The sequence below is a fragment of the Aethalodelphis obliquidens genome, unplaced genomic scaffold, assembly GCF_003676395.1.
Source record: "Aethalodelphis obliquidens isolate GAN/ISIS:26980383/991018 unplaced genomic scaffold, ASM367639v1 scaffold7, whole genome shotgun sequence".
NCBI lineage: Eukaryota > Metazoa > Chordata > Mammalia > Artiodactyla > Delphinidae > Aethalodelphis > Aethalodelphis obliquidens.
In genome coordinates, this window is record NW_020837951.1 from 25,607,641 (window position 1) to 25,679,729 (window position 72,089).

Below are 72,089 nucleotides of genomic sequence, written 5' to 3' on the forward strand. Positions count from 1 at the left end.
GAGTGTCTGTCCTGACTGACGGTGTTCCGTGTGGCACACCCCTATCCAGCAGATACTCTCTGAGCATCTACTCTGTGCCAGGCATTGTGTTGGATATACAGTAATGGATAAAGACTGATTAGGGATCCTATTCAAAAAAATAGCAGTGTTTGACTTAAGCCCTTCCAAAGGCAAGGCGCATGGCTCCCATCTCCATTGGTTATAAAACCTATTGGTGATTTATGATGTAAGCTTTATGTTAATAGAACCTCTTTCCAAGTTCTAGATGTTTATAGAGTGGTGCAAATATTTCCTTATTGTAATTAAAGTTTTCAACTCTGTATTAAAAGTATTTCCTTTTGCAATTAAATATACTTTTAAAAACAACTTCAGCCCATAACAATTGAGCTTTGAAAATTTCTTCTGTCTTCTAGCTCTGCCTTCCTTCCTCATTTTCCACCCTGCCTCCCCCACCCCAAGTTTCTCAGCCCTGTGAGTCTCATTCATTGTTCAGTCACTAGGTCAGTTCAGACACTGAAATGGAGTTAGGAGTACAAGAAGTTTTTTTGGTGGATATCAACTGTGAAGAATACAAGGGAGGAAGCAGAATGCTTCAGAGCACAACGCTGATATGTTTGCTGTGAAAGGAAAGAGAGAAGGAAACGTTGGGTAGAGAAAGACTCAGATTGTGATGTAGATCTGACAAAGTATTAGCCAACCCAACGGGAGTAAATGGTGTGCAGATTACCTGTTAGAGCAGTCACTCTTTGGATGAAATTGCCAGACTCTGGTATCCCTGCCATGTTCAGTGGCTAGAGGCTGCCCAGGAAGAGCTGTCAGCTAACTGTACTCCTCATAGCTAAGTTCTCACAGGTAATTTTTTTCTTGAAGGGCTATCCAGGCAGTGCACTTTTTTGGCTGAAATAGGCCTCTGCTTGCACCATGTAAACCCGCTTCTCCATACACACTCAGGAAACAGCTGTTCCAGGGGCCCATTGAGCCTCTCTTACTAAAGGGAAACCTAAATGAAGTGGGACAGTGGGACAAACCCCACACTGCATACTGGCAGCTGGTCTCGGGGCCACTACTGGTACTCATCATTTCCCTCCTCCACTATCCATCCTAAATTCCCCTTTTTCTCGTCAGTTACCTCTGCTGGTCTTGGTGCATTGCCTAGTGGTGTGACCCAAACCTTTACTCCTGAAGAGGATGAGCCTTTGGTGTTTCCACTGTTCTCAGGTCTGGTTGCTGTACTTGTCCATTCATAGTCACAACTGGGCAAGGGAGTAGCAAGAGGCATCCAAGTCAATTACACATATATTCCTTCTTGTTCTGAGTATAAGGTGGTCCTACCTTCTCTCGCTGATAAGGATCAATTGCCCCTCCCAAGTTGATGACTCTTCTTGCTTTTTGGTCTCTTAATATAAGCAACAAAGCTTGTAGTTCAGTGGCACCATTGCTGTGTCCCCTGGCAAAGTACTCCCCCTTTGAGGACCAAGACTTCTAACACCACAGGTCCCAGAATTGTGGGGACAGAAAAATCCTCAGTAGGTCACTGGGAGTGGTAAATGAGACCATTCTGCTTCCCTGCCTTGATTCCTGGACCCAATTAGTCTTCCTGCTGGGGACACCGTGCCCTAGACTCTAGAGCCTAGAGGGTACTTTTATTCAGTTTGTAGATTGCACCCTGGAGAATGAGACCCTGTTCTTACACAATGTTGCCCCTGAGATGGTGCTTCGTCTGCACCATCAGCAGATTGTTCTGTCACTCTCTCAGGCTGGCGCTTCTGGGGAAGGGTGGTATGTGATAAGACCAACATGTCCCATGACCATGGGACCACTCCCAAACCTCCTTCACTGTAAAGTGGGTCTCCTGGTTGGATGCTGTGATAGGTAGGGTTCTGGTCTATGGATCAGGCACTCTGTAAACTCCTGTAGAGTGGTATAGGCTGAAGCTCTGCTGGCAGGAAATGTAAACCTGTACTCAGAATAAATGTCTATTCCTGTGAGAATGAATTGCTTGGCCTTCCAGCATGCATAGGGCCCAACGAAGTCAACTTGTCACCAAGGGACCAGTTGGTCCCTCAGAGAATAGTACCACATTGGGAATTCGGCAGGTTGGACATTCAGAGGTGATGATGGCTAGATTAGCCTTACCGAGAGTTCATGCCAAGAGGCCATACATAGTCCCCATCTCTGCCACCATGGTCACTCCACTCATCATGTTTCTACTCTTGCTTCCTATAGTCTATTCTAGATACAATAGCCACATTCTTTTAAAACATGGATCTGTTCACTCATGCTTAAAACCCTACCCTGGCTACCCACTTCAATCAGTAAAATCCCAAATCTTCACATTGCCCCCTCCCCCATCCTCTTCTTTACTTTTCTGACGTCATCAGCTACACAGGTTCAATCTGCTCCAGCCGCACTGGTCTCCTTGCTGTCCCCTGAGTTGAACAGGTCCACTCCTACCTGATCTTTTGTTCTCTCTTCCTGAAATACTCTTCTACAGATATCGGCCCTCTCCTTCACCTCCTCCAACCTTTGCTCAAATTTCACCTTCTCAATGAAACCTGCTCTAACCCCTTAATCACCCTATGTAATATGACAAAATGCCCGTTTCCCAGTCCAGCACTCCCTATACCCCTTACCCTGTTTCCTCCTCTTTTAACACAGTGCATTATTTATTTATTATGTTTCTTCTTTAGTGTTTGTCTCCCCTGCTAGAACACAGTGGGACAAACCCCACACTGCATACTGGCAGCTTTGTCTATTTTACTTACATTCTTTAAGCACCAGGAAGAGTGCCTGAAACAGAAAGAACTAAGCAATGAAAGGAAAATTTAGCCACCCATCAAAAAAAAGCAAAGTAAAACAAGGTGATATTGTTACATGTTAAAATGAACATTTAAGGCTTAATAACCTCCAATAATATCAAAAAGTATATGGGAAAAATGCTTTTCATAGTTTGCTGGTGATTTTACTATTTGTTACAACATTTGGAAAGCCACTTAGCATATAGGTGGTTCTTAACTTCTGGAATTTCAACTCTTGTACACACTACATGAAACCTCTGAAACTACTTTTCTCAGCTTAGTTATCTAACTATGATTTGAAAAGTTGATACAATGGTGCAGTCAGCTAGCCACTAGGGCGAAGGCTTAGCATTCACATGTTTTATGTTTAAACAGTATCATTTATGCAACCAAACATTCTTTTTTTTAAAATTTTATTTTATTAATTTTTTTTATACAGCAGGTTCTTATTAGTTATCTATTTTATACGTATTAGTGTGTATACATCAATCCCCATCTCCCAGTTCATCCCACCACTATGCCCCACACCCCCGCTTTCCTCCCTTGGTGTCCATACATTTGTTCTCTACATCTGTGTCTCTATTTCTGCCTTGCAAACCGGTTCATCTGTACCATTTTTCTAGATTCCACATATACGTGTTAATAAACAATATTTGTTTTTCCCTTTCTGACTTACTTCACTCTGTATAACAGTCTCTAGGTCTATCCACGTCTCTACAAATGACCCAATTTCTTTCCCTTTCATGGCTGAGTAATATTCCATTGTATATATGTACCACATCTTCTTTATCCATTCATCTGTCAGTGGACATTTAGGTTGCTTCCATGACCTGGCTATTGTAAATAGTGCTGCAGTGAACATTGGGGTGCATGTGTCTTTTTGAATTATGGTTTTCTCTGGTTATATGCCCAGTAGTGGGATTGCTGGGTCATATGGTAATTCTATTTTTAGTTTTTTAAGGAACCTCCAAATGGTTCTCCATAGCGGTTGTATCAATTTACATTCCCACCAACAGTGCAAGAGGGTTCCCTTTTCTCCACACCCTCTCTAGCATTTGTTGCTTGTAGATTTTCTGATGATGCCCATTCTAACTGGTGTGAGGTGATACCTCATTGTAGTTTTGATTTGCATTTCTCTAATAATTAGTGATGTTGAGCATCTTTTCATGTGCCTCTTGGCCATCTGTATGTCTTCTTTGGAGAAATGTCTATTTAGGTCTTCTGCCCATTTTTGGATTGGGTTGTTTGTTTTTTGACATTGAGCTGCATGAGCTGTTTGTGTATTTTGGAGATTAATCCCTTGTCAGTTGCTTCAATTGCAAATATTTTCTCCCATTCTGAGGGTTGTCTTTTCGTCTTGTTTATGGTTTCCTTTGCTGTGCAAAAACTTTTAAGTTTCATTGGGTCCCATTTGTTTATTTTTATTTCCATTACTCTAGGAGGTGGGTCAAGAAAGATCTTGCTGCGATTTATGTCAACGAGTGTGCTGCCCATGTTTTCCTCTACGAGTTTTATAGTGTCTGGCCTTACATTTAGGTCTTTAATCCATTTTGAGTTTATTTTTGTGTATGGTGTTAGAGAGTGCTCTAATTTCATTCTTTTACATGTAGCTGTCCAGTTTTCCCAGCACCACTTATTGAAGAGGCTGTCTTTTCTCCATTGTATATCCTTGCCTCCTTTGTCGTAGATTAGTTGACCACAGGTGTGTGGGTTTAACTCTGGGCTTTCTGTCCTGTCCTATGGATCTATATTTCTGTTTTTGTGCCAGTACCATATTGTCTTGATTACTGTAGATTTGTAGTATAGTCTAAAGTCAGGGAGTCTGATTCCTCCAGGTCCATTTTTTATCCCTCAAGATTGCTTTGGCTCTTCGGGGTCTTTTGTGTCTCCATACAAATTTTCAGATTTTTTGTTCTAGTTCTGTAAAAAATGCAATTGGTAATTTGGTAGGGATTGCATTGAATCTGTAGATTGCTTTGGGTAATATAGTCATTTTCACAATACTGATTCTTCCAAAGTAAGAACATGGTATATCTCTCCATCTGTTTGTATCATCTTTGATTTCTTTCATCAGTGTCTTACAGTTTTCTGAGTACAGGTTTTTTACCTCCTTGGTAGGTTTATTCCTAGGTATTTTATTCTTTTTGTTGCAATGGTGAATGGGATTGTTTCCTTAATTTCTCTTTCACATCTTTCGTTGGTAGTGTATAGGAATGCAAGAGATTTCTGTGCATTAATTTTGTATCCTGCAACTTTACCAAATTCATCGATTAACTCTAGTAGTTTTCTGGTGACATCTTTAGGACTATCTATATATAGTATCATGTCATCTGCAAACAGTGACAGTTTTACTTCTTTTCCAATTTCTTTTTTTTTCATTTGAACTGATTTTCTCATTAATTTTGCAAGAGAGAGTCGAAAAATTGTTAGCAACAAGCTGTGAAATAGATCTTTTGCTGAAATTCAATATGTTTAAATAGTTTGGGTTCTTTTGTTTTTTCCCAGTTCATCATTCTTTTTCTTTCAGCAGGTTTTTTCATTACTAGCTAAAGCTGATTTACTTACGATTTATTTCAAGTATACCTGGCTTGTCTTTTGAGCTAAAAAGCATAGCTGGCTTTTTGTTGAAATCACGTTTATGTGTTTATTAGTTTATTGTCATTTTTTTCTCCAATATTTATTGGGAAGCAATTATATGCCAGGCCCTACCTATGTCTGATGAGTCTCTGAATCTCTGCCCTCAGGAGGTTACTAAGAGAAATAAACAAGTCCAAGATCTCTGTTATGTGCTGGGATTGAGGTAGATTCCAGGAAGGCAGTAAGGCTTGATTGGCTCTTGGTGGGGTAGGAGGTGGACACAGGGATCCAGCATCTTTTCAGCTCTCTGTCTGTCTCTGTTTCACAGCTGGTTATCTAATCTATATATTGGTCAAATGTTTTGAAAATTATATTAGAGTTATAATATTATATTGTCACAAATGAAACTATGAATAAATTAATATAATCCTATGGGCTTCTCTAAAGAAACTTTAGAGCATTTAAAATTTTTTTTCTACTTTAAATAGAAAGTATGGGTTCCTTTTCCCAGACCCATGTTTATAATTTGTGGTTTTGCAATACATGCAATACATGTGTTTTGCAGAGCTGTTGCACTATATATTAATTAAGAAGAGTCCCAGGACCCAAAGTGTTTGAAGCTTAGATAGTTGTCGCACTGATACATCTTTTCTTGCATATTCATTGTTGAGTGAAATTGGTTTTATGGTTTTAGTTCCTACTGGTATTCCCAATCTGTCTCATTTCTTATTGAGTCTCCTTACTGCCAGTTCCAAATTATTATAAAGTAGTTGTAACCCATGTTGTAGTTTATGGGCTACATAAAATATGGGCTAAAAATAAAATAAAACCAAAAAATACGGGGGCTGTGAATAGGGTGTGCTCCTAAACGTAGCAGAGCTGTACCTCTTGCTCTTCCATGTAGCTTTCATGATGAAACCACTGGCTCTGAGAAAGTTAGGAATGAAGAAGACTCTGCTGGTCAAAGTATAGGTTTTTGGCAGAGGGAAATAATTTGGTTGTGTTGTTGCATTATATGACATTTAAAAAAGGTATCCTATTCAGCTACTTATAAAAAGTGATTATAAGCCACTTAAAGAAATATCACCTCTCATATTGGTATAAGAAACAGTAAAAACTGACAGCCTGAGACTTTAGTATATACCCATTCAATTTAGGATCTGATGGCACAATAAAAGACTATTTAATAATCTTTAATAGGGGAAAGTGTTAGCAGTAGAATAATTGGTTAGCTATGTAGAAACCATGGTGGGTTGAATTGTGTCTCCCCAAAAGATATGTTTAAGTTCTAACCCCCAGTACTTGTGAATGTTACCATATTGGAAAGAGTCTTTATAGATATAATCCAGTTAAGATGAGGTCATGCTGGATTAGAGTGGACCCTAATCCAGCGACTGGTGATCTGATAAGAAGGAGGAAATTTGGACACAGACACAGACAAAGAGAAGAATGCCATGTGACAATGGAAGCAGAGATTGGAGCGATGCTGCCATAATCCAAGGAATACCAGGAATTTTTAGCAACCACCAGAAGTTAGGAAGAGACAAGGAAGGATCTTCCCCTAGAGCCTTCAGAGAGAGCATAGCCCTGCCAACGCCTTGATTTCAGATTTCTAGCCTCCAGAATTGTGAGGCAATACATTTCTATTGTTTTAGGCACCCAGTTTGCTGTAATTTGTTACAGTAGCCCTAGGAAACTAATACCAAAACTTCTAGGAACACTAACAACAATTCCAGATGGATTGATTAGTAAATATAAAAAGTCAGACTATGGAAACAGAATAAATAAGGTGCATATATTTATCAAATTTCTGGTTGGCAGCAAATATCCAAGTTAAAAAAAATAGCCATAATGGATTGACTAGATAAAGATTTCATTATCTCATCATGTGGTAACAATATAAACAGAATAAAAAGCATGCAACAAACTGAAAAATATTCCCAACATGTGACAAATTTAATAGCCTTAATATATAAATTACTCATACAAATTAAAAAGAAAAACATTACAATCCAATTAGGCAAAAGCACAAATGGTTTATACAGAAAATTTGCAGGAAAAGTACATTTAGCCAGTAAATAATAATGTGGGCCATTGTTGTTTTCTTTTTAAGATTTTTTTTTTTTGATGTGGACCATTTTTAAAGTCTTTATTGAATTTGTTACAATACTGCTTCTGTTTTATGTTTTGGTTTTTTGGTCGCGAGGCATGTGAGATCTTAGCTCCCCGACCAGGGATCAAACCTGCACCCTCTACATTGGAAGGCAAAGTCTTAACCACTGGATCGCCATGGAAGTCCCGTGGGCCGTTGTTTATACAGTGCTTATTATGTGTTCAGGTCCTTTTCTAAATGCCTAATATATTAACTTTTAATCTTCACATCATTATGAGATGACTCTGGTCGAGTTATTTAATCTTTCTGTGCCTTTCAGTTTCCCTCCTCCATGAACATGTCTGAGAATTACTCCACGAAAGATGCAAAGACGTGAGATTGCTAGGTCAACAGATAATGTGGATTTTCAATTTAATAGAGCCTACCAAAGTTCTATCGAAATTGCCATGTATATTCCTATCAACACGGTTTGAGAGTACCAGTTTCCCCTGCCCCCCAGCCAACACTTCATAGGTTCTATAATTTTCTTTTTTGCCAATCTGATGGGCACATCACTCTTGCCTCTCAAGAATTCAAATCCTATTCATCCTTAAAGGCACGTTCTCCTTGAAGATTTCCTTCAACTGCTCAGTAAATCATTTTTCCTTCCTCTCAATTCCCTTATCATTTTATCTACTCATTCAACAAATATTTATTGAGCATTTACTGTATGTTCTAGTCACTGCAGTTAAAGCAATGGATAAATCAGGCAAAAATTTCTACCTTTATGGAGCTTACATTCTAAGGGGGAAGGCAGACAATAAAAATAAAGTTAAATTTATAGAATATTAAATAGCGGTAAGAACAAAGAAAGCACACGTGGGGGGTGGGGTAAGAAGTATCAGAGTGGAAATAGGATTGAAAATTTAAATTTATTTATTTATTTTTGGCTGCGTTGGGTCTTCATTGCTGTGCGCGGGTTTTCTCTAGTTGCGGTGAGCAGGGCCTACTCTTTGTTGTGGTGCGTGAGCTTCTCGTTGCAGTGGCTTCTCTTTGCAGAGCACAGGCTCTAGGCGTGCGGGCTTCTTTAGTTGTGGTATATGGACTCAGTAGTTGTGGCTCACGGGCTCTAGAGCGCAGGCTCAGTAGTTGTGGCGCATGGGCTTAGTTGCTCCGCGGCATGTGAGATCTTCCTGGACCAGGGCTCGAACCCACGTCCCCTGCATTGGCAGGCGGATTCTTAACCACTGCGCCACCAGGGAAGTCCAGGATTGAAATTTTAGATTCCATGTCTGAGGGAAATCCTAGGGAAAGGTTACTTGTGTCTCTCTTATAGCATTTATCACTTTCTATTCTATATGTTTATTTTATTTATTTTATTGTGGCAAAATATACACAACATAACAATTTACCATTTTAATCATTTTAAAATATATAGTTTAGTGACAATAAGTACTTTCATATTGTTGTGCAACCATCACCACTGTTCATCTCCAGAACTTTTCATCGTCCCAAACTGAAACTCTGTACCCATTAAACTATAACTCTCCATTCTGCCCTTGCCCCCCCCGACTCCTCCCGCCATCCTCGTCCCTAGCAACCCTTTTACTTTCTGTCTATGAACTTGACTACCTTAGGTACCTCATATAAATGGAACCATACAGTATTTGTCCTTCTGTGTTTGGTCTGTGTTTGGTTTATTTCACTTAGGATAATTTCTTCAACCTTCTTCCATGTTGTATTATATATCAGAATTTCCTTCCTTTTTAAGTCTGAATAATATTCCATTATATGTATATAGCACACTTTGTTTATCCATTCATCTGCCCATGGATATTTGGGTTGTTTCCACTTTTGTCTGTTGTGAATAATGCTGTGAACATGGGTGTACAAATATCTGTTCAAATCTCTACTTTGAGTCCTTTTGGGTATATAACCAGAAGTGGAATTACTGGATCAAATGGTAATTGTGTGTTTGATTTTTTGAAGAACTGCCATACTGTTTTTCCTTGTGGCTGCACCATTTTACATTATTACTAGCAACGTACAAGGGTTCCAACTTCTCCACGTCCTTGCCAAAGCTTCTTTTAAATAATAGCCGTCATAATGGATTTGAACTGGTATCACATTGTGGTTTTGAGCTGTATTTCCTTAGTGATTAGTGATGCTGAGCATCTTTTCGTGTGCTTTTTTGGCCATTTGTGTATCGTCTTTGGAGAAACAGCTGTTCAAGTCCTTTGCCCATTTTTGAATTGGGTTGTTTGTTTTTTTGTTGTTGAGTTCTGGGTGTTCTCTATATATTCTGGATGTTATTCCATTATCAGATATATAATCCAGAAATATTTTCTCCTGTGAGTTGCCTTTTTATTTTAATAATAGTGTCTGTTTTAGTCCATTTGGGCTACTATAACAAAATTACCATAAACCAGGTAGTTTATAAACAACCGAAATTTACTTTTCACCATTCTGGAGGCTGGGAAGTCCAAGATCAAGGTGCCAGCAGCTTCAGTGTCTGGTGAAGGCCCACTACCTGGTTCATAGATAGCAGTCTTCTTGCTGTGTCCTCACGTGGCAGAAGGGATGAGGGAGCTCTCTGGAGTTCCTTTTATAAGGGCACTAATCTCATTCATGAGGGCTGTGCCCTCATGACCCAGTCACCTCCCAAAGGCCCCACCTCCTAATACCGTCACCTTGGGGGTTAGGATTTCAACATAGGAGTTTTGAGGGGACACAAACATAGCAGTGTCCTTTGGTGCACAGAATTCTTAATTTTTATGAAGTCCAATTGGCCTATTTTTTCTTTTGTAGCTGTTCTTTTGGTGTCATATCCAAGAAATCATTGTCAAATCCAATGTCATGAAGCTTTCCCCAGTTCTAAAAGTTTTATAGTTTTAGAGCTTGTGGTTAGGTCTTTGATTCATTTTGAGTTAATTTTGTATACGGTGTTAGGTAAGAGTCCAGTTTCATTCTTTTGCACGTGGATATTAGATGTTCATTTTTATTACATTTGCTAATTTTCCATATTGCAAGAAGGCCTTTCGAGGACAGCACTGTGTCTTATAATTCTTTATATCCCTTACAGTACCAGGCATTTAACAACAGCTTAATGCCCTCTAAAAAAATGCTTTGTTGTTCCTGACTATTGAATTGAATTGAAAATATTAGTCTGTTTGTACCCTAATTGTTAGGACGCAGCACATAATTGGCATTTTTAAAATGTTTATTAAAATAAGAATTAAATATATTCTTATTCCGAGAGATCTCATTGTCAAAGAAAGGTTATTTTTTCAATTAAGTGATATTGAGAGGATTGGAGAATGAGTAGAGTATTGTAAATGTTGTATTACATAATACACATATGTAAAAGGAGGATGACATAAATAGCAAAAAATAATTTGCATAGCCATCTTCAAAACAAATATTTCCACTTTGAAGAAGATGAATTAAAACTAGGAATTCACCATTTTTCTCTCCTTGAAATCTTTTTGAAATAATCTAGTTTTGTTTTGTTTTTTAAATAAGAGCTCTGGAAAACCAGGAAGGTGATGTGATAGTTATATAAAAGTGTTCCCAGTGAAACAGGCACATTGGTACTCAGGTCCTTGTGTAGTTCTCCTCTCATATTGAAGCAGGACTTTAGCCAATAGAATACCAGGAGTGGTACTGGACCATTTTGTATCTAAGCCTTTAAAAGTCCTGGCAGCTTCCTCTTTTACACTTGCAGGGAAGGAAAGAAAAACTTTTTTTCTGTATCCAACTTAGGTCATTGACTGGGGCCCTGCCAATTAAACTGCCTAAAGACAGAGAGAAGAACAAAAGAATTTTATTAACACTTGCATTATGTGTATGCTCAGTGATGAGTTGCTCAAAGGAGTGGCTAGAACTTGGGCTTGTATGGGATCTTAGCAAAGAACAATAAATTTGTAGAGAAGTGACAGGACAAAGGGAGATAGTTTTAGGCTTCCAAGGGTGACAAACTATGGGAAGGTAAAAATGTGGGGGAAGCTAATGGAGTGAGGTTGGTTTCTGCAGGTCCATATCGGTGTTGACTTTCCATCTTTTTCATGGCCATAAAACTTCCCTGGGAGAGGGAGTTATGGCAGCTCTCATTTCTCAGAAGTTTCTGCTTTTTGTCAGGTAAGGGAAGCTCCTGGAAGGTGTCTTTCTGCACTTGTCAATTCTCATTTGCCTCTAGCTCAAAATAATCCTTATGCCAATGGCATATTTCAGGGTGGCATATTCTGGCCCCTACCCACTCTTGGAAGCTCGCCACCATGTATGAAGTCCAACTACCATGCTATAGAGAGAGGCCATGTAGAAAGACCTTGGAGGATGAGATACCCCTGAGGATGGAGAGAATGGCCATTTGGAGAAGCACCAAGGGGCCAGATGTGTGAGATCATCTCGGATGTCCCCATGCAGCTTAGCCGTCTGAGTGTAACTGCGCGAGAGACCTAAAATGACACCAGGAGAACTGCTCAGCTGAACCCAGTCAACACATAACGTCATGAGAGATCTTAATAAGTTAATGTTTTAAGCCATGAAATTTTGGGTTGATTGATACTTGGCTATCATTGTAGAAGCTATAAAGCATCTGGAAATGGACTGACAGTAAACAAACAAACGCAGGTAGACCTTCCTATATGTGTTCCAGGCTCAGAGCAGAGGCAATGCTATCAGGAGCCAGCCCTGAGATGCAAAGAATTGGGTGGGGTTGTGAACTTAAGGACCTTCACTTTGCTAGGCGTGCTGGCTAAGGGAGGGGTGTGCCACAGCCAGCTCCTGGATCGGGCAGTAAGGGGTTTGGTGGCTGCAGTGACCCTTCAGGTTGCCATGGTAAATTGAGCATGTCATGACAAGTCCAGCATATCACCACCGCAGTAACCTCCTGCAATATCTCTAATATCCAAGGACAGAAGCTGGCATGTTTGGCAATTTTTTAATGGTGCAGGGAGGGCATCAAAGCAAAGAATTTAGAGAACTCCATTTATCTTACTTGAGAGAGTTTCCAAACTGTCTCTAGGGAGGTGTGTAGCTGAAAATATTCCAAGAGCAAAGGTCAAGGCTTACTGAGATTGATCTCACCAAATGAAGCAGGATGTGAAAACAAACAAAAAACACAACAGGAGAGATCATTTAGCCAGTGTAATAATAACAGCTATCACTTAAGTACCATTTACTATGTGCTAAAGGCCACTGCCCCAGTTCACTCACAACCTCATAAAAAACGGTGACAAAGAGGACGGCAGCAGTCTGATCCCAGGGTTTTCACTATTAACCACTGGTCCATATAAACAGAATGTGATAAAAGTGACCATTTCAAATCAGTGGGAGAAGAATGGATGTTTCAATAATAGTAAGCTTGTACTGCAGAAATTAGGCCAGTTACAGAAAGGGGTCAGTGCTCCAGCTAACTTCATTCACAAAAAAGAGCAGAATTAAAATGAAGACAAAAATAAACCATGTGCTATGTTAATATCTCTAAGTAATAGAGCATGCTTACAAATTGATAAGAAAACGTCTAATAGGAAATTTGCCAAATGATATGGACAGGCAATAAACAAATATAAAACACAAGTGGTCAATATACACATTAAAAAAAATTACATTTCAACTCAACACAAGAGAAAAGAACACTTGTCCTTTAGATTGGGTTGTCTGTTTTTTTGATATTGAGCTGCATGAGCTGTTTGTATATTCTGATTAATCCCTTGTCGGTCACTTCATTTGCAAATATTTTCTCCCATTCTGTGGACTGTCTTTTCGTTTTGTTTATAGTTTCCTTGCTGTGCAAAAGCTTTTAAGTTTAATTAGGTCCCATTTATTTGTATTTATTTTCATTACTCTAGGAGATGGATCCAAAAACTATTTCTGTGATTTCTGTCAAAGAGTGTTCTGCCTATGTTTTCCTCTAAGAGCTTTATAGTATTCAGTCTTACATTTAGGTCTTTAATCCATTTTGAGTTTATTTTTGTGTATGGTGTTAGGGAATGTTCTAATTTCATTCTTTTACATGTAGCTGTCCAGTTTTCCCAGCACCATTTATTGAAGAGACTGTCTTTTCTCTGTTGTATATATCCTTGCCTCCTTTGTCATAGATTAGTTGACCATAGGTGCGTGGGTTTATCTCTGGGCTTTCTGTCCTGTTCCATTGATCTATATTTCTGTTTTTGTGCCAGTACCATACTGTTTTGATTACTGTAACTTTGTAGTATCGTCTGAAGTCAGAGAGCCTGATTCCCACATCTCCATTTTTCTTTCTCAGGACAGAATTTTTTGAAATAAAATATCAGTACTCACTATTAGCAAAGATGAAAAGAGGTGGCCATTTTCTTACAGTGTTTATAGACAAATGAATTGCAATATTCCTGGAAAGTTAAATGGCAATATGTAAAAACATCTTTAAGATTTTTATAATTTTTCATATAATAACTCTACTTCTAGATATTAGTCCTAAGGAAATATCAGAAATATGAACTCCCTTTTATAAACAAGATTTATATATCCTCATTAATTACAATAGTAAAAAACTAGAAGGTGGAAATAGCCCAACTGTTGATCACTTAGAAGAATGATTCAACAAATTACAATGTATACATTTGATGGAATTACTTAATTATTGTAAATCATGATTTTGAAGCATATTTACTAACACAATAAAGTGCCACTTATTCATTTATTTGTCCATTCTGCCAATATGTATTGAATAACTAACACGTGTCAGGCACTGTTATAGGTGCTGTGTTTTCATAATGAACAGAACTCCCTTCTGGAACAACTGCTGTTCTGGAACATACATTCAGTGAGGACAGAAAATAAAAAAGCAAACGTATTATGTCAGGTGGCAATAAATGCCAAGAAGAAAAATAAAATCAGAGCAGAGGAGGGTTAATACTGTTAAAATATGATAGAATGATACAGTGTTAGGAACTGTTTATATATTTTAATCCTGGTTTTGTAAATAAATAAACAACCACCATTACCACCACCATGATAAATATATGTACATAAAAACAGAACAATGACTTGAAGAAAAAAAGAATCAGAACATTCACAATGGTTAGCCCAGGGTAGTAAAATAAGTTGTGGTTTTCATTTTTTTTAATTTTATTTTTAAAAAATATTTTTTAATTTTTAAAAATATTTTATTTATTTTTGGCTGCGTTGGGTCTTAATTGCCGCGTGCAGGCTTTCTCTAGTTGCGGCGAGCAGGGGCTACTCTTTGTTGCAGTGTGCAGGCTTCTCATTGCAATGGCTTCTCTTGTGGAGCACAGGCTCTAGGCGTGCAGGCTTCAGTAGCTGCAGCACGCGGTCTCAGTAATTGCAGCATGCGGGCCCTAGAGCACATGGGCTTCAGTAGTTGTGGTATGTGGGCTCAGTAGTTGTGGTGTGCAGGCTCTAGAGTGTGCAGGCTTCATTAGTTGTGGCATGTGGTCTCAGTAGTTGCAGTGTGCAGGCTCTAGGGCACATGGGCTTCAGTAGTTGTGGCACGTGGGCTCAGTAGTTGGTGGCTCGCGGGCTCTAGAGTGCAGGCTCCATGGTTGTGGTGCACGGGCTTAGTTGCTCTGTGGCATGTGGGATCTTCCCGGACCAGGAATTGAACCCAGGTCCCCTGCATTGGCAGGCAGACTCTCAACCACTGCACCACCAGGGAAGTTCCACTTGTGGTTTTTAAATATGTTTTCATTTTTCCAAAATGTCAATAAAGAACTTTTATTTAACATTAGAAAAGTAAACCACAACACAAATTATTTAAATATTTGCTGAGTTACGTTTAAAATGGAAATATTATATTTACATGTTTATTGTTAAGCTTACTGGCTTAGAAGAACACAACACTTGCTAAAACCCATAGAATGTACAACACAGAGCAAACCCTAATTTGTGCCGTGGACTTTGGGTGATAGCGGTATGTCAGTGCAGTTTCATTGCTCATAAAGAGCATACCCTGTGGCACAGAATGTCCGCAATGCGAGAGGTTGTGTGTGTGAGAGGACAGGGAATACATGGGAGCTCTCTGTGCTTTCCACTCAGTTTTGCTGTGAACCTACAACCTACTCTAAAAAAATTAAGTCTATTAATTTAAAAAAAACACAGCAACCGTAATGATGTCAGGCATAGGATTTCTTTAAGGAAGGAATTTTGTAAATACCCTTTATCTTGGTAAATTTGGCATAAATTTGGCACGTATCTGTCCTTCAGTCCAAGAAGTACAGTTTTTCAGTATCATGTGAAACGTTTACCACATTTATAAGGGTATTTGTATTTATTTAAATACCAGGTCCGTCAGATTGAGGTACAAAACCAATGCCTATTTATTACTGAATAAGAAAGTTCTGGTCACATGGGCTGGAATACACGTATTGCTATAAGCAACATATTTTCTTTGTGAAGGAATGGAAGAAGGCTATGTTATCAGAAGGTGGGCTGGAGAGCCTGAAATTAGAGGAATTAGGAACTAGTTTTATGATTTGATTATCTAAAGTGTTTCTCAAAGTATAAGTCCATTGACTACCTCCATCAGTCTCCCCAAGGATGTTCACTAAAATGGAAATTCTTAGACACTAACCTAGATTTACTGTATCAAAATCTCCAGGTATGGACCCAGAGTCTGCACTTTTAACAAACATCCAAGGTGATATTTATGTGCATGGAAGTTTGGGAACCAGCAGTACTTGGTTCCAGTGTAACCAGGAAAAAGGGTAGTGGTGCCCCTTTTCTACAATATGGGAGACTTTGCCAATAGGAAATTAACAGGTCAAGGGTGTTGGTAAGACTGACTTTTCACTAAATCTACTGGTAGAGTACTGCTCATTTCAAACTCTGAGACTGCTTTTCTCTGATTCCCTGATGTTCTTAACTTCATTCGATCGCTGTCAAGTCATGGGAGAAAATCATTCTTTTTTCACTTCATATCACTGCCCAGACTTATTATATACTTTTTATATATTTTTATAGAAGTGTAATTGTATACAGTGACAGTGACAATTTGATGAGTTTTGACAACTGCAGATATCCGTGTAACCAGTACTCCAGCTGAGTATGCCATCATCCTAGGAGGTTCACTACGGTCTCTTCCATTCTATCCCTGGCCCTATCTATCCTGGCAACCACTATCATGATTTCTCTCCCCACAGATCAGTTTTGCCTATTCTATAATTTCATAAAATGACGTATTAACTATGGGCTAACTCCATAATTTTTATAAGACAGTGACACTCATTTTTCCAAGTTCTTTTAAGAGAAACCACTCTAGACAACCCTTGGAAAACTCCAACACATTTCATTTTGTGTTGGTAAAGGTAGACTACCTTACAAGAAGTATAAACAGTATGCAGCTGAGGACTTTAGAAACTATTCTTCTGTAATTAGTTAGCTAGTTTTAAGCCTTGAACTAGACATATTTCAACTAAAAGCACTCTGATAATAGGAGAGTATGCAGATGATCCAAATGGAATCAATTCTTCTGATCCGAAACAGTGATACCCCCAATCTCCTGTAAGAATTTGGAGATCAACTTGCTAACATGCTATTGGTAATACTTAGGAAGAAGGAAGAATGTGTGGAGATAGGCAAATGAATGCCACTTGATCCATAGACTGTGGACCACCAAGTTTGATCCTGTATTAGCTTTCAAAAGGGATCAGTAACATCTTCCCCAACCTTGGATTTCAACATATTCTTATCCACTTTTGTCTTTGCAGCCCCACAATTGCAGTCTTTTTCAGACCCTAAAAGAGAAATTTGAGAAATAGTACATCCTTTCTACCATCCATTATCATAATTCCCTGGTACCTGTAACACGTCCTCTGGTCCTTGCCAGTTTTGCATGCTTTGATTCCTCCAGGATTTTAACATTCCTGCTACTATTTGTATGGTTCTCTGTCACTCTGATCACTTGCCTCCGTCTTTTTGAGTGTTCATTCTATATTCTAGTTTAAAGAGCTCTGTGCCATCTCTCTAATTTCTTTAAGAATATCCGCACCTCTTTTCTCTTCTTTGGAATTGCCCAAAGTCATGCTTCTGAGCACTTCCTGGTACTGTCTTCTTTTGGAAACTTGTGGAATTATGCCTATTTTAACAGATATTTTGAAGTCTGCCTTCCTTAAGTCCTCTGTACGCATTTTATCCAGCTCATCCTTGTCTTCCCTTGAAGACGACATGGCCACATTCTCCCGGGGTCTCATCCCTTCCACTCTAACAAATGGCTTCTTCCCATTGGTTGGAATCAGTCAGAGCATAGTTATTTTTATTCTTTCCTCTACCTTCTAGGATGTGAAGGCAAGTGAAAAAACTCTGCTTTTATCTGAATGAGATATCCAGAATGTTATCCCCAGCGTGTGTGCTCTGCCAATTTTGTGGCTTTCCCCCATGTGGCTCAGCTCAGTTTCCATAAAAACATCACTTCTGTTCCTCTCTCCTTTCATCTTCATCCAAGTGTTCAGGGATTCCTCTGAATCTATTGTTATTACAGCCTACAGTGCTGTTCCATCTCCTCTCAACGGGTCTTTTGTGCACAGCACACCCTCTATCACTATGTTCCCATGGACCTGTTCCATCCTGCCAACTCTCTTGGTATCTATGAGGTCTTGTTTGTCACCCTGTGCTGTAATCTCAAGGTTACTATGTTCTGTGCATGATATCAGGACATCTGCTGTCTAGTTTGTTTCTGATGTCCTTCCCAATAGTTTTCTCATGGAATCACTCGGCACCTCCCTCACTGTTGAAATTCTTCCCAGGCCTTCCTTCATGTCATCCATGGAAACCCATTTCAGTTTTATGTAGGTGTTTTTTTCTCCTTTCCCATCTGTTTTCCATTTACAGCCCTTTTGGCCAGATGAGTTGGTCTCTGACTAAACACATTCTTTTCACTCTTTGAAAAATGTTCTCCATTCTTAGTCAAATATCCTTCATTCCTACATTCGAAGCTGTGGCCCTGAAATGAAAATTTGCACCAAGTGTGTACCTGACCATTCATTTTTTTAAAAAAATTTATTTAATTATTTACTTATTTAATTTTTGGCTGCATTGGGTCTTTGTTGCCGCGTGCGGGCTTTCTCTAGTTGCGGCGAGCGGGGACTACTCTTCGTTGCGGTGCGCGGGCTTCTCATTGCAGTGGCTTCTCTTGTCGCGGAGCATGGGCTCTAGGCATGTGGACTTCAATAGTTGTGGCACGTGGGCTCAGTAGTTGTGGCTTACGGGCTCTAGAGCACAGGCTCAGTAGTTGTGACACACAGACTTAGTTGCTCTGCGGCATGTGGGATCTTCCCGGACCAGGGCTCAAACCCGTGTCCCCTGCACTGGCAGGCGGATTCTTAACCACTGCCCTACCAAGGAAGTCCCCTGGCCATTCATTTTTCATGTCACATTTTCGTTCTCCACGTTTGTGCCCTAAGTCTTCTATGTTTCAAATTTCACAGCATCTTGAGATGCCTCCATCTCTATTTTGACGGCTTTTCATTTCCCTGTAACTTGGCAGTTGATAGTCTGACCAGCCTCAGCAGGCTCTGCCGTATGCCAGATTCGTATTCCGTGAGATAACTCCTCTTCCTGCATGACTTAATTGTGACAATTCAGAGATATTACCATATCCCTCGCTCGGAGTCCCCAAATTCCAGCATATGACTTCTCCTCTGTAGCTTTACCATTCGTGTGTCTTTCTCCTCTGTGGGAAAGGAATATCAAAGGTGGTGTAGCGTAGTAGAAAGGAGGCTTGCTCTGCTACTTATTACTGGGCAGCTAAAGAGGAGAAATAACTGGGAATTCCCTGGAGGTCCAGTGGTTAGGACTCCATGCTTCCACTGCAGGGGGCACAGTTTCGATCCCTGGTCGGGGAACTAGGATCCTGCATGCTGCACAGCACAGCCAAAAAAAACCAACAAATAACTAAAATACGTGAACTTTCCAAGCCTCAGCTTCTTCATCCTTCAAGTAGTGATAGAATAATAACATGACTAGGTTATTATGATGATTTAATAAGATACTATATATGAGACCACTGTGTACGCTGAAAGGAACACAAATACAGGTCTTAAGAATAATCATTGGGTAATTCAACCTGCAGAGCACATGCAGCAGCCATGAGAGGTTGCTCAATATTTGCTCCAACCCTGTATTAACTCAAATATTGAGTGCCTCCTAGAAGCCAGATTCTCTAAAGAGAAACAGAGGCAGGCACACAAAACTCGGTGGTCGAGTTCTTAGCCAGGAAGAAACTGAATTTAGGAGTACGTCCTTTCCCCAGAGGATTAACATGGGCGTTGTGGTAGCCTATGCGCTGCTCACAAACGTCTGTGCCATGCTTTGTTCTTTGGATTTTAACACCATCCTGCACAAGTGTTCCTGAGCATCCCAGAGGTCATCCCAGTGGTGTGCAAGAATCTGCTTATTTTCTAGAACTCCAGGCAGTTTGGACCTCTAGCTCATGCAGGATCCACCCTAAGCTAACTTCATCTGGGAACTGGCCACAGTACCCCTTCTCCACCGTAACCATGATGGGATGGCATGGCTCTCTAGTTAGTTTGTTGGACAACTGTAAGAACAGCTAACCATGATAATAGCACCTACAAGTCTCATGTTTTGAATACCTACCATGTGTCACATAGTCTGCTAGGCTCTCAATATACATCACTGTTTTTCAACCATTTTTAAAAAGATTATTGTTCCCCTAAGGAGCCCTTTTAGACATGTTTTTCTTAATATCCCCTCCATGAAATTTTAATACCAAAGACTTACTCTATTTGTTTAGGCACTATATGTATGTCAGTATTATCTGTGCTTTATATGTAAAAAGAGAGATTTTTTTCACCCTCTCCCCTGAGAACAAATTTTCACCCCCTTGGGGATGATGTTACCTCCCATAGAGAATGCATTTTTTTAATATATATAATAGGTATATATGTGTATATATATGTATTTATTTTTCCCCTTCCTGTAATCATTCCCCAAATAATTTCTAAACTGTTTGCTCAATCTCTGAAACTGTTGCACAACTATTGACCCCAGGGAAAGAAAGCTTGATGTGGAGGTAACAGAAAACACTCCATTTGAGGTAAGGCTGCATTTTCCACGTAGAGCCCAGCCCCCTGGTCAAGCCTGCACAGACTCTAGCTTGATGCAATCCTGTGGTATCTCTCGACACACACTCATTTCTTTGTGACCTCCTCCCCCAGGATCTTGAATGGGATGCTAGACATTGCTCATGAGAAACCCGAGGAGGATACTAAAAAGACAGCCACAGTTTTCCTCATGCCTGCCGCCAAGTTTCTTGAGGGCCCAGCTGTTGGGGTAAGATTTTGTAGAATTTTTATTTATTTTTATTATATTTTAGAATTTATATATAATTATATATGAGTTATATATAATTATATGTATAAATTCTAAAATTATATATATGTATAAAAACCTCTGAGAGGGCTTCCCTGGTGGTGCAGTGGTTGAGAGTCCGCCTGCCGATGCAGGGGTCACGGGTTCGTTCCCCGGTCCGGGAGGATCCCACATGCCGCGGAGTGGCTGGGCCCATGAGCCATGGCCGCTGAGCCTGCGCGTCCGGAGCCTGTGCTCTGCAACGGGAGAGGCCACAACAGTGAGAGGCCTGCGCACTGCAAAAAAAAAAAAAAAAAAAATCCTCCGAGATTTCAGATACTGTCTCAGTTTTCTGTAGTGTCAAAGGGCTAGAAAATGTGGAAATGGGGGAAGGTAGTAGTGGAAGGATGGATGGGTGAAAGAGAGAAGGAGAGAGAGGAGAGGAGAGGAGAGGAGGGAAGACTAGAGGGCTGGGGGTGGGAGGAAAGAGAAAGAAAAGGGGAATGAGGGAAAATGTACTGGAAAGAGCAAGGGCCTTGGAATCAGACAACTAGCTTGTTACTTTGTGACCTTGGGAAAGTTACTTTAACACTCTAGGTCATTGATACTTGCTTTCTAAGATCTGTTTTCCTATGTACAATATCTGGCATATACAAGGTGCTCAACTGTGTAAGCATTATTATTCCACATACACGTATAGGTAATAAAAGGAATTAGAATCAAATAAATTTGCCAGTCAAGTTTTCTCATCTTAGAAAAGGCTTATGCATACCAGTACAAATGGGTACAGCCACAAGGCATTCTGTGACCTCAGGAGCAAAGGCTGATGGAAGAGGAGCCTTTGTGAGTTTCTGAGGGACCCAGTAAATAGCACTCCTTTTCCCCATTCAGTTTTTAAACCAGTGAGAAATAAGACAAAGGAGTTAGCAGATGGAGGCCAATATATGGCCCTCATTATGATCAATGCTACTTTACAGAGCATAGCTTCTATCTTTGAGCAAGTGGGCTTCTTAATACCAAACTCCAGAATTTGACCAACTTGCTCATCAGCCTCAGGCAATACCAGAATATGGCAGACTTCCCCATGTGGAGAGAGAGGCCCCCTGTGGTGGCTTCTAAGAAAAGGAACAGAAGCAGGAGCTAGGCCATGCATGATTTCTTTCTCCTTCTAAACTCACCAACCAGGGAAGTCAGTTCACCTTCCGCAGGGAAGGAATGTGTCAGGAAGCAGAAGAGGCCAGGTGTGGTATGCTAATGATGTCCCTCCACTTGGACAGGATTAATCGGGGGTGGTGAGGGTGGGGGTGGGAGTATGAGCTTCCCACCCTCCAACCAGCTCTCAAAGTCAGTAATGGGGTGTTTGCAGAACTGGGAGAATTAATGAGATTCTACAACTGGCCCTGGAGTGGGAGGAAGGGACACTGTAGTGTGCTTCAAAATGTTTAACAATTAGCTCTCTAGAAAAAAAAACTATGTCCATTTATAAATTTTACTGATGTAAAGGGTATGCAGCACACCATTTATAAGTAATAATAAAATATACAATGCTCTTTATTTTTTATTTATTTAATTTTTTTTTGCGGTACACGGGCCTCTTACTGTTGTGGCCTCTCCCGTTGCGGAGCACAGGCTCCAGACGCGCAGGCTCAGCGGCCATAGCTGGGCCCAGCAGCTCCGCGGCATATGGGATCTTCCCAGACTGGGGCACGAACCCGTGTCCTCTGCACCGGCAGGCGGACTCTCAGACACTGCACCACCAGGGAAGCCCCAATGCTTTTTATTTTAAATTCCATATAGCCAGTTGATTCACACTGAATGTCTTCATTGATTTTTTGCTGAACTCTTGTATCCATAGCCAACCTCTGGTTGCAATTCAACTATGATTTGACAAGTGGAGTAATTTCCACCACCCAGATACCAATAGATATAAACAACTCACGAGCATAGAAAATAGTAAAATTTAGTAAGATTATTAAGAAGGGATGAGTTTTGAGTGTTTATGGCCTTTGTTTTTAATGTAAGTTAATTTTAAGTTTATGCAATTTAATTTTATTTATTTATTTATTTATTTGCTGTACGCGGGCCTCTCACTGCTATGGCCTCTCCCATTGCGGAGCACAGGCTCCGGACGCGCAGGCTCAGTGGCCAATTTTAATAATGACAGTGTTTAACAGTACAACTTGTAGAAAGCCTAAAAATGTATCAGTTGGCACACCACCGAGGATCGTCCCACAGTTCTAATTATGTTTTTTACAGGTGTGGCAAATTACAGTTTAATCCCCACTTAAGGAGATATTTGGGTAGCCACCTGGCACGAGGGGTGGGCTGGCTGCAGGGATCTCCAAGCAGGAAGAATGGCATCCACCAGGGGGCAGTGTGCTTCCAGGTGGTCCCTCATAGAGGGAGCCAGACCTCAGCCTGCAGTTACTAGAGGAAGAAGGATAAGGGCCACATCTGGGGGCAGAAGGCTGAGACTCAGGGCTTCTTCCTGGGTATTGACCAGGGGAGCAGTCAGGAAAGCAAAACAGAAGTCCTGAGGTGCCATGGGAGAAGGAGTGAGGGGAGAAGCCTCCTGCTGCCTGTACCCATCTGGCAACTGGGCAGCAAGGCCCATTCCAGACCCCACTCTCTGGGCGGGGTGGAGACTCACCCAGGACAGAGGATGAACTTGGGCTCAGGAGCGTGAGTGGGACAGAACTTAAATTACCCCAAATGGGGCTCGGGGCCTGTAGTTGAGAGGGCCAGGGAGGAGAGACCAATACTAGAAGCGAAGCAGAATTTTCTAGTCAGTTAAACAATTTGGAGCCTTGGAGGACTCAAGCAGGATCACAAAAATCCAGTTTCCAGACTGTTCTCTTTCCTGCACACAGGGTCTGTGGTTGAGTTTTTAAGCAGGATCAAGTTACAAAGCGCCACACACCTATCCACAGGGGTTCTGATATGGTAAGTACTTTATATGTGATTTTTCCTTTTTCCATTTTGTATGCTTGTGGTCACTTTCTGGAAAGCCCATTTCAGGCTTAACTGCAACTTTCAGGAGCTTGGAAGTTCAATGTCTTGGTGACTTAGTTTTTCCTACATAAGATAAATCCTGCCACCTTAACAAAGCAAAAGCAAAATTGGTACCTGGAAAAATTGCATTTTCTTATCAGTTTGGGCAGAATTGTCCCTAAAATGTTATAGACTATTCAAATCATTTATATAAAATAAGTTTTTGTTTGTTTCTCTACACTCACCTGTTAGGAGATTCGTTTGCTTACTTGTTTTGTTTATGAAAGTTTTAGCTTCGTATTGAAACTTGAAAGCCAAGCATTTCAAAAGAGTTGTGCTTGTCTCTTTGCTTGTTTCAGGCATAAATTGCTCCCAGGCCACGGGATAAAAGTCACTTCATAACTGGTGTATGGGCCTTAGGTCAATAGAAGATCACCAAATTGAGTTTGAGACAATATGTGACTTCATCTTAGATTGCTATTTTTAACAGTTTATGAACACAGTGGTTTACTAGCAAAAATGAGAAAACGGCAAAATTTTGGTGATTAACGTCTATCATAAATTAGTGTTGCAGGAGAAGGGGGAGTGTGAGAATGGTCATGTCCCAAGTCTCGGGCGAGTTCCTGGGACAGGCCACCAAGTGAGGGTCCTTGGTCTCTCATAGGAAAGAATTCAAGAGCGAGCGAAAGTAAAGTGAAAGCAGGTTTATTAGAGACAGACATATTCCACAGGCATAATGCCGGCTGTATCAGAAAGTGAGAGCGGCCCCGGGGTATGGAGTTGTTAGTTTTTATGGGCTGGGTAATTTCATATGCTAAGGAGTGGGAGGAATATTCTAACTATTTTGGGGAAGGGGTGGGGACTTCAGAAATCGGGCTACCGCCCACTTTTTGGCCTTTTATGGTCAGACTCAGAGCTGCCATGGTGCCTGTGGGGGTGTCATTTAGCTGATGTGTTACAATGAGCAGATGCTCAGGCTCAAGGTCTCCTGGAGGTTGAATCTTCTGCCATCTTGGGCCTGGTCGGTTTTTACCAGTCTTTGTCGTATCCCGTTTTTCTCAATGGCTGTGTCATTCTTTTAACGGTTGTGCCTGCCCCCATTCGTTCCTGTCTCATTCGTTCAAGTTGTTAAATAATTTATTACAAAAAGTGTTTAAAGATTATCATGTTTCATACAGAATGAGAAAAAAGATAGCTAAAATTAATAAACAGAGTCACAGAGTGTATACTGTTTTCAAACTTAAACAGGTTTTTACAGTGCATAATTTTAAACATGTGCAGATGTAGAGAGTGTAATGAACTCTCAAATTTTGTTAACTTGTTTCATCTATAGCCTTACACCCCATCAGCATAGCATTTCATCTCTAAACATAGAACTTAAAAAAATATACCACTATTACATTTAAAAAATAGTTATAAAAAAACCCCATAGTGTCTTTCAATAACTGGTCACTGTTCAGATTTCCTCAGTTCTATGCCCACGTATGCATGCTTAGACTTACAAGGACAATACAATACACTGCAATTGGTTAATATTTCTCTTAAGTTTCTTTTAATCTATAGGTTCTTCCATCTATTTTTTAGCACTTTATTTATTAAAGATAACATTTTTCTTTTACTTAATATATCACAAACATTTCCCCATTATTCTTCAAGGCTTCATAATATTCCACTGTGTGGGTGTTCCAGAGTTTATTTCCACAATCCTCTATTGTTGGATAATTAATTGTTTCCAATATTTTTTGTATATTCAATCTACTGCACTCAACACTCTAATATACATTTTTGAAGAACTGCTTGATTGTTTCTTTAAGAAAAATTTCTAGTCGAAAGAATCAAACTCTCTCCCATTGCTTTTCCCGGTGGCTTGCTTTACTTCTAAAGTAAAAGTATGGACCTGCTGTTGAATTTGACATAAATCTATACTTTCCAAAAATTGAGGTTTCCTGCAATAAATTTTGAAATCATTTCTTACTGTACTGGTAAGGCTCAGGATTATGTAAACAGGGTCTCTCATTACAGAAAGGTCAGGGAGAGATTTATGGCAAGATGACTACACAGGTGTTCACAGTCAAAGAGCAGGTTAAACTGGAAGGTGTCGTATGTCCTCAATGACCCGTCCCTCTGGCTTGATGAGTCACTTTAGTTTGAATTGAAAATGTCACTCTGTTTTACATGATTGATGAAAAACCCAGAGCATGTAAATAGAATGCCTTGGAAAATGTGTTCATTCCTTCTTTGATGGCTGTGCTGAAACTGTAAGGTTACAAGAAAGTCTAGTTTCCAGGAAGGAATGTGAGCAGTTGTTATTGCCACAGGCTAAGATTCCGCAACTTCCTTTGAAAGCTCTCAGGAATTCAATGTGGGGTTGGATGAATGAAAAGGGGGTGGGGGTAAAGATAAAACCAGATCAGCCATGAATCAATAACTATTGAAGTAGGTGGTGGGTACCTGGTGATTCATTCTGCTGTTTTCCCTCATTTGGGATATGTATGAAAGTGCCTGTCTATAATAAAAATTTAGAAAGTTTCTCAGAGTAATATGGCCAATACGTGGCCATGTGCTCCTGCTTGGTTCTTTGGGGCTCCAAGTACAGCCCTTGCAGCAAGCTTGAATGAATAAGAGTTCACGATAAATATTGTAATGGAATGTTTTAAAAGTAATAGCAGTCCTTGGAGAGATTTCAAACTATATTCCATGCAAGTGTGTGCCACCATTCACTTTTATTTCATGAAATAAATGAATCATACAGGAATATTTTACAAGGGAAATTATCATAGCCCCTTGCCAATGATGCTGGAAGATACTGTCTTATACCTTTTGTTAAGGAGACCACTCTTGAAAAGAAACAAAACAAAACAAAACTTCACAATCAGGAAATTCTCCCTTCTGTATAATCTGATTTATAAATACCTATGGTGTACCAAATTGGGATTCATGAGATAATACTGATTTTTTTTAAACTTCTTTAGAAAGTCAGGGATTCCAGAGGCCCTCATACACAGTGGGATATCACCAAGAGTAGCTGTAGGAAATCAGGCGTCTAACATTTTAATTATAGAATTAATTCCAAGTCCTGGTGGAGTAAATTCTGGACATAAAGGCTGCTTGCATTAGTTACACGGATATTTGACCTAAAAGATGCCTCCTCATAGTAGGCTAAGGACTAAGTGCTGAAAATGCCAAGTCAAATCACTTAACCAACGTCAGTGGTGATTCTCTGACATATAGAGAAGAGGGAAATTTTGATTTATGAGTCAGAAACCACTAGCAAGCAGCAGATGGTTGGTATTTTGTGTCCCCACACCCTGACAATGAAACTAGAAAGCTATAACCCTTAATGGGCATAACTTAGATCTTGGTTATAAAAGACCTCATTTCATAAAATAATAAAGATTTTATCCCTTCAAGGGATTCCACATTTTATGCATGAGGAAACAAAGGATGAACGAAGCTTATAAACTCAAGGTTAGATAGAAATCATGGTCGGTTCTGATTTGATTCCATTAAGTGACAAAACCTAAAATTCACCGTGGTGACTTGTTTCAGGAAATAAGAGAACATCTTATATTCTCTGTGAAAAAAATGCATTCTATTCTATCTGCTCTCAACAACTGTTGTTTCTCACTAATACCAAAGTACACAATATCATTTCCATTTAGAATGTGTCTAGAACTAAGTTACAATATGGTGGTGAACAGAAGCCAGCTTGTATCAGCTCTGGCTACACATCTCTTCTGTAACATCACGTGAGTGACCTGAAATCAGACATGGAGGGAGTATTTCCACCTCAGACATAGGCAAACACTTCAACCAGGAATTTTTTTTTTTTTTAATTTGGAAAGCCAGTTTGCCAGTATACCACTTGTTAAACTATAGATGCTTAGTAGTCAAGGCTTTAATATTTATAGTTTCAACCTATTTCCAGGTGACCATGAAGGCACATTACATTCTGCTAGGGCCCTGATCACGTCCAGAATCCTAAATATGGTTCTGCATGACCTGCCCCTTGCCTGCTTCTTAAGCTGCGTCTTATGCCACCCTTTTACTTGCTCCCAGCTCTTCAGACCCACAGACACGCTTTCATTCCTTTGAAAACTCCTTGCTCCTTCCCAGCACTTGGCCTTTCTACAGTGTTCTCTGTGCCCCAACCCACTTGCTCCTAGTCAACACTTTCAAGTCCTTCGGCTCATAGCTGAACTTCTGCATTCCCTGACTCCAAGTCTAGGTCAGGTACCAGAGTTGAAAGCTTTCCTTGTACTCTAAACCTTAGTTTTGTAAAACAAACTGCGGTTTGAAACTCTATCTATAATTGTTTGATTCAGGGTCACCTCCTTCACTGGACAGTGACTCCTATGGGAATTGGGTCTGTGTCTGTTTTTCCATTATGAGATTTCCCTACTAACTAGTAGGCATAGGGTCTTTTAAATATATATGCTTAAAAAATAGTCCAAAGATTCAGAAAAATTTAGAGAATAACATAATAAACACCTGTGTACTCATCAATGAGCTTTAACAAATCTCAACATTTTGCCAGAATTGTTTCACATTTTTTTTAAAGAACAAAAACATTGGTATTCTAATTAAAACCTTTGTGAATTCCTCTCAATCCCATAGCCCTCCTTTCCACTCTGGAGAAAACCCTTATCATGAAGATGATAAGAACGAGCCATAATTTGCATGGAAAGAACCCATCTACACGCATATTTAGACAAGACAGTACTCATCTTTGCTGGTATATGTGGTGGCTGGAAGTGAGCAAAAGGCCCTTACTAATGAGCATTTATGGATAGCATGGTCCTTAGAAGAACTGATGCCCTATTTGGTTCAGGATTTCCCAGTATGTAGTTTGAGTCAATCGTTTTATACTGTCCTTTAAAACTCTTATAATTTGTTTAAAGCTGTCTGAGTTCTGACATTAGCTTGATTTTCAGACACTTTAAGCTTCATTAACACAAGGTGGAAAGAGGGAGTGTTGAGTAGTGAAGAGCATGGGCAGCAGAGGCGATGTCTTTATGAGCTGTGTGATCAGAGCAGTGAGATCCCTGAGCATCATCATGGGCCTCACTGGAAACTGGCTAGAAATGCACATTCCCGGCTCCCATCCCAGACCCACTGAATCAGAAACTCAAGGGCAGGCTGGGGAGTGGGGGCAGCAGTCTGTTTTAACAAGCCCTCCAGGTGATTCTGTTACACTGATATAGGGCAAGGAATTTAAGCCCTCTAAGCCTCACTTATTTACCTTTATTTTGCAATAGAAATAATAACAATAATATTGATGACACAAAACCTTTCTGAGGATTAAATATTAGTTAACACTTATTGAGCACTTCTTCTGGTATCAGGCACTATTCTTAGCACTTCCCATATTTTGTCTCATTTAATCCTTAAATTAACTTCATCACAAATAAAAAGAGATTAGAAAAGTAACTGGCACCTAGCAAGCACTCAATAATTGTTAGTATCATACTATTATTGTTACCTTTTTGATTTGTAAAGATTAAATGAGATGATGTAAGTGCTGAGCACATCTGATATATAACATGTGCTTAAAGGGTATTAACTATTTGCATATAAAAGCATTTGTCTGAGTACACATTATTTACAGGGGTCTTTATAGGAAGTGGAATATAGTCTAAAGAGATAATTGACAGGGAATCTCCCAATGGGAATGAAGACCATAATAGACAAAATGTTATAAATCACATTTCAGCATTTCTTTTTCTCATTTGCCATAAGTCAAGGAAGCCAAAGACAGCTCTTTGAACTAATTGGGAGGGCCAAGAGGGTAATTAACTGCTCTCTAATTAAGCTGGTAATAGCCGCCCTCTATCGGAGAGATTAAAAGCCAGAGAATCACTGCCGGCGAGGACTTTGGAAGACAGGCCACTCTCCTCTCTCCGTGATGACAGCCTTGAAGTTCTCACCCTACAAAATAGCTCAAAGAGAGACTTGGCTCTGTCTGCTGGGGTCCAAGGAAAAGAGGAAAGTGCAGCTGGATGGAGAACAGTTAAAAGTTTGTCAGGAAGTGTTCACTTGTATTTGGGCATTTGCATTTGTTTTAAAATCTTGCTCTAAAGTGTGCCTTCTAAAATTAAAAAGTCACTAGTAATTGCTTTGCAGTTTTATATAAATTGCTATCTATTGGAAAAGGACCAGTGTGCTCTACCTTGTCTGTGAATGGGAAGCCAAGCAATGGAAGCCTTTCCTGTTTGCTATCTCTTCCCCAGCTGAACTGACCACTCCTCCTTGTGTGCCCAAAACATCATTGGCTTCTCCTCTGTTGGCACCTGGTACGCATGGAAGTGCTTGTCTTTTTCTTGGTCTAGACCAGTACTGTCCAGCTACATTTGTGATTTTAAGTTTTCTTAAGCAGTAGACCCTTGACCACAGGGGGTTAATCTGTGTATAACTTATAGTGAGCCCTCCCTTTTCAAGGTTCCCTGGCATCTGTGGATTCAACCAACCACAGACCATGTAATACTGTTTGACTTACTACTGAAAAAGGTCCGTGTATACATGGACCCACCCAGTTCGAACCTGCGTTGTTCAAGGCTCAACTGTAGACACTGTAAAAAAAGTAAAAAGGAACAGGTAGAATTAGTTTTAATAATATATTTTTTGAAGCCAGTGTATCCTGAATATTATCAATTTGCTATGTATTTAATACATGCATATTAATAGATATTTCACAGGTTTTTTGGGGGTATTAGTTCTTTGAAATCCAGTGTGCATGCTTCATTGACAGCATACCACACTTTGGATTAGCCATGTTTGAGTGCTACATAGCCACATGTGGCAGGGGCTCCTGTGTTGGACAGTGGGGGGTAGAGGAAGAGCAACTGAAAGGCAGTATCTAATCTATCGTGTACCCACGGTGCTTCGGGCAGTGCATGAGACATAGTTGCTGTTCCATAAGTGAGCGTGGGAGGCAGAATTCTAAGGCCACCCCCGGTGACCCTTGCCTTTGTATCATCCGTTCCTCTTTGAGTGTGCGCGGAGCATATGAAAATGATGAGACATCAGTCTAGTGGTTAGGGTATGTTATACGGCAAAAGGGAAACTCTCTTGGATGGGCCTGCTCTAACCAGGCGAGTCTGTTAGGAGCAGAGTTTTCTCCAACTGGTCGCAAAGGAAAACATCGGAGAGAAACATTCCTGCTGGCCTGGAAGAATACGTACAGCTATGTAGTGAACTGCCAGTGGAAAGGAGCAGCCTCTGGAAGCTGAGACAGATCCCCAGACAACAAACTAGCAAGAAAACAGGGACCTCAGTCCTTTAGCCACAAAGGAATGAATTCTACCAAACACTAGTGAGCTTGTAAGAGGACTCTGAGCCCCAGATGAGGACTGCAGCTGACTTTTGATTTTAGCCTTGTGAGACCCTGAGCAGAGAACCTACCCACGCAGTGCCCTGATTTCAGCCCCATAGAGCTGTGAACTAAGACAGAAGTGGTGTTTTAAGCCCCCAAGTTTGTTGTAATTTGTTGCACAGCAATAGAAACCTAATACAGTAAATAAATGTCGTAATTCAGCCATCATCATCCAGTTGGGGACAATGTGTCTAAACCTTAGGCATAGTCCCTAAGAGGAAATAGTGACTCCTGAACATTAGATTTGAAAATCAAGCCAGTGTCGTTATGGCAGCATATTTATCTTAACCACGCCAGGGCATCAGGAGTGCGACGTTTGAGTTATTCTCTCTTTCCCAGTGCCGTTCGCATTAGAGGGAGGAGCTAACGGAGAGGCAAAAAAAGACAAAGCCTTTGGAAGCAAGTTCGATATACTCATCCTGTAAAGGAGTAATTATTGATTAAGCAGAGACAGATACGAGAAAAATGATAATAATAATCATAGCTCACATCTGCTGGGTTTATACTCTATGCCAGGCGTGTCACCTTTTGTTTCACTATATCTTCACCACAGCCCCAGAGGCAGAAAGTGTTACTAACTTCATTTTATGGATGTGGAAACTAAGCATAGAGGTAGGAGGAGATTTAGCTGCATAATCAGGCAATAAATCTGATTAGAAAGGAAGCAGAAGAAAGGGTATTCTTGGATGAAGCATTCTTCAGAACAGATTAGCCTGACTTCCAGATGCAGCTCTTTCTCTGGGATGGCAGAGAGCTTTATTTCTTCTCTGTTAACAGTCTCTTTTTATGCCCCTTTCTTCAAACAAGATGCATTTCCCAAGTGGTCCTTGATTTCTGCATTCAGTCTTTCTACTTTCTCCTTTGGAGACATCATTGAATCCCATGACTCCCAAAATTACCTCTGGTCCTAACTCTGAAAGGCACATCATGGACCATGCTGTTCTTCTGAGCTCCAACCCTCCAGTCACGTTACCTGGATGTCTCACTAACCTCTCAAGTTCAGCTTGTTCAACAAAGTAGAGTTCATCATTCTGGTCTGAAAACCAGCTCTCCTCTCCAATACTCCAACCCTGCCAATAATTCCATAATCACTGACCAGTCCACAAGGCTCCAAACCCCAAAGACTGTTCAACTGCCCTCATCTCCATTCCCTTTAGTCAATCAACTGCTAAAAGTATCTTTCCAGAATGTTTACTCAGCCATTCCTTCTTCATTCTTCAACCTCCTGAACCATTTAGTCCACTGACCTCCTTTACTTCCTTCCTTATCCGGCCTTGGTTCCATGCTGCATCAATTCAGTCACTCTTACCAGAGCCCAAATCCCCTTGCTGCTCTATTTTTCATCATTTCTCTTTGACATAACGTGATCCCAACCATCTTGTTTCTCTTCAACTGGGAGGCTGAGCAGTAGTGAAAAAATTGCACAGAGGGAAGATAAAAGTAGAATAGAATCCTCTGTTCCAGTTTTCACTGAGGCCCGAAGACCAAGGATGCCAAATACTATCATATTCCAAGGCAAATCGTTCGGCCAACCTATACACGACTTGTGAAGAAAGTGGGTGGAAACAGGTTTTATGAGTTTTATCTTTCACTTACCTTGAGCTGTGAGTTCTTCCTATGTGACACTCCCTCCCTCCCCATACCTTAGCCACGTGGGAGCTTCACAGGCATCTTTGACAGGTATGTTTTGAAACTTGGGGGACACAGACAGGCATTAGATTCATGCCTAGGAAAGAAAGTCTTTTTTTTTTTTTTTTCAGTACGTGGGCCTCTCACTGCTGTGGCCTCTCCCGTTGCGGAGCACAGGCTCCAGACGCGCAGGCTCAGCGGCCGTGGCTCATGGGCCCAGCCGCTCCGCGGCATGTGGGATCTTCCCGGACCGGGGCACGAACCTGTGTCCCCTGCATCGGCAGGCGGACTCTCAACCACTGCGCCACCAGGGAAGCCCAGGAAGAAAGTCTTTAATGAGGGGCTGACTGAAATGAACTGTGTCAGTACAGTCGAGGGCTGCATTTAGGAAATAACCACATTCTGGTCTATGCCAGGCCAAAGCTGTATTTTTCCAGGGACCAAATGTGAAACCCACAGAAGGAATGTGAGTCTGGGTTGTTTAAAAGGAATTCTGACCCAAAGGACTTCCTGCAGTCAATGAGATGTCCTCAGCAAAAAGGGGTTGGAGGTTCTACTAGGTAGACAAGCAGAGAGGGATTGTAGGTGGCTGGTTAGAGGAGAGGCACTGCCTGAGGCAAAGGAATTCCAATTGGAAGGGTCCAGCAGGCGGGTGTCTGGGGAGGCCACAGATACTCGAATGAGAGAAAAAATGCCAGCTTAAAACAGCAGCCAGAACCAGAGGGAAGCTACACCAACTTATATTTGTGTCAGTCAAATAAGGCCTTCCTTCCGCTTACCTTCCTGCCGTCTCTGCTCCCATCTTGGAAGACCTTTTGGTAGCCAAGTGGTGGGAGATCGGAGAGGGGTCGGGAGGAGTAGCACTAATGGGGAAATAGAGGTGAAACCTCATTCCCCACGGCAGGCCCTTTGTTCTAAAGCATATCCAAGCTTGCAGTGAAGTTTGGAGTTTTGTTGCAATAGTTCTTGGCATATTAATTTATAAACTGAAGCTGTGATTTGGGGATGAAGTGACCAGAGGACATTTTATTATCTGAGATGATCAGAGAGTTAGAAGATCTTCCTAATATTTCATCTGAAAGGTAAGGAAGAGCTGGCTCAAAAAAGAGAAATCAAATGGGCAGTTGGGGGTGAAGAATAAAATTGTGTTCTCTTTGCACCCTAGGAATCCATCTTGCTCAGTGAGATCATTCAATTATATCATTGAAATAATCTCAATCCAAAGCTAGGTCGAGACCTTCAAGCCATGGCAATATAGCATTTTCTCTGGTGGACACACCCTCCTATTCTCTGCAAAGTTACCTTGAGCCTCTCGACCTTCCTTGCTCCCTGAGCTTCACTCTGCCCCCTTACTCTCAGATGATCTTGCTTCAGTCTTTGCAGAAAGAGCAGAATTCATCAGAAGGGAGGAAACTCTTCATTTCTTCTGCATCCCCAAATGGAGCTTAGAACTGTACTTAGAGTATTAATTGTTAATTAACACATATATTGTAAATATGTAAAGGATGGTTCCACTATTTGACAATCGTATATTCTCTTAGGCAGGTAAACTCTTTTCTCCATAATCTTATTTTCAGTATTGGTTTGCTTATCATCTCATTTTCATATATTGTAAAAATAAACCTTGAGCTTAATTTGAAATTTAGAAGACTTTTTCTGTTCATACTAAAACTTATGAGACAATCTAAAGTCAAGTTTTAATTTATATGTATTGCATTCTGCAAAATATGTTCACAAGATTACCATTTGTATGGTATTTTATAATGTTTGAATTAGGGCATTTCATGCCTTTGCCATTACCCTCAGAGAGCTTTTCTAGTCTCAATTCTCTTATTCCATCTAATTACAATTTCATTTTAAAAGCAGTTGGGAACATATATACCCTGAGCATTTAAATATGCTACATTTAATGTATCTAATGAGGTTTTAATTCCAATATAACTAACAAAATAATTGAAAAACTGAGTTGCTAGTGGAAGCATGCTTGTCTATACAAGTCATTTACATTATCTAAAGGAATTTTAAGTTCATTATAGAAAATTTGAAAATCACAGGAAAATATAAAGACTAAAATAAAAATCAGCATAATCACAACACTACTTCCCCACCCCTTCTGGAGATCTTCTAGGCTTTTCTGTTTCTCAAGCTGGGTATAATAATGCACACACATTTCAAAACCCTGCTGTTTTCCCACTGAACGTGCTATTGAGGCCATTTTTTTTTCTGTGCTATTTAATACTATCTAATGATCTAATTTTGGTGACCAAATTATATTCCATCATATTATAATCTGTTATAATTTATTATATTATAATGCATGTTATATGTAATATTAAAATATACAATCTGGTTCTATTATAATTTATTTAATAATTCCCAGCTTGCTTGTTTCTAGAAATAGAAAAATATGGTATATACTTGGCTTCTGACATGTGTTCAGTTGTGATACTTCATCCCACCATCAATAACCTTAACTTAAACTTTGCCAAACTGTAGACTTCATAGTCTGCAAACAATTGTAGTCCTGTTTTAAATTCAGCAAAAATTAAAAGGCCACCAAAGTTTTTAGGTTGCTGAAATTGCGATCTCCTCTCAGGGTCTCTCTTTTCCCCATTTCCTTTACTTCCTAACTCCTTTTCCTCTGTTGAATTCTTCGTACTCCTTCCTCTGTCTCTCTTCAACGTGAAGTTTATTTTTATTGGACTTTTCCTGCTAAATGCTCATTGTAGAAAAAAGTCAGTATTGCACATAGGGCTTGCAGGCCTTATGTTTGCCTACATATCATACATTTACCCGCATATCAAGGGTGGAACCATCTAGGGAGAGATTCATATATACCATGTTCATCCCACTGATGAATCACAATGTTGTCTTTTAAATTTACCCAAATGAGCAGTGGAGTTGTCACATGGTCCCAAATGCTCTAATATACAATAACTAACACACGGCTCTTACTGAAGATAGACCTTCAAGGAAAGCCAAATCATAAGCAGAAGTTTGCTTAACAAGAATGAAATCATTAGACCTTTAGAATGTTTGGTGGCCACAGGCTGAGGCAGCCTTATGTATACATCATTATAATTAGGATTAGTTGTGGGGTTAGGGTTAGGCTGACGGACAGAAATTGTGACTGAGAAAATCATCAAGGAAATGAGCACCATCTTGAAGGGTCTCTTGTGAGATAGCCAGTTGGATATGTTAAATCCCTCTGCCTTACTGTGCATGGTGTACCCTTCTATTAGAAACTTCTGCATCGATGACTTGCTCCTTTCTTTACTCTCTTTCCTTCCTCCTGGTCATCTATGACTCTTGCTTTCTTGGTCCTCCTCCTATGCCTAAGTGTTCTTTCCCGGTCTTTTTTCTGTGCCGACTCTTAGTTCTTGCATCTCTGTAGTTACATGTTTATACAAAGTCTGTCCTGGGCCTTGGGGTAGTCATTAATGTGGCTCCTGATGTCAGCACTCCTCTCTTTCCAGACACATGGTTGGATGACGAGTACTGCCTTCCTTGTGGTTGGGTGGGGCTGTGTGATGAGTTCTGGCCTTTGAATTATGAGCAGAAGCAATATCTGTCACTTCTGGGCTACAACAGTTAACTGCCAGTATGAGACCCAGCTTTCCACCTGCTACAGAGACCAGCAATGCTGTGGGTGGGTGGTTGTTCATCAGTCCAAATCCCAGAGTGAGATGACACTGAATAGCATTCCTAGTCAACCCTTGACATAAAGAATGGATGAGAAATAAACCTTTGAGGTATTAAGTCATTGAGATTTGGGGATTATTTGTTCTACAGCATAATCTAGCTCTACCCTGACTAAAATAACCTTCTTTTTTTTTTTTTCTTTAAACTCTTCACCTTAGCCCCTGATGAGTTTATCCAAGATTGTGGCTTTAACTTTATCCTCTAATTAAATGAATTCCAAATCTACTGAACTGAACTTAATTGATCACCTGAGCCCAGGATCTAGGTTTCTAGTTACCTTGTAACACTCTCAGTGTCCACAGGAACCTCAGCCTGAACGTTCTGCAGGTATCTCAAACTCTCCATGCCCCCAAGCAAATTTATCATCTTCTTTCCTTCAATGGCTGCTTCTCCTCTATTGCAAATAAAATTATCTTCCATGATTCACTCAGCATCTGAACCTGGAAATGTGCAAATTTCCTCCTCATGAGTGAGGTGGGGCCGGCCTTACCAGTGGAAAGTTCAAAAGGCAGAGAGACCAAGCTCAAACACAAAATCCAGGAACCAGAGGCACAACAGAGTTGTATCCATTCAAGTGCCTGGAAATTGTCTTTCTTAAATTCTTCCTAGTATATGAGTGAGGTTCTCATTTTCCTTTTCAGACCATGTGGGTTGACTTTCTCTTCCATTGGTTTGCTGAAAGCAAAAACAATCATCTTCTCCGTCAGTCACCTAACAATGAGATTATTCTTCTTTTCTTTCCTTTTCTGTTTTCTTTCTTTTTTTTTTAATTAAAAGGACACAGCAAATTGGCTGCTGCAGGCTTCCTAAACTATGGTGGACTTTCCAAGCATCGTCTTCTTGTCTCCACTGCGTAGTTGATGAGGAACTGGCATTTAGCCCCTGAACGCAGCCAAGAAAGGGAAATCTAGGCTGATGTCCGGATGGTGAGGTAATATCAAATCTATGGTCCCTAAACCCAGTGTCTCCACCCCAGGTTCATTATGTGTGTTTTATGCCAATTGCAGATCTGGAAGGCTGCCACTCCAGATGTCACCAGGCCATATATTTATTCATCAAACCAGGCCCATGATCCGTTTGTTCCTGCAATCACCAGCAAAAAAGGAAAGGGTGATGAAATCAGTCTTTGGCTACATTGCAGGAATCAGGAATATATTTGGGATTGGCTGCCATCGTTGCACTTTAGGTTATAATCACAAGAGGAGGACAGGGAACTGAGAGTAAAGTACTATCCAAAGAGCAGAGAGAGACCAGGGAAACAATCCATGCTGGTTCTTCCCTTTGCTAAAGCAGTTCCTCATTATCTCTGTAGGTTGAGAACCAAGGCCATTTCTTTGGTAAGAGGGGGCTGGGTGGATACGCCATACCAAGCACGTACAGAGGGAAACACTAATATTTTGTGGGAGCCTCTGCATGAAGTCAAAGCTGCAGAACCAAGCATGTGGAGTGATGTGGGGTGGGATTGAAGGAGAGTCAAGCAGGGTCAAGATGCTAGTGTTGCTATTGAGAAGATGATGCCATTCTTATCCCTACTTCTTTGTGACTAGTTTTCTCTCTCCTATCTTCAGGGTTTTTTTGAGATATTGAGTATAGTTCCCTGTGTTATACAGTAGGTCCTTTTGGTTATTGGTAGTTCTGTTTTTTTATTTTTATTTTATTTTTGGCTGCGCTGCATGGCTTGTGGGATCTCAGTTCCCTGACCAGGGAGTGAACCTGGGCCACGTCAGTGAAAGCCCGGAATCCCAACCATTAGGCCACCAGGGAACTCCCATCTTGTCTGCAATCTGAAGCTTAAATGGCAATATTTCTGAGAACTACCATGAAGAAGGGGATGGATTTGGTTGGACTGCCTGTTTATTGTGTGATTTATCACACAGTGTCCTTATTTAATTGTGGTGCCTCACTCCGTTGTCAGCTGTGTCTGATGTTCCCAAGTCCAGACACCTCTGCACGACATGTCCGGGGGACAGCGCTGAGGTTCCACTGGGGCAGGGATTGTGGCTGCCTGGCCACAAAGGGCTGGTGAGGGGTTGGAGGGATTGCTCACTCCTTACAAAACTTGCGGTCAGTTGTCCTGCTTTCAAACCCACTCAGCATTTCTTCCTTGGGAGGCACCTGGCATCCTCAAATCCTGAGACTTTCTGGGGATTCTGAGGCATGAACTGGTGTGTTTCTGGTTAAGTCCTCCTCCCGTACCTCCTTTCCTTTCCCTCCTTGGGTTTCCATTTCCAAAATATTGTGGCTGTCTATAATCTGCTGTCATCTCCTTTTCTCTTTTCTTTGTTTTTGTAGGTTCATGTTTTCTTTTTCTTTTAATTTTTACTGTCATTTTAGAGGGGTTTGGGAAGGGAAAGGCAAATTTATGTGTATAATCTTTCATGTTTACTGGAAGTCTATTCACTTATTCTTTCTTCCAGTTTTTCTTATGTCTCTCAGAGCACTCTTCAATGTATCTTGAACCCAATAGGTACTTGATACAAATCAAAGCAGTTATAATAAGACAAAGTGGCTTCCCTGACCCATGGGGACAAAAGGCAGGGATTAAAATTACCCTGCATGAAGATTTCTGAAAAGAGCAGGTAATGCAATATCTATCCAGATTTCTTGGTTTTTGCTCATTCAAAAACTTGTGAACATCATGCTCAAATTTAGGTACTGGAAAGTGGGTAAAATGATTAGAAATCTTAGAGCATCTCCTGGTGAATTTCTTTTGTATTTCTTCATATGACACATGGTAGTTCAATCACTAGTGTAAGTTGAACTTTTGCTATAGTCTGGAGTGAGAGAGGAGTAATTGTCTTTTTATAGTGAGAAAACAGCTGTGCCGTCATTGCATACGCTAGGAGAGGGAGGAACATTTGTCAGGGGTTCCTATTTGTCACTGTCAAGAACAGTGAGATGCCGGGGCAACACATTATTCCAGAGGTGCAGATTCTTCTGTCAGTTTCCAAGAATTGACTTAGCTTTATCCATGAGGATCCTGATGGAGGGTCTGAAATTTCTCTTCTGACCTGCCAAAGCCTGGCCTTTTACACAGAACATTACACGATGCCAACAGAGAGTTTCCAGAGAGGAACTGGGAATTAAGTGGACAGAGAGTTTCCAGAGAGGAACTGGGAATCAAGTGGAGCTCTGGTTGCCGATGATTCTTTTTCATGCCTAGCTACCCAAACAAAGAGACTGAGGCAGAAGCCAAATCCGCGAGTGAACACACACAGTGGAATCGGTGCCTGGGAATGTAGGGGCTCTGGCTGATTAAACTGCTGCCAGAGCGCCAGGGGGCAATTTCTCTCCGCCTCCCGTCTTGTATTTTGGCAGCTCTCCCTTCCCTACCCGCACCATCCCCTCCCCACATCCTCTGATCCATTTGCACTGTTGTTTGGAAGGAGCCCAATGCACACAGATTGGCAGCACTGTAATTGGTGCTTTCCTTACCTCTGCCTCTTTTCTCCCTGCATTTGATCATTCTGATAATGACAGTTTATTTTTTCCCCCTTTACCATCGGAAAACAACAAGCAACTCTTGAAAGAGTCGCAGATTTACATTTCAGTTTTCTGATGTATACTGCTATGGGAAATAAAATTCACATTTTAAAATGTTTTCCCACTTCTGTTCCCCTCGTCCTCCCCCCTCACCCAAACAGTCAACACTGATGGGAAACTTTAATGTTGAGAATTGATTTTTCCCCTCAGAAGGTGTTGTGATTACAGTGGCAGCATCCTTGAGAGTTGACTTGTCAAAATATTGACGATCTTTTTTAAGACCTTCATCATTGTCATCATAATTGGTGTCTCCGTTTGTTAGACTCTGTTTATTTATGTGCACTTTATTTCAAGTGATATTTCTTAGGATAATATTCACAAGGGTTTGGGGCTCCTGGAATGAAAAGTGTTATATAAACTGAAATGCTTACCCCCTGGCAAAAGGTAATCTCCGTTGCACACACCACCTGTTTAGGACAGCTCACATGTGCACAGTGTTTTGTAGTTAAGAAGGGATGTTCATGTATATTATTTCATGTAATCCCCCTGGTAATGCTGTGAAGAGCACATAAGGGATGGTCAGGCTCCAGGAATCATCCCACCTTGCCAGGCCGCCAGGCATGTGTGATTCTGTACCTGGTGTACTGCTAGCTTTTCACAGGTGTTGTCGTGCAGCGCTATAGAAGCTGTGTCCCAGGTGCTTCAGTTCTGGAGAAGGGTTGGATTTATAGAGGCACAAATAAACACAAAATAATTAGAGGAATTTTTTCATTTTCTCGTGTCTCCTAAGGAGGAGAACAGAGCAGATAATTAACTACAGGATCTCTTTGGCAGACTGGGTAAGAGGGGAAATCTGTGGGTACTGCAAAATTAATAGAATTGATTCCATCACGATTGTATAAACAGTTAAGGATACATATAATTAGGGCACTAGCTATAATACAAATTGAGTATATCGTGTGATTTACCATAGATTAGGATATGACTCGTGAGTGACAATAATGCACTATTTAAGCCGGTGGCAAAAGATTTAAAAGCTTTTTTTTTTTTACTGGGACACACACAGCCTTTGAACTGAGATTTTATAAGAGAGCATTTCAAGGCAGTAAACAATTCCTCTAGAAGAGCATCCTTCTAGAAAAGAAGACCAAGCAATACTGTAATAACTGTGGGTGTGATTTGATTCCTTCAGAGGTCTTAACTAGAAGTTTAGTTCTGGAAGGAATGCCTTAAATGCAAAACTGTTAATAAACACAGCTATACATGGCCACATAATGCTGTGGAAAAAAATACAGGCTTTTGGGAAGAGCACAGGCCTTGGACAAGCTCGAACTGAGCTTGACTCCTAGATCCTCCGTGGACCAATTATACAACCTTGGGCAAACCTTGATTTCTGTGAGCCTCTGTTTCTCCGTGTGAATATCCATGGATTAAAAATGCCTCTTTTGTAAAATAGTTGTGAGGATCAAGTGGGATAAAGCAGGCAGCGTGCCTAGCATGGAGAAGCAGCTCCACAAAAGGTGGCCATTCTTCTTGTGGTTTGATGTCCCTCCCCTTCTCCAGGGAACTTAAGCACCTTTGGGTCAGAGACTCAGTTCAACTCCTTTTTTTGTTCCTTTGAAACCCCACATTACAAAGTTCCTCAGAAAGGCTTTAATTGGGCTGCAGTTAGTCTTTATTCATCACAGCCTTGCTTCCAACTCACATCCTGATTTATCAATTGGCTCTAATGGACGAGTTGTAGGAAGGACTGTTTAAAAAGTGCAGTATTGGCTGATAACATAACAGCTGACACTCGGTCCAGAATCTGTTTTGTTTAAATGATTGTACATAGGAATCAACTTTTCATTTCCCATGCGACAAAGGAAAAAGGATTATAGCTTACACACTGTAAATCACTTAAATATCCTTTGCCTACGGGTTCTGGAATCATACTTAAGGAATGTGGGGGGAACGAATGCACTTTCCGGAATCTGAAGTGAGACTCACACTTCCCTGCATTCCTTTTTCTTTCCATTACACTCTCCATGGGACCTGGTGAAGGGACCGGTGTCTAAAGGTGTCGACTGGCCATCGTCCTTCCACACACGAAGCCTCTCACATAAACAGACTCAGAAGAAGGAGCTGTAACAGCTTTGAGAGTGAGCTAGTATATTGGTCGAAAACTTCTTGTTGGAAAACAGAAATCTGAACAAGTCAACTCAGGCAAAATAGGAAATTTATTGGCTCAGAAGATTTGGAAATTCAGGGATAATGCTGATTTTAGATGCCAGGTTATCAACCCCAATGAAAAGGAGGTATTCTGGTTACTCTGGCAGAAAAGTCTTGGGGAGGACTCCGCTTAGATTTGCCTTGCTGGACTAGTAAAGAAAATTGCACTATTGCATACGCATTCTATTACATACTACAGAAATCACGTGGTAACTGTATTACTTGTATTTTATTTTCTGCTTTCGTCTTCCTTTCTCTCTTTTTTTGTGGCCTGGGTATAGATCCTTAAATCTCCTTAAATATGTTATATGCTTTCTATTTCTACTTCACTAATCATTGCTCTGCTTATATCACATGCCCATCTTTGAACCATTCACCATGACCAGAAGGATGAGCATATTCATTCGTCAGCCTGGGCTGCATGACCACTCTTGAGTTGAGGGTAGGGTGGCATCACTATTCACAGTTGCGTTAGGACCACATGACCAGGGGAGGATGCAGGGTAGACAGACAACGTGTGTCTACTATACCCATCCCTGTGTTATACCTTTTCTATTGAGAAATGTAATTGTTATGACTAAACTGATTCCCTCTGGCTAATTCCTTTCCTCTTCTGCCAGCTGGTCAGAATCTTTTCATGATTCTCTGTCAATAAAAGGCAACAGTTAAACCCTTAAATGTTCTTGAGAAGTTACATTATTTCATAGCCTTTACAAATTTAACAGTGAGAAAATCCCCATTTCCATTAAATTTTCCCAGGCAGAATTTCTAAATATTTTGTCATCTTCTTAGATCTTATAGACAGTGTTTTCTTTCCTGCCTTTTTCTAGTTCAGGATTCCAAATGGAGCTGATGTGAAAGATATAGTGTAGGATATTGGTAAAAAAAAATATGAATTTCTGGGTCAACTGACTTGTGTTCAAATTCCACTTCAACCACTAGACCAGCAGTAGTTGGGGAAATGCAAATAAAAATGCTATTTTTTTCATTTATTGTATTGGCAAAATTTAAAAATGTTGATGTAATATACACCTGTTTTTTTTCCTGCCTTGCATCAGTTCCTTCTGTTCTATGGCAACAGTACCACATATATTTTGCATCCAGCCCTATCTGAATCCAGATCTACTCCTGGACTGCTCAGTTAGATGAGCCAATAAATTCCCTTTTTAGTTTAAACCACTTTGGGTCAGTTATCTGTTACTTGAAACTGAATTGCAATTTGCATAATTGAGAATTTCCGTTTCTTGTGAAGGTATGGGGAAAGTATTGGCCAGGCATCTGGTAGCAGATTGACTCTATGGAACCCCTTCCTGCAATGCCGGTTGTATCAGGAGCGACTATAGCTTTTTCCAGGAAGCCTCCTGTAAGTCTTTTGTAGAGACTGTAGAAAGCCGTCACACTGAAGGCTGTCTGATGAATGGGACTAACGTCGGACGAGAGTGGATCTGAGCCATGCAAGAGATGTACCGTATCACTGTGTGTGTGCCACTGCACATCCTCGAGGTTTCTCAGCCCACGTTTTACTCCAGCTGGTGTTGTAGCAACTAGCTTTGTGCAAACATTCTGACAGCGCCTCACTTCATCTGCATCATGTCTTCCTGCCCTGGGACTTCTCTAATGCTGCGCCGTGAGATGGCTATGGAAACCCACTCAGGCACGTGGAACCCGAAAGGGCGGGGGAGTTAAAGCCAATGGGCATCTCTTTTCTAATGGGGGATGGGAGCTGGTGGATAAATGAGGCATATTCTACATGGCTTCTCAGAGGGTCTTACTGGGTCAAGCCCTAGTAACTCAGAGTGACCAACATGATAATATACTCTGGTATTGCCATTCCCTCTTGGCCTCACTTTTCCGGATCATTTTCCAAATAAACTGCTCACACACAAGACCTCGTCTCAGGCTCTATTTTTGAAGGAGAACCCAGAATCACCACAATTCTAATGAGAGTCCTAAATTTAATTCAAGTTTCCTCAGGTCTTACCTGCATAAATAGGTACAGTAGAGCTCAGCATGGGTAATGACCAAAATTTTTTGTCTTTGCCCCAAACTGCATGAGGCTACAGACACTGATCTCAAATTCTTTTTCTCTGGCTTACATAATCAATGTGCACCAATGGAAAAGCCCCTCAGTGGCCATATTCCAGTACTGTCACTGATCCCAGGGCATTGGGTGACAGCACTGTCTGTTCTCCAAGTGATACCCAAGGTGCAGACCCCAGCTCTGTAGCTCCCAAGTGGCTCTGCACTCCCTTGAATCTTCTCTATGTTGGATCCAAACAGCAATAAAGAGAAGATCCTTCTTCCCATCTGGGCTACACTTAATTCCCCGGGTCTAATACACTGGGAGCAATATTCTCATGTCTCCTTTTGTTTCTGCCTGCAGCCCTGAGAGATCTAATCAGACCCATAATTCATGGGCTGGGCCAGGGAGTGATGTACAAGGAGGATCCCAAGTCTTTCATCTTCATTGCTCTTGGACCCTTTTCAAACCTCCACTCGCTATTCCCAAATAACCCCATAATTCAGAAAGCCCCTTCCTCAGTGGTTGTTCCGTTATGGCCTGTCCCCTTCTTTGGCTCATCAGGATGGTCTGAAACTCAGCAGTGGATGTATCTTAGGCGCAAATGGGAGTCCTGCCACTTTTCCTCCCACCATATTATCCTGAGAAAATGAACTTCACAGTGAAAACACCAACATTTAAATAGAGTGGAACATGAACAAAATCCTTCTTGTTATAGACCGTGGTTCCAAAGGTGACTTAAGGATTTCCAGGCCTCACTAGCCTCTGATTACCAAAGAAGGTCATATTTCCTTTTATGATCTAAAGTAAAATGACCCTAAGTCCTCATCCTTTGAAGATCCTTCCTCTGCTGAGTTTTTCTACCAACTGAATTCTGGGCGTCAAGAGGACACTCACATGCTCTACATATCTGTTCTCTGGTCGTGTTTGTCAGCCATTCACCCCTGAGGTGACCTGCTTCTCCGGGATGCCTTGATCTCTGTATAGATTTGCAAGAGCCGAAGGGGCGTATGAACTGGATTTAATCAATTTCGTAACACAGCTCATTTTTTTTTTAATATACGTGAAAGAATACATGGTAACCCAAAAAAGTTTGAGGTGGGGGACAATTTGCTACTCTCATGTAACTCACCACTGTGTTATACTGAAAGCAAGTCTCAGACCACGACTGCCACACAGCAGACGTTCCCTAACAAGCAGGCACAAAGCAGCTCACACTGTCATTCTGGAAGCTTGACGAAGTCACAGCCTCTGTCTGGCCTTTTGGATGGTCTGATGAACTTGCATAAACTTCTGTTCACTGGAGACAAAAGCCAAGACCGCAGAGGCAGGATTCTGTCACCCTTTCCGTCAATATCCAACAACAAGGACATTCCACATCGATGGCCACACACCGGTGTTGCATATGGAACCTTTAGCAATTAAGTCTTCCAAGGGTTGTAGGCTGCCCAGCTCTCTGGATTCTGACACCCTGCTCGTGTAGAGAGGGTAGAGATATTTAAACTAGTCCACATATTAAGAACACTTTTTTTTTAACATTCTTAGAAACATCTTTACTATAAATGTTCTTTTTTTTTACGTTTTTAAATTGAAATATATTTGACAAAAAATCCTTTTAATTTCACTAAAAGGAGCCCACTTCTGGTATCTGTTATGCTGATCAACAGGACCCCATTTTCCACAATAAAAACCAATTTTTTACATTCCATGTGCAAATTAACAAAGCTGTGTATGACTATTGATTGAGATACAGACAGCAGGGGCACTGGTGGATGGACTTTATATCAGAATGCTAGCTGACTGCCCCAGCTACCCATAGAGTTAAAACTGAAACTAACTGGCACATATATAAAATCTCCCTATCTATGTTGAAGTGTTTTAAAGTAAAATGCTGTCATCATTATAGGTCCCCAAACCTCAAAGTCTAAGGCCCCCAATCTCTTGGATTCCACAGATTGACCACTGGACCCAATAGTTGGATGTTTTTCAAACTGCAAATTGCGACCCATTAACAGGTCCTAATATGAATTCAGTGGGACATGACCACCATCAAAAACAATGGCAAAGAATATATGGAAATATCAGCATTATGCATAATAAGGACAGGTGTTGCTTTATGAAACTTATTTGTTAGATTTGTGGCATATGTTCACTGGAATACTATGTAAAATATAAAATATCTTTTTAAATGTCTTTTTTTTAAATCAGAAAAGTTGAAAACACTCAAATAGTTGAAAATACATTTCACAAGGTTGGTGTTAATTTACTCTTTAAATACCAGTGGTCCTGCTCTAGATTCACATTTAGGCAAAACATTTCTCACCCTCTTCAAGGGCATGGTTCTGGCTGAAGATACCCACTTACATCACTGGACAGAATGCTTGGCATCTGGATCTGCAGCATCAGCATTCAGATTTATGGTGACTTCACTGCGGTGGCCAAGGACAAAGGGTGGGGACTTGCTTTATATTTATATAACTACGGAACCAATCCTGGTAATTTTCCAAAAACAAAAGGAATCGGTTCCAGAAATTCTGAGAGCTTTCTCAGCCTCCCCAAGCTAGAAGCTGCCAGCAACCTCCCAATGGCAGTTCCAGCAAAGAAAAAAGAGACTCTGTCTTTCCTAGGTACCGGCATCATGCCTGCCTCACAGATAGTCTGTATTCTGAACACATACCCTAAACCAGATGTTTTCCTTTATATCAAATAAATTGAAAAGAATGGTTGAAGCTTTTCTGATGATTGCATTGCCTCCTTCTCTGCTTGCAAATGGTAACTAGTGCAGAGGGGAAAATCTGTCATCGGCAACCGAGTTCTGTCAAGTGTTTTTAAGGACTTTCTTAGAGAAAGGTAGCACTACCCCAAGGAGCGACTTTTAGCTTTCGACAGCATTTCTATTAGCTAAGTCATCAATGCTCCAAGGTCCTGCATAAGAAGTGAAAAATGGAGTTTGCAGGGATGCGTATATGTCTACATGATTCTTTGAACTTAAACTCAAATTTCTTTGAACTTAGTAATATGACAAAAATTTACAGTATTGGCTGCTTATATTAAAATATAAATATATGTATATATGTGCATTTAAGATAGTTGGAGAACATGATGTGTTAAAAGGGATGAATGAAAAGCCAGTTTGTTCTACTGGTGGGATAGTCCAATGGAAGGATATACACTCAGTTTACTGAGAGGAAAACATGCCTAATAATGAGCGGAAACTGCTGAGAGAAGGAGCTCCGCAAGGATGGCACATAGTCAGAGAAACCAGAGGGAAAGGAATTTGTGATTCCTGGAGCAGAAGTGTGGGAGTCAAATGATCTATGGGGTGTAGATTATTTGACTCTGGGTTAGGGTGTACGCAAAGGCACTTGTCTGAGAGAAGCAGAAATAATGCAATTTACGATGAGGGAGCCTGTGAACCAGTGACACAGGAAGTGACTCAGAGGGTAGCGGGGATGAGTCATGTCAAGCTGTGGTTCCAGAACTGAGGGGAGAGCTTGAAAGTACTAAGGAAGCACTTCACACTTAGGGCAGGGGGTGGGTGATGGGAGTCCTCATTGAGCACATCGCTGCAGTGTGAGAAATAACCTATGGAAAAGCCCAGTCTCCTGTTCCAGCAAACAAAATAGTCTAGTTCTTCCAACGACCTCACAACTGACACCTTTTTTTTTTTCAAAATCAGGAAAATGTAAGAAACATCTGTCTTTTATAGTTTGCAGTTTTTGATGTCTGCCTTCATAAAAAATGAAAGTGAAGTTCTAGAATTAAGTACATAACGTACAGTGTGCAGCAAATAATGCAACACATTTCCTTAGAAATGTGTTTATCCTTAGACATGTGTGGTCCACCCCTGTTGTGCGGGATGCTGAGTGAGTAAGGTGGAGGGCAGGGGAATAGTGTCAAGAGGCGTGATAATAGAGGTCAGGGGCAGCCCTAGGCACCGGACCATCTGCCTTCACCTCCAGCTCTGTACTTTCATCCACTGGAAATCTAGGGCAGGGCCACCTGGAGTTTAATTATTTAAATTGGCTGACCTATGCAGGCTCCCAACCCCCATATGATTTCTCAGATCTCTGCTAGTTTTATCTAAGATGCATAGAGATTAAGAATATAGGCTGTGGTCCTGGGCTGGGCCCAAATTCTGACTCTGCCCCTTAGCAGCCGTGAGACCTTGGGGCAGTTAAGCAACCTTTCTATGCCTCAGTGTCTTCAGTTGTGAAATGGGAATAATGACAGTACCTACCCCATTTTAGGGTTTTTGTGAGTCTAGAGTTATTCATGAGGACACACTAAGTCCTTGTTAATTATTATTTTTATACTGAAGAGAAGCAGTATAGTTCAGGGGTTCAAACAAGAAGTCAGAGCCAGACTGTTCAGATCTGAATCCTGGCAGTGTGGCCTTAGGCAAGTTCGTCACTTTCTCTGTTGCTTGTTTTCTCATTTGTAAAACAAGGCTAATAAGTATACCTACTTCACAGGAGCTGAGCAAGAATTACATGAATTAATATGTTTAAAGTTCCTAGAACAGTGCCTGGCGTATCATACATAAATGTTTGGCACTATTATGATTTTATGTATTTATTTATTTATCTCCAGCTAGCTCTGGGCCTGGCCCATCCTAGGTATTCATTAAGAGGCTATTGAAAACATGAATGAATGAGTACATGTAGTCTAATTCAATGGCCTGCAGTATGGATATTGGCTGTCTGTAACATTCCAAATTTGCCAAATGCACTTGGACTTGTCTGCATCAGACACACCTTTAGATGGAATATAAACATTGTCTCCAGCTTCCTCTCCAATTCTGCCCTGTGGTGCTCAGTGCTAAAAGGGAGAGGCTATTTGACATGCGGCCATGACAGCCTCGGGGAGCATCTCTCTGTTTCTCCATCGGTACACTAGGGAATCATTATAACATCCCCAAAGTCCGGAAATCCAAGGACACAAATTAATTATAGACACAAGTCAAATTACTCTCCATCCCTTTCTCCGTGAATATTTCTGGTGGAGAGCAGTCCCCACTGTCATTTGCTGGGGAAGTGGGCAGTCCCCAAGAGCAGCCAAGCTCCCCATTAAGCCAGAGCCCATCTATCTGCTGCCTGGGTGGCAGCGGCAGTTCCACCCCTTCATAAACATCAAGACAGGAAATAATGGAATGTTTAGTCTGAGTAATACATTAAGGAAATCAATTAGGCCCACATGCAACTTTCTAAGATTTTAATTACAGTACTTAGGGTACCACACTAGAGCAGTTTGTCAGGAACATAATTTGTTAATGAATAACAACTGACACAGTGAATTAGTTGGGATTGTAATTAGCTTTTGCTAGCCATCCATTGGAACCCTGATCAAAAGCCAGTGAGCGAAAGAGGGAGAAATCAGCTGTAAATGATAACCTCGACAGCTCTGTCTGGGGTGTCTCCCTGATGCTGGCGTACCCAGAGGGGCCTGGCTAAGCCTATGGGCAGATTTTAACTCAAGTGAGGTCAAGGAGCAGCATCTGCCTCACCTACGAGCTTGTTAGAAACGCAGATTCTTGGGGCCCCACACCAGACCTATCCAACCTGCATTTTAAGACACCCAGGTGACCTATGAGCATATATATGTTTTTAATAAATTTATTTATTTATTTTTGGCTTCATTGGGTCTTTGTTGCTGTGCGCAGGCTTCCTCTAGTTGCTGCGAGCAGGGGCTAATCTTGGTTGCGGTGCTCGGGCTTCTCATTGCGGTGGCTTCTCTTGTTGCGGAGCACGGGCTCTAGGTGCATGGGCTCAGTAGTTGTGGCACGTGGGCTCTAGGGCACAGGCTCAGTAGTTGTGGCACATGGGCTTAGTTGCTCCGCAGCACGTGGGATCTTCCCGGACCAGGGCTCAAACCCATGTCCCCTGCATTGGCAGGCGGCTCTTAACCACTGCACCACCAGGGAAGTCCTTGTGAGCATATTGAAGTTTGAGAAGCACTGTCAGCGTACAAAGAGCACAGGTTCAAAATCAAACAGATCTTACTGTAACTCCTGACACTAACGCACTCACTAGAGATGTATCCTTGGGCAATTGCTAAGTCACTTTGAGCCTTTGTGTCCTTATCTGTAAGTTGGACCTACTAATACCTGTACTGCAGGGTCCTTGTACTGACTAGCGATGGCATGTGTGTGTGCCTAGCACATAGCAGGTGAACAATGAATGAGGGCGTGGGAGAAACTCAGCAAGGTTTCCTGAGGCCTGGGCCTGACTACACATTGTCCTCTGACCTGGGTCACTTATGTGAGTCACACCTTCATCTCTCCAATCTTCCCATTCCACAGTGGGGAAGGACTAGGAGAAAAGAGATAAAATATTACAGATAAGTTAAAAGAATAGAGAAAATATTTTAAAGATGAAATAATGAAAATAGTAAAATTAGCCAAAGAGTATGCTAGACTTAGATTAAATTGGTTTTGTTTTTTTGACGTGGCCAAACGACCAAATAAGAAAACGTGGATTGGTAATATGAAACACCTGGGAGAGTGAAGAGCCCAGATTGTTCTCTGTCTTCCCACAGGAGGGAGAATCCTGAGGAAGGAGGTAGCCATGAACAATGCTCCCAAGATGGGGTTCACGCAGCAATTTGGAGAGCTGAGATCCATAGTTGAGGATCAGTGTTTTAGGAAACACCTTTGACACACTATACACAATGGATATGTTCTTGATAGAGCATGCAAACTTAAAAATATGTACGTCAAAGCAATTTCCTCGTTAGAAAATTTCCCTCTAAGCTTCCTCACCCAGCTCAAGAGAGTGTTAGAAGGAGCCTTTACCTAATCTGATTATTAGACCATGTGCTCAAACTCAAGGATTACCTCTGTGTCATGGCTCATACAGAAGATGGCAATATTCTTACAGCACATTGTGGGTAGACTGAAGGGGTTCCAGGGGCAACTATGTGGGACAAGGTGAAAAAAAATCATTTCTTTTTACATCATGGAATTACAAGAAAAATTTTAAATTGAGAAAGATATTGGATATTAGGTTTGCATAAAAACATCCAAATTGAGCATTGTCAATTTTCAAAATGAGAAAATAAATGAGTTTGCTTCTAGAAATGTAACTTTTTAATATCAAGTTTGATGCTTGAAATGGCAGAACTCAATTCCTGATCAAAAGTCTTTAATAACAATCTCTTCAAATTTTGGTTATTCACCATCAATTAGAAACTTTGCATGAGGAGGTCATAAAAAGTTATTTAACCATTGTTTTACAACTGTCTCAAAATTTGTAGTACTTGAAATTATATTTAGGGACTATAGCAGCCCATCCTTTTATTGACAAACTTAATATTGAAAATTCTTGTGATAACGCAAATGTTTTTAAATATAATAGAACTTTTTCACATCTAGTACTTCCAAATATTAATGTGCAAAACTCTCACACATCATGAGAGCAGTCATCATTGACAGGACACATCAATTACAAATGGGCAGAAGTCCCAAATGTACGGGAAGGCCACCACCAGGAGCTCAACCTTCCTGGTCTACCTTCTGTCAACATAGACACATGGCACCCTGGGCTATGCACCATGCTCCTTGGGCACCAAGAATACAAACTCCCGCAGAAGCTCCATGGGCCACTTGTCCATGATGGGCAGTCTGGGCTTCATGCTTAGTTGCTGGCATGACTGTCCACGTCGGAGGGCTCCGCTTAGCTCTGCGCAGAACGTTGAGGCTGACCATTCATGCTCAGTGGTGCTCAGTACACTTCTGCCTGTAGGGACTGTGGGATGTACAGACAGGTCCTGCTTATCTGGAACCCCCCTCTGTAGAGCCCCAAATAAGGCTGCTCATGACCAGAGTTGACCTGTCTGGGGTTTCCTGCAGCCCCCAAAGGCTTGGGGGTTTAAGGCCTTGTGGCACATCTGGAACCCATTCATGGCACCGCAGCTTGGCCCACTGGGAAGCTCTGGATTACTCAGGGGCAGGGACCAAGCCATCCTCTTTCTCTTTTACTTCTTGAATCTATGCATGATAGGCTCTCCTGCACCTTCCTCTTTTACTTCCTACTCCAAGGATTGGTTGAATGATTGGGTCTTTCTCTACTGTGTTGGAGGAGACTTGGCCATCTCCAGTTGGATTTACTTTCTCCCCAATGACAACCTGACCTTGTCTACTGTTCTTGTCCCACAGAAAGGTGCCTGGAATACTCAGCACTAGGTTTGGGATCAAATGTGGTCCTTTTAGTGCTTTGACTAGCTCCACTTCCTCTGGTAGTTGTGGTTCACTGTGGTTTTTCTTTGCACAGCAGTGATTAACATCCTACCCTTGGGTTTGGGGAATAGAAGAGGCAGAGATTCATGAGTGGGAAGCAAGGGGCTTCAGGCCTCACCTGCATTCTTTGTTCTCTTACAAGGGCTTTGCTTTGGAGCATCAAGCACTTAGATAGCTATAAATAAATTCTATAGTTTCTTACCAATTTGGTCACTGAAAATTAAACAGGATGTTGTATTGGAAGTTTCAATTGATGCAATACCATACAATGTAAAGGAGAGTCTAGGCCATGTGCAGAAATTACAGAGAAGTTGGAAAACACAGCTCACCAAACCCCCAGCCACATCAAGGATATAATAAGGTTAGAAGAGTGGAAAGTTAGAGAAATTTATGAGGATTTCCCTGGAGAGTTGTGGCTGTGCGGTGAGTCCTCCTACCCCATCCAAGGAAAAGGGTTGAAGGGAGCTTCCCCCCTCATCTTGTCAAGGGAGAGGAGTTTCACTGGGACCAGAGAGCAGTTAGGGAAACACACAGGCCTGTTGTCTGGTCCCACACCACTGTGCCCACCCAGGATGTCAGAGGATGAAACCTGGGCTATTAGCTGATGTAGCAGCAAAGCAAAGGAGAACTGCTCCTGCTTGGAGATCGGTCTTCACGCCTAGATTTTGGGCAAAGACAAGATGGTTTATCTGGCAACTCTGGGTGGGGTCATCTGGTGTGCTGTCCAATAGAGTCACCAAGGTGAGAGAAGTGCCCTTCAGTAGAGGCTAAGTCGAAGTCGTGCTTCTGGATTCCTAGAGGTAGAGGAGAGAGCGAGCAATGGTAGACCAGAGGGCTTTTGCCTGGGTCAAGGGCATGGCCTGTGAGAGCTCATCAGTGAACTGCCCCAGAAAACAACTTTAATATCAGTCCATCTCCAGGGCCTAACCTGCTTATGATAGGCAGGTAAAACATTCCTGCCACTCTTACTTTTTTTCCTACCCCCTATCCCCACCTGATCTTTCCCTACCCCAACCTTGAGGGGATCAGAAACTGCCGTTGACAAGCTGGGGGAGGGGAGTCTTGGCAGGGGGAGGAGCTACCACACTCCTTCCCCTTCCTCCAGTGCCCGCCCTCCCTGGGAAGTAGGGGAAAGTCTTTCCTTCAAATGAGGAGGCAGCTTTGATTAGTATTACAGGAGGCTGGTCTTTGTAATCACAGGGTTTATACTGTGTTTGCAGCTCAAAGTGGTTGTCAAACTTTTGACCAGAAATTGATCCAAATATCACGAGATTGCCTGAGTTTTTAGCCCACTGGATACAATTTGAAGGGAAACAGAAATAAAGTTGCCATCGGATTACATTCCATGAGTGGATTGAAGGCGTATCATACATAAATGTTTGGCACTATTATGATTTTATATATTTATGTGTTTATTTACTTATCTCCAGCTAGCCCTGGGCCTGGCCCATCCAAGATGCCACTTACCATTCCTCATAGCATGATTCCGGGCAGGGAGCTCTGTAGGGATCAAGAGTGCATTGGAGCAAATCTAGCGTGAACCTTCAATGTAGAGTCACAGAATGTCAGGCTTGGAAGGAAGCTTGAAGTCATCTATTCTAAATGACCTCCTGCTATTTGAGCCCCTCTGCCATACCCCTGCCCAGTGCTCATCCCACCTGTGTTTGAACGTCTGCAGAAAGAAGAGGATGTACATCCTCTCAAGACAGTCCATCCCATTTTGTAACAGCACTTCTCATTTTGTTGTTTCTTTTGCTGCACAGAAGTTTTATAGTGTGATGTAGTCCCACTTGTTTATTTTAGCTTTTGTTGCCTTCGCTTTTGGAGTCAAATCCAAAAAATCACTGCCAAGACAAATGTCAAGGAGCTTCTCCCCTATGCTTTCTTTAGGAGTTTTATGGTTTCAGGTCTTATGTTTTAAGTCTGTAATCCATTTCAAGTTGATTTTTGTGAGTGGTGTAAGATAGGGGTCCAATTTCAGTCTTCTTCATGTGATTATCCAGTCTTCCTAGCACCATTTGTTGACAAGATTATCCTTTCCCCATTGAGTATTCTTGGCTCCCTTGTCAAATATTAGTTGATCGTATATGCAAAGGTTTATTTCTGGGCTGTTGGATCTGTTCCATTGGTCTGTGTATCTATTTTTATGCCTGTACCATACTACTTTAATTACTATACCTTTGTGACACAGTTTGAAATCAGTAAGTGTGATGTGGACGTTTAGGAGACATTGATTAAGGAGGCCTGATGTTCTGAGCCTTGGATAATGTGTATTTACTCAGGTCTCTGGGAAATTTCCCTGGGTCCCCAAACCTCTGCTCCCATACTGGTGCTCACCTCACACTGTATGGGGATTTTTCTATATGTCTGTGAGCACCTTGAGGGCAGGGATCATCTTGTTCATTGTTAAATTCACCAAGCTCAGTATCTGAAGAGAAACGGGTACCAATAAATTAGTTCCCTTTCCCATCACTGCCTAATCTGTAGCCTTTGCTGGCCCACTTCCAGCTGTTCCCATTCAGTCTTATCAGGAGAACTCCGGTCCTTTGAATAGATCAATTATCCTTTCTTTGCTGCAAGCTTCATTCCTAGGTTTGTCTCTCCAGTTCTAAAAACACTTCGATGTTTCTAAACTGTACTGAAAAGAGGAAGAAAATGACTTTCTAAGGTCAGGTATTTGGGCTCTGGGTCAACTGGGAAAGAAACAGATGAGTTCTGATATATCATATGAAACTCTGTCCATAAAAATCAAACCGTCCTATTTCTGATATTTCTGCCTCATTCAATGACATTGTTTTCTTTGGAAAAATAGAATATTTATTATTCAGACTCTGGGCAGAGGAGTGAAATGGCCTGGATCTAGAGATAAGGGGCAATTTACTGCTGGCCAGCTGCCGCCCTTGTCATCTAACAAATATAGGTTTAAATGAAAGTATCATAGGCCCACTGCTACCTCTGTTCCAGAAGAGAACTATTTATCTTGAGCCACAGTTTTTCCTCTCTTTAATGCCGTTTTTGAAAAATGATGTGTACTTTCGTCTCACTATGTGCTTCTCCTGTCCCTCCTACCCAGCCTCTCTGCCTTAGGAGATAAACCACTCATTAGGTTATTTATAGCCTCCCACCTGTTCTCTTGACCCCGGGTTTTCCCTCCATCCTTTTCAATTCAACCCTCACACCACATATTTCCCAAAGTTCAGCTCTGGCCTCCAGGTCAAGAGCTCCCATGGCTCACCAAACGAGGGCCAAACACTTGAGCATGGCCTTGTAGGCCCTCTGCCTTTTGTTCCCTCCTGTTGTGTTCTTTCTGCTCCAGCCAGTTTCACCAGCAGCTGCTTTGAGAACGTACCCTCCTTTCCTAGAGCACCCCGTTTCTTCCCTTTGAACGTGTCTTCTCTCTAGTTGCACATGCTCTGCTCTCCTCATCTTCCGAAGCCCAGACTGGCATTACCTTTTCCTTGAAGATTTCCCCGGTCTCTCTTGCTGAAAGTGGGATGTCTCTCTTCACAGGGTTGTTGAAAGGATTGAACAAGACTATGCACAGAAGTAGAATGGCGGTTGCCAGGGGCCGAGGGGAAGGGAAAACGGACAGTTGTTCCTAATGGGCAAAAAGTTTCAGTTATGCAAGGTGAATAACTTGTAGAGATCTGCTGTACAACATTGTGCCCGTAGTCAACAATACTGTTGTACACCTAAAGATTGTTAAAAGGGTAGATCTCACATTAAGTGTTGTTACCACAATAAAATGAAAAGATTATGCACATGGATATGCAAAGTAAAATGCCTAGCAAACACTAGACACACAGTATTTTTTTTTCCTTTCTACATTTTATAATTCTTTGAATTCCAAGAGTATTTATTTCTTCTAGGGCAGCAAAGTTATTCTTCTTTACCTTGTATCATAGTTATGTGGGTGTATATCTTAATTGTTATATATCACAGTGAGAGAAAAAAAGGCACAGATTTTGATGTCTGACATCTTTTTTTTTTTTTTCTCTCTCTTTCCCTTTTGCGGTACGCGGGCCTCTCACTGCTGTGGCCTCTCCCGTTGCGGAGCACAGGCTCCGGACACGCAGGCTTAGCGGCCATGGCTCACGGGCCCAGCCGCTCCGCGGCATGTGGGATCCTCCCGGATAGGGCACGAACCTGTGTCTCCCGCATCGGCAGGTGGACTCTCAACCACTGCGCCACCAGGGGAGCCCCTGACATCTGTTTTTGAGAGCTACCTCCAAAGCTCAGTAGCTGCGTGGTCTTGAATAAGTTGCTCAGTTTCTTTAAGACTCAGTTTTATTATCTGTTAGAAAAAGAAAAAAAAAAAGAAAAATAACAGCTATTTCTCTGGTCCTGTGGATGGATTAAATGTGACAATACACGTAAAAATGGTGACAGATAACATGGCAGCAGCTCAGAGTCTTACTGTGGTTTCTTTTCTTCTTTGAGGGCAATGACTACAATGTCTACATGTTTCTAACCCTAAGGCACAGAGCATGTAGCCTTGTGCATAGTCACGGCTCAGTAAATGCTTCCTGAATGAATGAATGAATAAGTGAGTGAAAGGAAGGAAGGAAAGAAGGGAGGAGGAAAGAGAAAAGATATGAAAGGTTTAGCTTACTTATATCTTCTTTGTAATACAAAAATTACGATGGTTTCAACTCAAAGACAAGTATCTCCAAAGAGAGTAGGGATATTTCCTCTTTGTCCTAATCCTGTGCAACATTTTTAGTGACAGCAGCAATCTTTATATTTGGAAGGGAGAGCCGTTTAAAGTTCCCTAACTTTTGGAAGCCAATAGTTGATATACCAGCAGTGCCACATCTGTTAAAGAAAAAAAGTATTCTGACATTTGTTAAAATGGTAAGGAAGACTTTATTCAAGGCTTGTACAATAAGGGTGAACTCTATTGCAATAGAGGAGAAAGATCAAGCTCAACTTTGAATACAAGAACAAATGGGGATTGATAGCCAAGGAGCAGAATGAAGGGGTCAGTGGATAAAAATTACTAAGAAGAGACATCAAGGGTAGGGGAACTCTTGCTAAACTGACCTATTAGGATTCTTGCTAAAGGAAGGCCAAGAACCTAGACATCAAAGGTGGGGAATGGGGAACTTTATCAGATACCAAGGGTGGGGGTATCTGAGTGATCAGATATCAAGGGTGGGGGGATTCTCGGTAAACTGACTTAGCAGGATTCTTACTAAGACTGGGTAGGCAGACTGAAGACAGGATGGGGGCCAAGATCAAGGCCTAGTTGAGAACAGGGCTCTGAGGAGCCTGGCTAAGGTTGACCACTATGCCATCATCAAGTTCCCCCTCACCACTGAGTCAGCCGTGAAGAAAATAGAAGACAACAACACAATGGTGTTCATTGTGGATGTCAAGGCCAACAAGCACCAAATTAAACAGGCTGTGAAGAAGCCCTATGATATTGACCTGGCTAAGGTCATCACCCTGATCAGGCCTGATGGAGAGAAGAAGGAATATGTTCGACTGGCTCCTGACTATGACGCTTTGGATATTGCCAACAAAATTGGGATCATCTAAACTGAGTCCGGCTGGCCAATTCTAAATATAAAAGTTTTCGCTAAAAAAAAAAAAGGAAGCCTGGGGAAAGCCATCTGCCCTACTCCCACTGAGGAAAGCAGGAGTGGGGCAGGTGTGCTGCCCTGGAAGTCATGAAAGTTTGGCAAAATGTTATAAACATTCCTGTCTCTGGGTTTTCATTTGTGAGAGGGACACGACACCACTTTTCATCCCACCTATCTTAGTGGGTATATTAGTTGCCTGTGGCTACTGTAACAAATTGCCACAAACATGCTGATTAAAAACAACAGAAATGTACTCTCTCACAGTTCTGTAGGTCTGAAGTCTGAAATTTGTGTCACTGGGGCAAAATCAAAGTCAGTAGGGCCACACTCCTTCTGAAGGCCCTAGGGGAGAATCTGTTCCCTGGCTCTTCCAGTATCTGCTGCCTGCTGGCATTCCTGGGCTTGTGGCCACATTATTCCAATCTCTGCCTCCATCTTCACATGGCCTTGTCTTCTTTGGTCTGTTTCTAATCTTTCTCTGCTTCCCTCTTATATGAATACATACTGTATTAGTCTGCTTGGACTGCCATACAAAATGTCATAGGCTATGTGGCTTAAACAACAGAAATGTATGTCTCATAGTTCTGGAGGCTGGAAAGTGCAAAATTAAGGTGATGGCCAATTTTGTTCCTGGTTAGAGTTCTCTTTCTGGCTTGCAGACAGCCACCTTCTCTCTGTGTCATCACATTTTTGGGGGGGTAGGGAGAGAAAGCGCTTCCTCTTTTATAAGGCCACCAATCCTCTCAGACTAGGGCCCCACCCTCATGACCTCATTTAACCTTAATTACCTCTTAAAAGTCCTGTCTCCAAATATAGTCACATTGGAGGCTGGGGCTTCAACATATGAATTTTAGGGGTATACAATTCAGTCCATAGTACATGTGATTGCATTTAGGATAATCCAAGATGATCTACCCGTCTCAAGATACTTAGCCTAATCACATCCCTAGAAACCCTTTTTCTAAATAAGGCAGTATTTACAGGTACCAGGATTAGGACCTTGTGTCTTTGGGTGGCCACTATTCAGCCTACCACTGGTCAGCCAAATGGGTCATAAGAGCCTGGATTTATAAAAGTCTTGGAGGTCCTTCAAGGTTTTAATGGAATCCAGAGCATTATAGATTTATTCACAATAAAATAATCCTCAAGATTATTTCAAAGTTTGATCATTCTAGAGTTTTGTTGCATTGAAGTTTGTGGTGTACATAGTGACTGGGAACCTTCACTTGGCCTTTAGTCCTTTCCACTTGGAAGTTTAATAAGTAATAAAATTTAACAGAATCATCGTTTTCCTCCCACCAGACTTATTCATCTCCTATCCCTCCACAGTCAGCCAACAGCAATGCATCCATCCAACAGCTCAAGCCAAAAGCCTAGGAGAGCTCCATTCCTCTCTTTTCCCCGTCTTTTAAATCCAATTGTGATTTTTAGCAAACAGTGTGGCATGGGACCCACCAATCAGAACAGAGTCAGGCAGTAGAGCTGTCCAAGGGGGTCTCTACCATGCCAGGCATTGATATCTTGGTTTTTGGTTTTAGGGGAAGTCTGAGGGTGTTAGGGTGTTGAAGTGGGGCACCACTTGGGGGCTTTTGGCAGTGACTGTTTACCAGCTAGTATAGAATATTTCAATATTTTGGTCACTGGGTGGGCTCTTTAGGGACTTAGCAGTGAAACAGCAGCCCTTCCTGTATCCAGATTATCAAGTCCGGTCGCCTCTACATCCAAAACATGTCTTAAATCCAGCTACTTCTGTCCACCTCAATGGCTTCTACTCTAGAACTGGGCACCATCTTCTCTTTTTCTTCTTTCTTTTTTTTTTTTGTGCTCTACACTTCACTCCATATTATATAAACCCCCAACACAATAATCCTTTGCAATTGTTTCCAGACTCAGATGGGCCAGAGGGTGGGAGGAGGGAGGAGAGCAGCAAAGCTGGGAAGCCGGTGATCAAGGGGCAGCTCGGGATGCAGTGCGCGGGCACCACCTTCTCTTGCCTGAACTTCTGCAGTAGGCCTCTAGGGTTTCCCTGCTCCCAAACATGCACCCACTATAGTCCATTCTCCAAACAATAGCCAGAATGATCTTTTAAGAATATAAATTATATCATGTAATTCTGCTGAAAGTGAATTCCCTCGTACGTAGCACACTATGCAAACTTCTTATCCTGACCTAGAAAGACCTCATTGTTCAGCCTTTGCCCCTCTCCTCTAACCTTATCTCCTCTACTCTCTTTCGCTCTCCCAGTAGCCTTCTTCCCATATCTTTTTTCCTCCCCTCATGACCTTGGCACTGGTGATTCTTTCTTGAATGCTATTCCTGCCTAGATCTTTGCATGGCTGTCTCCTCATTCAGGGTCCAAGTCAAGAGTCAGCTGTCACCCTTCTCCACTTGTTATAATAATATTAGATTTGTGCAATGCCTTTTGTTTATTCACTCAAACTTTTATTGAGTATTATCACTATGACCTTGGCACTCTGCTAGGTACCAAGGATACATGAATGAATAAGACCAAGTTGTTTTCCTCAAGGGCCTCAGTCGAGTAAAAAAGCCAGAAAAATAATTTCAAAGACCTCAAGTTATTTACGGTACAATGCAAAAATGAGCTGTAATGGAAGTCTTGCAGGAGCACAGAGAAGGACGTAACTATTAATAACTGTGCCTGGGGGAATCAAAGAAGGTTTTAGAGAGTAACTGACTTTACCTGGATAATTACAGTGGAGAATCCTTATTTTAGAGTGAATGAAACTGAACTAAATTATATTGTTCAATTTAAGACCTAAGATTAATCTGTGTTTGGTAAATATTTAAACAGGAGGTATTCCTGATTCTCATACACAATTTTAATGGGCATTAAGTATAAGCAGAGTAGATTTCTTTACTTTTTTGGTCCATAATGGGGAAAAGTGCTTCTTGTTTAGCTGACTTTAAACAAAGATTGATGGAGCAAGTAATATTAGGAGTGGAGACCTTTGAATTGATGGAGCTCTAGCTTTTCCAGTTGAAATGAGGTGAGTGGAAAGTCATGGTCACACAGCTGACCTGTTTTTTTATCTCTGAAATAAACTTGATCAAGTGGATCCCTTAACCCCTGGGTAAAGGACATTCCAAACTATCCTTTGCATTTCCCAGAAAGGTGGATGTCTCTTCCGTTTTTTCCAGCTTTATTGAGGTATAACTGACACATAACATGACACATAACACATACAATGTGATGATTTGATACACTTATATATTGCAAAATGGTTACTACAGTTAGGTTACTTAACACATCTATAAACTCACATAATTAGGGGTGTGTGTGTGTGTGTGTGTTGAGAACATTTAAGATCTGCTCTTAGCAACTTTTAAGTATATAATACAGTATTGTTAAGTATAGTCACCATGCTGTGCATTACATTCCCCAAACTTACTCGTCTTGTAACTGGAAGTTTGTACCCTTTGACAGACATCTCCCCATTTTGAGCACGCCCTAGCCCTGGCAACCACCACTCTATTCTGTTTCTATGAGTTTGGCTTTTTAAAATTCCACATATAAGTGAGATCATACAGTATTTGTCTTTGTCTGACTTATCTCACTTAGCATAATGCCCTTAAGGTCCATCCATGTTGTTGCAAATGGCAGAATTTCCTTCTTTTTCATGGCTGAGTAATATTCGTGTGTGTGCCTGTGTGTGTGTGTGACATTTTATCTATCCATTTATCCATTGATGGATGCCTAGGTTGTTTCCATGTCTTGGCAATTGTGAATAATGCTGCAATGAACACGGAAGTGCAGGCATCTCTTTGCGATAGTGATTTTATTTTATTGGGCATATTTCCTAAACAATCTTTGTAGCGATAGGAGAAAAGAGAAAATGTCCAAACTCACAATTTTCACTTCAAATTTACTGTAACTATCACAAGCACATGGTTTTTTCTTATTCTTTTCCTTCCTAATAGTCATCAGAATTTGTAATTACATATTAATTTTTGGATTTTTTGTTGAACATCTGTGTCTCTGCTGTATTGAAAACTCCATGAGGGAGGACATTTCTATGGTCCACTGCTGGATCTCCATACTGAGAACCTAGCATATAGTTGGCGCTCAAAACATATTTATTCAAAAATGAATAAATGAATAATCCTGATAATTTGAGTAAAAGCCTAAAAGAAGATAATTGGAGAATTCACACAAATTAAAGGATAATTGGGGTCATAGGGACACCTCCTCGGGAAAATCAACCTGTCATAGTTCATAGAGAGACTTCAATTGGATGTGAATTCCAGGTCCCCAACCATTCTGATATTTTCTGCCAAAGGGATAATTTAAATTGGACTCATGGGGCAGGAGGTGCTTAAAATTGTAGATAATGAAAATACCATTTATTTGCTCACTTAGCAAGTATTCTTTGCTTCTAATAGAAGGGGAGAAGGGCTCTTCATTCTTATATCTAGCAGAAAATATTAATATTTGTTGAATATACTCAAGAAGAATATTCTTTAGGGTTAACTTAAGTAAATGGGTAAAGTTGGTATAGTTTGGGAATACATCATTTAAAAAGCAGTTTAAATTTGGTGACTAGGTCACTGAGCAAATAGGCTTCTTTTTACTCCCTTGGGTATCACGCTCTATCTGCCTTTGGTGGAAGAGGCTTTCAATGTCTCTGCCATTGAAAAAGGGGAATGATTCACCCAGACTGTTTGGTTGCAGCTCAATAAAGTCTCCTGGCAAGTCTGACCCATGGTCTCCCATCCTGGTGTTATGAAGTGACTGGATGTAGTCTGATTGTGCACAAGTCTTAGGCTCATTTTGATAGAAAATGAGAGCTGAAAAGTGTTTCTTGGTGTGATAGGTAGATGCCCCCCCAAGATTCCTGCCCCCTGGTGGATAAGCCGTGTATCATTCCCCCTCCCCTCTACTCCCCCCTCCATCTAAGTGGGACCTGTGAATATGTTGGAATGTCACTCCCATGATTAGGTTACTAATGAGTCAAAAGACAGATTATCCTGGGTGGGCCTGATCTAATCAGGTGAACTCATCAGAGAAGGTAAAAGATCAGGGAGCTCATACAGCATCACAATCATGTTGTGAACTGCCTATGGAGGGGACCCATGTGGCTAAGATGTGGGAGTGGCCTCTCAAAGCTGAAAATGACCCCAGGTCAGCAGCCAATAGCCAACAAGAACAACAGGACCTCAGTCCTGCAACCAGGAGGAACCAAATTCTGCTAACAATCTGAATGAGCTTGGAAAACCCCCAAGCTGCAGATGAGAATGTAGCCCCAGCTGACACCTTGATTTCAGCCTTGTGAGAGCCTGAGAAGAGGACCCAGCTAACCATCCGGACTCCTGTCCCGGGGAAACTATGAAATGATACATCTCTCCTATTTTTAAGTCTCTAAATTTATGGTGATTTATTATGCAGTAACATAGAATAGAAAAAGAATGCATTTGGTTCATTGCAACAAGGGGGACAGAACAAAATGGGGAAACTTGGAGGGTCTCAGTAAGGAGGTTATGGAAGGGCTGGTCCTAGAATCTGGGTTTATGTTGGGTGATTTGGGCGAGAGTTCAAGAAGCATGGTTTTGCTCTGGTTTGGGTGCTATCAGAAAGAAGGAGGGACTATTCTGTGGTTGAGTAGCCTAGTAAGTTTTATCTCTGAGGTGAGAAGAACATAGTGGGGCTAAAGCCAGAATGGATGAAGAGGCCCCAGTCAGTCCATTAGCAGGGAAAGCGGGATGCTTGGCCATTTTTGTGGTTTGGACGGCACTCCTATCTTTGTGCTCAGACATGGTTCCAGGGTGGCCTTTTTTTGTTTGTTTTGTCTCACCCACCACAGTCAGAGTGGCCCTGTTTGTGTTCCGCAGGAGAACAGCACGGGTTTCCTGTTAGAGCCAGGTCAGCTCTGAGCTGACAGCCATCAGGGCTGCCCTGGGGTGGGTGGGTGAGTTAGATACTTCTTCAACTTCACTAATACATTTGGGTTTTTTTTAAGGTATGGCAATGTTAGTTAACTAATTAATTTTTTGGAAGGGAGTGGAAAGGTCTTTATATGATAATTTTTTTACAGCCTTATTCAGGTATAATTGATGTACAAAAAACTGCACACATCTGCACATATTTAATGTATACAATTTGATGAGTTGGACATATGCAAATTCTGCTAGATGTACATACATTTACTAATTAAATGCTTATAAGCAAGCTATTACACCCCCTGCCCCTCCACCAAAATCATATGATCTGTTCTGTAAGCTTAAGGAAGTCTGCTCTTAGGTGCTCAATCAACACTTTGCATCAAAGATTCATTTGATGTAAAGGCAGTGCTCCTGTCACCCATACAGCTGGCATTAGGCAGAATCTTTGAGAATTCATTGCTGAACATGGAACCACTTAAGAGAGTTAGCTCAGGGCAATATATCCCTAATATATGCCTAACGTAATATCCCTAAAATTAAAGGTTATCGGCCTCACTGGATTCTCCTACCCTATTCATGCAAAGTGTCTCTAAAATATTATTAGTCAATACATATATATTCTATAACTATAATTTCACCAGTGAGAGCCGATTTGTAATACTCATGTTATTTCATAAAACTCATTTTTGATGTCCAGTATGCTAATTTGCAAAGCACTTTTTTTTTGCGGTATGTGGACCTCTCACTGCCGCGGCCTCTCCCGTTGCGGAGCACAGGCTCCAGACGTGCAGGCTCAGCGGCTGTGGCTCACGGGCCCAGCCGCTCTGCGGCATGTGGGATATTCCCAGACCAGGGCTTGAACCCATGTCCCCTGCATCAGCAGGTGGACTCTCAACCACTGCGCCACCAGGGAAGCCCAAAGCACTTGTTTTTGATTGAGATAGGCTATTCTTGAAGAATGAGTATCTGGATTAGAATGCCATTTGACCACCCCCGAACTTTGCACACTTCAGTATACTATCAGTTTCTGGGCTAGAACTTGATCCAGTGGTTCTCATCCTTGACCACCTATTGGTGTCACCTGGAGGAAATTTTAAAACCATTGATGCTGATGCTGCACCTGCAGACCAAGTAGATCAGACTTGCTGGAGGTGGCATCCAGGCACTCGTGTTTTTAAAGATGCCCAGGTGACTTCAGCATGCAGCCCAGGTCAAGAACTACTGGCTTAATCCAAAAATGTAATAACACCACACTGTCTGCTGAGGTATTTTAAAGTAAATTATGGATATCTTAGAACATGGCTGCCCATTAGAATTACCTGGGGAACATTAAAAAAAAAAAAAAAGATGCTTGGACCTAACCCCAGACCAATTAAATCATAATCTATGGGTGAGGGGCCTGAGCACTGCTATCATAAACATTTCCAGGTGACTCTAACTGCAACCAGGTGCAGGTCCGTTGTGATGGAAGATGCATGACAACTGCAGGCAGCGGAACGTAGGAGCCTCATGAGGAGAAAAGCTTCCGAGGCCCTCCCACTTGTGTGATTCGAGGGGCACTGCCCATGGTTCTCAGGAGCCGCTTTAGCTCCCTGAAGGCTCCCAGGCTCTGGGCATCAGGGGAACCCGGCAGTCTCCAGATGCCAACTCCCCTTCTCTCCCGAAGGCTCCCAGACCCAGTTCACATCCTTTCATCCCAGACCTCCTTTAAAGTCATGAACCCCTGTCTGCCCCCCTCACCCCTACCCAGGCTGCGTGAAGTCCTCATCCTCCTTGTGGGCAGGGAACGAGGTCACCTGGATTTTCCCCTGCTGACTATGGCATCAACTCTGTAGATGTCTCTACCTGACCTGGAACGTGGGATGTCGGGGTGTGAAGATCACCATCCTGTCATTGTTCCTTTACATCCTGTGCACAGAGGCCCTTCGAATGGACCCCATCTGTCTGCGGTCTATAAGAGGATGACCAAAGGTGGCGCCCTAGGCATTGGCAGCACCTCTAGAACTGCCCCAGCCTCCTCTTGTTTGCTCATTTCTCCTTTTCTCAAGTCCTCTTAGGTTTGTTCCCCTTCCCACCCACCACTTTTTTTTTGCCTGGCTTGCGGGATCTTAGTTCCCCAACTAGGGACTGAACCCAGGCCCTCGGCAGTGAAAGCATGGAGTCCTAACCACTGGACCGCCAGGGAATTCCCTTTTCCCCTTTTTAATCCTTCATGTTCGCTCTGGCTTCCACCTACCCCTTGGATTGGATGACAGGAGGAAGCATTATGTGGTCGTTAAGAAAGACGGATTTTGAAATCACATCCTCCTGGGTTTGAATGCACACTTATTTCCTTGGTCAGCTGCTTGGCCTCTCAGAGTCTGAGTTTCATCTGTTACGAAAAACGTCAAAGATACCAATTTCATAGGGTTATTGTACAGATTAATTAAAATGCTTAAAGGAGGCCTAGGACAGAACTTGGCATACAGTCAGAGGTAATAAAGAGCATCTATTGTTATTATTATTACTGCTGATATTATCGAGCTTGGGACTTCCAAGCTGGATATAGCTTGACTCTTTCCTCCTTCTAGAAATGTAGTTTTCAACCTTGGCTTTACCCTAGAATTCCCTAAGGAAGGCTAAAGAAAATCCTGGGGCCAGGGCCTCACCCCCAAGATTCTGACACAGTCCTCTTGGGGTGTGGCTGAGTCTTGATTGGTTTAAAAGCTGGTTCTAATGTACAGCTAAGGCTGAGGACCAGAGCAATGGTTCTCAAAGTGTAGTCCCAGGACCAGGAGCGTCAGCAGCGTCTGGGAGCTTGTTAGAAATGCAGATTCTCAGCCCTCCTGAATCAGTATCTCTGCGCGTGGGACCCAGTGATCTGTGTTTTAAGGAGCCCTCCAGTGGATTTGGATTCCCTGTTGGATTTGAGATTCACTGTCATAGGGGATTTGCCCTCATCCACATAAGCCTCTGCTGGCTGTCTTTGGTGGCGGTAGTGGTGGTGGGGAAGACCTCTCTTTGTGGGGATCTTACCTACCAGCAGTGGCATTGCTTCTGAGTTTCACTCTGCTTGCTTGAAGACTGAATTTAAATCTGGGCCATCAGTTAAACAAGATGGGCACATGTATAACTGGATTTACCAAGGAGAATGCACATATGCACACTGTCACATTCATCTGGCATATTTTTCAGTAAACAGCATCAGACAATTATGCCTTATGCATTGTTTTAAATAAAACAGAGGAACTTACCAGCTTTATTTTCATTGCATTTCATTTTTCTTGGTATTTAAGAGCACTAAAAGGGATACTGACATGTTAAAGCAGACATTAAAGATACCCGTTTTCGTGACCTGACCTTGGCTGATTTGCCTGTCCACCATGAGCAGCTTCTTTTTTGTTGAATGTTCATGGTTTCCAATGATTAGAGGTCAGTGAAGTCAGTAGGTCTCCTCCTCTAAACCTCACTTCTAGGTGATGTGTTACAATACTAGCAAGTCTTGGACCAAATTCAACCACATGTAACAACAACAAAATAATAAAGAAACAAACAAAAAAAAACCCCAACACAATAACGGAAAACAGACACAAAGACTGGTCAGTCTGCTTTGTAAGCCCACTGAAGTGTGGACCCTCTGTCCTTGGGGTTCTCCGACCTAGAAGGTTCACGTTGAGGCAAAAATGCCACAAGGTTCTGCTCATTGGCTAAACTTCTCCAGCATCCCTGGCATTTTGGGTGTTCTACTTTCCTGGGCATTGTAGGATATTTAGCAACCCTGGACCCAGGCGCCGAATTCTGCTAGCCATCCTCCCCATTCACTACCCCTTAATCACTGTGATAACCCCAAAGGCACCCCATTTCCAAACCTCTGTGATCCTCTAATAAATGTAAGGGTGATGGGATCAAATGGAGTTCTTGACCTAGAGTATCACTCCAAAGGTGTAAAGTATTACTCCTAAGGTTGCTGGGTTTTGATACCAGATTTTTCAAAATATCTGTTAATTTAAGGCAGAATGATTCTTGAATAGCTTGCATTTCACTGATGAAACATTATTTCTAATATTCCTTATGCTAATTAACAAGCTCAATATGCAGCTTCAGATAGTGGTATTTAAAGCAAGCACTTGTCACGGTGCTTGTAGCAGGCGCTGGAGTTGGAGTGCGGGCTCCTGATTAGGGTCTTTCAAATGCTAACCAGCTACCTCTGCAATATGGATTCATGATTAGGGTACTTCACATATTAATTAACCGTTTCTAGGGTATAGACTACTTTTAATTTATACTTCATGTTTCTCCTATCTATGCTGAAGCATGTTAATGTAAATTACAGATAAGGTTCTATACCTCAGAAGGGAAACCTCTTATATGGCAGCTGTGGAAATTAGCACATGTCTGGTGGGTGATCCAACAGTACATGTCAGAAGGCTTTGGAAAGTACATTGCTATTGACCCAAGGGTATAGTGACCAACTGTCCTGATTTGCCAGAACTCAGGGGTTTCCCTGGATGTGAGGCTGTCTGTGCAAAAACAGGACAGTCCACGGCAAACTGAGACAGTCTATCACCCTACCACTAACTCTGCCTCTAGAAATTTTTCCTAAGGTGAAGAGGCTGGAAAGATTACTTATAATATGTGTTACTTGTGAAAAGTGCAAATTTGGAAACAGTTTACAGGATTAGCGTAAGGAAATTTATTGAATAAATTTTTGTATATCCATCAGATAGAGTATTATAGTTCTGAAAAACCCATGTTCTCTGTATTAGCTCAGGCTGCCATAACAAAATACCAAGGACTATGTGGCTTAAACAACAGACATTTATTTTCTCACACTTTTGGAAGCTAGAGGTCCCAGATCAAGATCTAGCCGGGTCGATTTCTGGTGAGGGCTCTCTCCTTGGTTTGCAGATGGCTGCCTTCTTGCTGTGTCCTCACAAGGCAGAGAGAGGGAGCCAGCTCTCTGGTGTCTCTTCTTATAAATGCACAAATCCCATTGGATTCGGGCCCCACTTTACAACCTCATTTGACCTTAATTACTTCTTTACTCCAAATAAGTCACATTGGGGGTTAGGGCATCAACATACGAATGTTGTGGGGATAGAATTCAGTCCATAGCATTCTCAAAGACCACTTGTGGGAAAGAGGAAATGTTCACAATGTTCAATGTTCATTGAAGCCACAAAACTGTATATGGTATGATTCAGATATTGTCTAAAAAAACAAATTAGAAGAACATATGTGTCTAAAGGAAGACAAGAAGACTTAATATAGCATGTTAAAAAATGGAAATAAAGTTGCTTTTAACTTTCTTTATACTTTCTATAAAATAGTTTTCCCTCTTCTTTGTTGTATTTCAGAATTTCAAAAGGTAAACATACAATACTTTTTAAAAAGAAAATTGTAGTTTAAAAATACAGGCTCTGGTTAGATTGCTGCCATACCAGGAGAGAATGGGTATGACGCCAGTTAGGGAGATGACGCCTAGATTGGGGGTAACTGGAAAAGAACAAATGACAAGGGAATCTATAACATTTGTGTCAACCTGAGTTGGATATTCCTTGTCTAATTTGGTAAATTGAGCCTTGCTGACTATGCGAATGGGTAGTGGTTAAGCACCCAGGATCGGGAACTGACCACCATGGCTGGAGTTCCAGCCCTTCGGCTTGCTGGCCAGCTGTCGTTGGGCAGGCTTCTCTCTGTCTCAGTCGTATGTGAGAGAGGAATGATGGTAACGCCTGCCACATTGCTCATTGTGAGGTTAGAGTGAGTTATTACATGAAAGGCCTTAGGAAAGTTATTGCCAAGTAGAAAGGTGTCCAATAAATCAGCTATTGTTGTTATTGTTATCTTTCTTCTAAGAATTCCTGGCTTTGCTCCTTAGGCAATGCTTAGAAATTAATTTTGCATCGTGGCTTTGGACAACATTCCCTCTGTTTGGAAGGGGTTTGTTAATTGTTAGACTCATTAGATTTGACAAACAAAAACACAGGACACCTAGGTAAATCTGAATTTCAGATAAGCAACAAATCATTTTTTTAGTCTAAATGTGTTCAGATATTGTCTTGGGAATACTTATGCTAAAAAATTATTCATTGTTTATCTGAAATTCAAATTTAACTGGGTGTCCCGTATTTTATCTAGAGTCCTAACTATTATAGATATGACAACAACATTGAAAAATGCAACAATGAAGCTTTCTTAATCAGAGCCATTTAAGCCAAGCCCACCCCTGCTGAACTCCTGGTTCTGGCAATGCCTTTACAGTGAGGAGCATGTGAAATAACCTGTCTGTTGGCTCTAGCTTGGCCTGTGGTACATGGTACATGCATAATAAATCTGGCAGGAGAACCTGCCCTTCACTAGCCTTGTGACTTTACGGAAATTACATAATCTCTTTAAGTTCAATGTCCTTAAATGCAAAATGGGGCTAGTAGTAAGAAGACCTGCTTCATTGTGAGAATTAAATAGAATGAGATAATTCCCAGCCCATGGGAAGTGTGGCTTCCGGGGATGAATGTGACAATGTGATGGTTGATTTCAGAGCACAGCAGCAGGGTGCTGGGTGGATGGATGCCAGTCCCGCAGTGGAGAAGTGGGAAGTGCATTCTCAGGGCTGCCACAGTTGTATATCCCCATGATCTTTCTTGCCTGGAGAAGCAGTAAAGACAGCAGGCAACTGGTCTGCACTTCACTTCCCCCACTCCAATCTGGCATGAGCGCATCGAATTGGCAGAACCTAATTTGTACGGCAAACCCTAGCTGCAAGCGAGCCATGGATCTGTAACGTCTATTTCCAGCCTCCTCTGCATGGGAAGGCGCACCAGGAGTGGGAGTGGATGCTGAGGGCATTGGATGCTGCTCAACCCAACAGAATATCATGAAGTATAGGTTGCTGTAAAGGTAGCTGTCCGGATCAAGAGTGAGTTATCCAACTTCTGTTCTCAAGGACTCAGCATCATCTCTCTTACTGCTAGGGTACTCTTTGTGTTTGAGACCAACCTTGATTCTTCTCTTCCCCCACCTTCTACCTTCTTCTTCCCTAGGGGCCAGTCTCAATCATGACCCCCATTCTAGGGTACAAGCCTTGGTTATTGGTTGTCAGACTTCCCAGGGTTACCTTCCTGAATTTCTAAGCATTGCCTCTCCTGAATCCCTTGTCTTTGTGTTCTACTGTCAAATAACTATCCTCTGCTCTTTGAAGTCTACTCTTTACCTACAGATTGCACTTTTTCTTATCACCTGGAGCCCATCTGTGCTGGTCTCGCCAATCTCTGACATCCCAGATGAACCCCCATGGGTTCAATTTGCCACCCCCATGGTTTTCCCCATCCTGCTATGGTTAAGGGTTACAAGAGAGAAAAAGTCCTCAGGGACCAAATCCAAGCCATGGGAATTTAAAGCCACACAAAGCATGAGCCCACTATAGCCTGCGTGTTCTGGGGTATCCGGAGCAACAATAGCATCTCAGCTCCTGGGTCCACACTGTCAGCCAATCACTCTGCATATTAAACTGATCCTGAACTCTTTAGGACCAGCGGCCATACCATTTGTTAAAATCACAATGCATCCCTCTGCTGCCAAAGATGGAACTGTAATTTCCCCCTCCTCCCAAAATAAATACTTTGCATGTTTCTGAAAAATTTTAGCAATTAGCTTGTACCATCACCTCTAATTAGCCACTGGCAAACACAGTTGAGGTAATAAAGCTTACCAAAGGGGAAGCATGAATAAGCACCAGATTCTAAATCTACTGGGGAAGTGACCCTGATGAATCATTTAATAGTCACTGTAATGTAATTTTTACAGGTTTGTCGTACACACACCACAGAGAACATATTAAGTGGGTCTGAGCCATAAGAGAGTCTTAATGATTAATTTGCCATATGCTCCTGAAAATCTCATTTTTTGGACAAACAATACACATATAATCTTTTTCTTATTAATAAAACTATCAAGAAAATCCACTTTTCTTTCCATCTCACTAATGACTCCCTCTAACTCTCATGAATATCTAGGGATTCGTCTTTTTTTGTTTTTTAATTATATCTAAATTCCCATGGAAGTTAGTCGGACATAGCTATTTACTCTTATGTATTTGATTTCAATTGTTGACAATTGCTTTTTAATCTTTTTTATTGGCTAGTCCACAGTGACATCATGGGGAAGATTATTGTTATTCCTTTTTATTTACAGAGTAAACGCTCCTGCTGG

The 72,089-nt window shown here is 41.5% G+C and overlaps 1 long non-coding RNA gene and 1 pseudogene across 1 annotated transcript; both read left to right on the plus strand.

Annotated features, from left to right (window-relative positions):
* The first annotated feature begins 20,640 nt into the window (after positions 1 to 20,640).
* LOC113619852 (uncharacterized) lies at positions 20,641 to 43,995 on the plus strand. The gene is made up of 3 exons (XR_003432560.1): positions 20,641 to 20,754; positions 23,643 to 23,715; positions 43,413 to 43,995. It is a non-coding gene; the product is annotated as an uncharacterized LOC113619852 (long non-coding RNA).
* Positions 43,996 to 53,235: 9,240 nt separating this feature from the next.
* On the plus strand, positions 53,236 to 58,011 carry LOC113619415 (60S ribosomal protein L23a pseudogene; annotated as a pseudogene).
* The last annotated feature ends 14,078 nt before the right edge of the window (positions 58,012 to 72,089 follow it).